Below are 72,089 nucleotides of genomic sequence, written 5' to 3' on the forward strand. Positions count from 1 at the left end.
GATTTTTGCATAATTATAGTGAATTGTTAGTAGTTGCTGTTAAAGATGTGAGTTTAGTTAGTTCTGTTACTCTAGAATTTAACTTCAATTTTTTTTCTTAGAACTGGTTAATTGTAAATTCAGATTCAAATAAAATTAAGTTCATTTCATGAGGTCTCATTAGATGATAAAATTATTGTTAAACTAAAGGATTCAATTCATGATGAAGTTACATTGAGCTTGGTTTGACGGATCGTATAAGGAAGATGAATGTGAAAGGAAACTGAATAGAGAAATTATATTGCATTATGATATTCACTGTGCACAATCGATTATATATGAGAAAAGGAAAAAATCGTCCTAACTACTCAGAGATTTTTAGACCAGAATTAATAATAACAATTCTTTAGTTATAAACTTTTATATTTGAAGTTGTTTATAACGTTTTAATGATAAATTATATATTATTTATTTTGTGAAATTGTTAAATTTTGAATCTTATTAGTTTAAAAATAATTAAATTTAATTTTTTAAAATTATGTATTGAATTTTTTATAATTTTACTCTATATTTAATTAAACCGATTCAATTATAGTTTAACCTCGATTAAACCATTAAATCATTAAACCAATCACTTGATCGATTTGATGACCAGTTCAGTTCTCACAACCTTGCTTTTAACTTTTTTTTTAAATAATTTTATTGAATTGATTAATATTGTTAACGTGCTAGTGTGCTGCCGCCTACCGCAGTACTACCTAACTTCCATGGTATGATTATTTTCTTAATTATTTTTCCGAAATAAGTGAAATAAAATAAATAACTATTAATAATCTTTTTTTCCTAGAGAACAAACGTGTTAGTTTCTATTTCTCAAATTAATTGTTCAGTTTACTTTTTAAATAATTGTTTATTTCAGAAGAAAAGAATATTAGAATTGCTTTTATGTTTTTGAAAAACCATATTTACATCGATCGAAGCTGGTTGTTTACATCTTGGTGAAGAAAATATTATTTCAGTTAAACAAGGAATTAAACGACAATATTTGTTGCTTCCGAAACTTGAAAACTAATTTCCACACTTCAGGAAAATACTAGAATTTCACTAAAGCAAAAAAAAAAAAAAGAATTATCTTTGACCGAAAAAACGCTGTTTTTGACTGTTTGTCCACCTTAAATCAATATCACTTTCAGACTTTCATCGTTTGAAGCTTAAAGTTATAAGGGTGTATTTGTAGAAGGATGTTTTAGCTTTTTAAACGCTTCAATTTTAATGTTTTTTTCTTGTTTTTTCTTATCAGTTTAAATTTTTAAAATGAATAATTTTATGATATACTATCAATAAAATTGCTAAGTACTCTAATTGGTGATAATTCTCGGTCTTAATACTTAGCTTCGAGTCTTCATGCATGGCTTTTATCAATTATTATCATTTCTAACATTTCTTTATTTCTTTGTGATGGTTCTCATGCACGTAGATATATATGTATATATATATGGAGAATGATGTAGCTATAGAGGTTGAAGCAATGCTGGAGAATGCACACCATTTGTTGGAAAAGTCTAGGGGACAGCAGATTTGTTAAAATTTGGCCAGCACTTAGCCAGTAAAACAAAAATGAGTAATTCTTCACCATTAGATGAAATCTCACACCATTAAATACATTATTGATGGCTAATTAATGACTACAACTCACAAAATCTGCTGTCCCCTAACACCCTTCCCATTTGTTACAACTCAAAGCTGCTGTATCTACAAAGTACCCCATAAAATTCGTGAGTCAAACGAAGATGCATACACCTCAATGCTTGTTTCAATTGGCCCCACCATCATGGCAATTCTAGGCTGATAATCATGAAAATCCACAAACAGGTTTATTGTGAACGTTTCATTCGAAGATCTGAGGCATGTTTATTCGATTTGGTGAGTTGCGTTCAACACTTGGAACAAAAAATCTGTACATATTATTCTGAGAAGATCGATCTCACAGCAGATGAGTTGGTGAAGGTGATATTCATAGACTGTTATTTCGTAATTGAGCTTTTCAGCAGAGAAAAGTGAACAAGAAATTATGCTATACATGATTTGTTATTGCTTGAGAATCAAGTTCCTTTGTTTGTTTTTGAGAAGATATACAATTTAGCTTTTGCTTCTCTCTTAAACAAATGGTGCTGATGAATTCCCTTCATTTATGAAGCTTGTTTTTGATATGTTTAAAAATCACAACAAACAAGGAGTGTCACCACCGCCAAATGGTAGAACTATATCACACTTCACTGATCTGCTTAGATGCTTCATCTTGCCACCATCTCAGAATACCTTCATGGAACCATAAAACTGTAGTTTTTGGTAACAGTGCATCTGAGTTAGTTGAAGCAGGAGTGAAGTTCCAAGTATATTAATCAAGTCATGGATGCATACTTGATTTGAAATTTGAGCATGGTATTCTTAAAAGGAAAATACTTATGCAGACAAATTAATTTGATTAAGAAAATGGTGAATTAAATCTTAAATCGGTTTAAATTAATATTATTTTTTATAAAAAATAAGTATAATATTTTTGTTATAAAAAAAATTAAAATATTTTTATTATATATATATACGTATATATATATATATAAATTTTAAAAATTTTAAATTCTAACTCTATGATGACAAAGAAATAAAGAATTAGAATTTAAAATTTTTAAAATTAATATATATAATAGAAATATTTTAGTCATTTTTTATAATAAAAATATTATAATAATTTTTATAAAAATAATTTTAATATAAATTAATTTAAAATTTGATTTATTATTTTTTTAATTAAATTAATTTATTTAACTTAAGTTTAACAAAAATAACTATCAAACTTTAATTACTAAAAAATATTAAAAAAAACGTTTTAAAAATTTTTATTTGAGCGGCTCTTTTTTTAAAATGCCACACGTTTTAGTGGATAATGATGTTGAAGTTTGGTTGAGAAACATTGTGGCTTTAGAGAATTGTCAAGGTGACGTCTTTGGTGGCTCAACAATCAATGTCTTAGCATGGCTAAAGGTTGACTGGCCATTTAAACGATGGTATGTGATAAGTGATGAATTCATTATTATATATTTAAAAGAATGTAGAGGACTATAAATTAAAAAAGTTTACTGTTTAAAAAACTGAAAATTAATTACCTAAAAATGGCTAACCAAAAAATTTATGTATCATGAGCAAAGAGAAACAAAAATTCTTGTAACTTTCTGTTTAAAGAATAATAAAATGTCTAAAAAATAAATCTACTTAAATAAGTGTTAGTTGATAGTTTAAATCATGTCTTATGTATATAGTAATTTATTAGTTAATAATAAATAAATTAGTCATTGATCTATTGAATTAAAAAGTACAATAAAAAAATAAAAAATGTCTAAAAAAATATCTAAAAAAAAGAATACATCATACAAATAATAAACAGGATAATTGAATAATCATGCCGTTCAGGTAATTGTGAAATTGAAACAGACAATAAGAGAGAACTAAATATATCTTATCAAAAAATTTAGCTTCAAATTTTCCAGCTCTATGATCAGTCGTTGTAAGGAGAAGATATTATAAGGAAGAAATAAAAGGAAAAAGTACGTGCTTCTTAATTGAAAATTGGATACTAAAATATAATTACTTGCACAAATGATGTGAATACACAATTTCATATATAACAATAATGAGTGTATGATTGATCTTATGTTCTTACATACTAATAAAAAAGAATGCAATGTATCTCATATCATATAATCACACAGTCCAAACTCTAAGTCATTCCTAATTACTCTCTCCAAACCTTAATTTACAGCATAAATTACACTTAACAAGTAAAACATTAAAAATATAAAAAATTAATCAATTAACTCCAGTTGATAAAACTAAACAGCTATGGTTAAAGCACGAATGTATTGAATTAACACTAAAATCATTGGATATGTCACATGCAAATTAGATCTGATAAATCGGAAAAAAATTAACGAAAAAAAAGAGATAATTTTAAAAAACAAAGCACTAAGAAAGAAGGAGAATTTTGGAGAGAGAAATTAAAAAGTATTGAAAGATAACTCGAGAAAAATTAGAGCTAAACCCAAATATTGCCGTCTTGGCTGAAGATTACTGTGGAAGAGAGGTGATTGCCTTCAAGTTGTTCTAGCACCTGCAAAAAAACAGACAACAACTTTAATTATAAATAAAAAGAAAAATTAAAAGAAGAAGCAATGCAAGAGAAACCTTAGCAGCTCTCGTGAGACGATCTCCACTCTCACCCATAGAAATATTGAGAACGAGCTTTTGCACCTTAATCTCTCTCATTAAATTCGCAAATTTCTTCTTCGAAGCCTGTGAAATTTTTTTGAAAATATATTATATCTAAATTTGATTCTTTTGTCATTTTTTAAACTTTTTTATTAAATTTATTTGTCATTTATATCTTTTAAAATTATTTTCTAGTAATATAAACTTTTGAATATTAATCAATTTAGTAAACAGTAATTTCGTAAGTTGTAAATAATAATAATAATAATAATTTTGTTGTCCTGTGTCTTAAGAATATATTTTAAGAATATAATAAAAAAATTAATTTTTTAATGTATTAAAAATTTAAAAATAATTTAATAAATATACACTAAAATTAATTAATAAAATAATATATATTAAAAATAAATTAAATTATATATAATATACTAATAATTAATTTTAGTAATTAATTTTAATTAGTATACAATTAATATTTTTAACATGTATCTTCATGAAACATAAGATAACAAAATCCAAGCTAGGAAACATAGTAAAAGCTAAGTCAACTGACGATGACTCTCTCACTGCAGAAAGACTTTAAGATGGAGTTAGTATCAGCTAACATGTTGGCCCAGTTAATTAATTAAGAGATCAAATTGATCTGCTAGTTTTTAATTTGGAGTAGAGATATTTGTTTGTACTGTCTATTTGTTGGACTAGCTAGCTAAGGGAGAATTATTTTTAAACACAAATTATGTGAAACTCTCACCATATACAATGATATGGATATTATACCCAAGTATACAGTCTAGTAATCTAGTTTGCTTCTGTTAACAACTTAACATCCATCCACCACTACCTATAAATTTTGGTGTAGCATATAATGCAATACCAGTACCGTACATTTTTTTTTCCTTTTTTGAGTTTTCAGCTTTACATCTTGTTAGTTGTTATTAGTTATTCAAGATATTAATTTTTAAATATTTAAAATAAGAGACCAACAAAGAAAGGAATTATTTATCAGTTAATATTAATTAGTTTTTATTTTTTTAACTCATAATAACATCTAAATAAACATTTAAAATTATGAATAAAAAACATATAAATTAAAATCTCACCAAAAGAACATCGAAAAGTAAAATAAAAATCTGTCAGATTCATTTCAATTTATACATTCAAAATTTAAAATAGAGCAAATCACTATATTAAGCCAAGGAGAAAAAAAAATTACACAAATCCGCCAAACCAAAAATTATTTCATGAATCAACCGATACACATTTCTATATAGTTCGAATTAAGTTGTTTCGAACTTGATTTACATGTAATTCGAATCAACTTGATTCGAATTATACACAAACGCACACACCCACTAATTCGAATCAACCTGATTCGAATTACACACATACAATAATTCGAATCAGGTTGATTCGAATTACACTCTGATTTATTAAAAAAATTAATAATTTATTAAAAAATTTATTAAAAAAATAATAATTTAAAATTAAAAAAATATATTTTATTTCATACATTAAAAAAAAGCTAACAAAATATTTAATTACGAGATTTTTTTAAAATATTAATGAGCTATCAATTCGAATTCCATACAATACTCTTTTGTCCATTTTTAACTGTTCATGAATATTTTTTAATAAATTTTTTTAAATTATATGGTGAGATATTACATTATTCAAATTACACATGAGGAAGTTCGAATCGCTCTGATTCGAATTATATGGCGAGCAATTCAAATTCTATACAATACTCTTCTGCCCATTCTTGATAGCTCATGAATATTTTTTAATAAATTTATTTTAACTATACCACAAAAAAATATTTTATTCTATGTAAAATAATTTAAAAATTGGCTTTAAAAATATTAGAAGTACTATAAAAATTTGTAATGTTCTAATGACTTAGGTAAATACATGCATGTACACAAATTTTAAATAAAATACTCTACATAGTCAATAATAATTTAGAAATTAAAAAAATATTTTATTCCATCCAAAATAATTAAAAAAAATATATTTTATTCTATACAAAATAATTTTAAAAAAAATGGCTTAAAAGATGTTATGAGTACTATAAAGTTTATAATATTCTAGTGATTTAGGTAAATACATGATAAAAATATATTTTTTTTAATTTCTAAATTATTATAGACTATGTAGAGTATTTCTTTAATGTCCTAAGTCATTACAAATGTTTATAATACTCCTAACATCTTTTAAGCCATTTTTAAATTATTTTGCATAGAATAAAATATTTTTTTATGGTATAATTAAAATAAATTTATTAAAAAATATTCATGAGCTATCAAGAATTAGCAGAAGAATATTGTATATAATTCGAATTGCTCACCATATAATTCGAATCAGAGTGATTGAACTTCTCCATGCGTAATTCGAATTATGTAATATCTCACCATATAATTTAAAAAATTTTATTAAAAAATATTCATGAACTATTAAAAATGGACAAAAGAGTATTGTATGGAATTCGAATTGATAGCTCATTAATATTTTAAAAAAATCTCCTAATTAAATATTTTGTTAGCTTTTTTTTAATGTATGAAATAAAATATATTTTTTAATTTTAAATTATTATTTTTTTAATAAATTTTTTAATAAATTATTAATTTTTTTAATAAATCAGGGTGTAATTCGAATAAACCTGATTCGAATTATTGTATGTGTGTAATTCGAATCAAGTTGATTCGAATTAGTGGGTGTATGCGTTTGTGTATAATTCGAATCAAGTTGATTCGAATTACATGTAAATCAAGTTCGAAACAACTTAATTCGAACTATATAGAAATGTGTATCGGTTGATTCATGAAATAATTTTTGGTTTGGCGGATTTGTGTAATTTTTTGCTCTCCTTGGCTTAATATAGTGATTTGCTCTTTAAAATAAAAAATTCAAAACTTATTAAAAATATCTAGAAGTATTTATTGCGAAGCACATAAAACAGATGGGTAAAACGAAAGTTTCAAATTAAACGACAAGAAAGAGTAAGAGAAGAAAAGAGATTAGAGAGAGAAGGGTATGAGAGGAGGAAGAAGAAGAGATCAGAGAGACCATAAGAAGAGAAAGAGGAAGAGAGAATGGCCGAATAAGAGAATACTATAGAAAGAAAGAGGAGTTGAGAGGAAGCTAATAAAAAAGATATTAACCAAAAAATAGTTAGTAATGTTGGCAACAAACCCTACATAATAAGTGTTTATTCTGGGATATTTTTTCTAATATAAAATAAAAAATTAATTGATTTCTAAAACATGATTTTTTAATTTTATTTTTCGAAATATGATTTTTTTTTTTTTTTTTGCATTAAAGGCAAGTTCGCTGCACCCCAACGAACTTCATATAAATTATGAAATTTGTCGCATTCCCGACAAAGTCTATGTCAGATTTTTAAAATAAAAGTATGTCTGTTGGAGAGTGGATTAGAGAACCACAATTTCATTGTCCACTTTTGTTCTCATTGTTGACATTTTTTTTCTACAATGTCAAAGAATTCATTGTTATCCATTTATTACGATGGTAAAATAGTGTATGATGAAAAATGTTCTATCATTTTTAGATCGGGACAACCGATAATTACTTATATGACACTAAAAGTCAACAGTCTAACAGCGTTGAAGAATAAAATATTACATTCCGTCGGATAGCAAGAGGCAAAAAGGGTGAAAAAATTTACTACAAATATATCCGACCGAAGTAGATGGCAGTTTGTTTTATAAAAGGTATATTACAGTTGTCTTGTCTCTGTTGCTAGTATATTTATTAGACCACGGTTGTGAAAAATATTTCTATTGTTTTGAATTAGATATCGTTTACGTGACGAAGAGGACGTACGATTTATAAGGTCGTGGCACAACCGATGAACAAATGTTCATCTGTTAGAATTATTCGTATTTTTCGTTGAGTTGGGTGGCCAAAGATCATTTGTAGATACTGTCGATGCTAGTCTGTTGAGTGGAGCTGTTAGACGAACTATCAGAAGGACGATGGTGGATTTAAATATGCCACCTAAAGGTAGTCAAGAGGAATCTAATGTTGAAGTTCGTAATGCTGACTTGATGGATGACAATGTTAAAAGTCATGAGGGTTCTGCTATTAGCTAGGAATCCGATGATGGATCAGTATGAAGTTAACCCTGATGACGGAGATGATGCTGATGAAGAGATGAACTACTACGGTGACACACAAAATGCTCTGACACAATTTGCCATTTCTCGACCATATGACCGGCCGATCATTTCATTATGTTGAATCTTGATGCAATGACTTCGGATTGGTCATTTACTCCCTCGAAGAGGATCAAAGCAACAAGTTTAAAGTTGGACAACAATTTAAGAACAAGGAAGAAGTGATGTTGGCAGTTAAGTGGTACAACATTAGAAGAGTTGTGGAGTACAAAATAGTAGCGTGACCAGTTGAAGTATAATACACTGTTGTATCCAGGTTTATATAGTTTGCCGAACTCATCCTAGAGTTCGCCGGGGTGCGATGAACTTGTCCTAATTACTAAAAAAAATCGTATTCTAAAAAATAAAACTAAAAAATTTTGTTTCGAAAGCTAAATATTTTTTTATTTTATTTAAGAAAAAAATTAGTTTATTCTAGTGTTTATAATTTTGTGTTTAATTTATTAAAAAATTAATATTTAATTTAAAAATATAAAACTAGTAAATTTTAAAATTTTATATGAATTAACTATTAATTTAATATTAAAAAATTCAAGCGTCAACAAAAAATTTTAAAAAGATATTATTGATAAAAATATTTTTAAAAAATTTAAAAATATGTAAAAAATAATTAATAAATATTATGTTGTTTATAAGTCACAAAAATTTTTATTTTTAACAAAAGTCTTATTTATTTAGTTTAAGTTTTTATAGTAATATTTAAATAAATATTTAAAAAATATATAAAAATTTGGACTAAAATTTAATTTTTAAATTTTTTTTAGAAAATTTAACCAGTTACTATAAAAAATATTAAAAAAAAGTACTTGATATCAAATTGTCAAATTTTAAGAATAAAAGGATATCAAAATCTTAAGTATAAAGTAGTTTTTTAATATTGGGACTACTTGCTCTGATCCGTACCCATCAAGTTGATGAGCAGTTAAAGGCAATTAATGCTTCTTCATTCTCATAGCCAACAAGTTTTTACCATGTGGAGAACAAGGATGCTGAGTTGGAGATTTAAAGAATTTCTCAGGGTTTCCATTAGATAATATCCAATTAATGTTGGATATACTATTCCAACTGCAAAGTTGAAAAGTCCTCCATTCTCCACCACCTTCCACTCCTATATATAGAGCACATTTTCTCACTATTTTTCTCATCCTTCACTACTGAACACATAATACAACTTAATTTGAATTCTAGTACTGAAAAATGGGTTCAAGAGTAGCAATACTCATGCTTGGCCTCTTGGCCATTGTTCTTATCTCTTCAGAAGTGGCTGCTAGAGACTTACTTGAGGCTTCACCGAACAAGGGTAAATTTTTGCTTTCTACATTAATTGTACTTCCCATAAACAATAATATAATAAACAATGGCATTTTTAAAATAATTTTAGTATCAGAATGGCGTACTTAAATAATGCTATTACTAATAAAAAATATTATGTGAATTTATTGAAGTATTTATTACATAATATAAGAATCTTCACTTATTATATTATGTAATCATTAAAAAAATTCAGATCAGTTTTTCAAGAAAAAAAAATAACTGATAAGTCCACACAATATCCTTATTTAGAGATACTATGACTAAAACATGGTATTTTATTAATGTATGTGTTATATATATTTCAATTATTTTAGAGTTTTGTGAGTTATTGGTTCAATAACAATAACTAACTCTCTCAAATACTAATATAAGTGAATACACAATGAACTCTGATTTTCTGCATTTTGTTTTTTGTTGATTTATTTTAATTCATATTAGGTAAAGAAATAAAACTAGCTAGTAAAATCATGCTAAATAGGTTTAGATATTTTTGTCCATTTTCTTTTTTTTTTTAACTCTTTATATAAACACCAATTGAATGATGAATCCATGCATGTGCTTGCAGATGAAGCTGGTACAGAGGCAAATGAAGTGGGTGAGGCCAAGTATGGATATGGTGGTGGTCACTATGGCCACGGCGGTGGAGGCTATGGCCACGGTGGTGGAAGCTATGGCCACGGTGGTGGAGGATACGGCCACGGTGGCGGAGGATACGGCCATGGTGGCGGAGGATACGGCCACGGTGGCGGAGGATACGGTCACGGTGGAGGAGGGCACGGTCACGGTGGAGGAGGGCACGGAGGAGGAGGGCACGGTCCCGGTGGTAACTAAGCGAGTGTTTATTACAAATTATGCTTCAATAATATGTTATTTAAGCATAATATGTAATAAATAATTATTATTATTATAATGGCATTTCAGTGAATAAATGAAGCTCGTGAGATGAGAGAGAGACATATACATGTAGAGAAAGAGAGAAATAGTAGATAGGACTAAAGGCTATTTTTGTCTTTTTCCCTAAATGCTATGATCGATCTTTCTCATGATCTTAGCTTGCCATATTAAGATGTCTTACTCTCTCCACAAGTGGAATGTTGAATGTATATGCATCCTATGTTTCTGTCACAATGAAAATAGTAACCAAAGTTGTTTTCAACTACGTACATTTTGTCTATTACCATTCAAAGATAAGTTTTTTTGAAGAGTACAAGTAGATAATAAAAATATTAAATAATATAAATAATAGATATATTAAATGTTTAATTTATTAATGTATAAATTATTTTAATATTAAAATTTAGATAAATAATTTAAAAATATAGTATATTTTTATTTTATTAAATCAGTTATCTACCTAACAAACTCTTTTTTGTTTTTTACTTCAAAATTGATGAAAAATGTTGAGAAAGGATAATCACAAACTAGGGTTTCGACTGTACCCTTCGCATTATTAGCGTAAGGGGTATTGCCATTTTTTTATCTTCTTTTTTTGGTCTATTATCACCACCTTTTTTTTTTTAACCAATATTTTGAAAACTTGACCGAATTGGTTGATTCAACTGAGTTAACCGAAAATCAGTTATTTAGTCGATCCGATTCATCTATAAAATTGTTCTGTAAAAAATTAACAAAAAATTTGGCCGAGTTTCAGCAGGCATCGGTTCTCCTCTAAGTCACTAAACGATGTTATTTGGTGCTGAAGATAAAAAAAAACAAAAACAAAAGGCTAAAGTGAAGTATGAGTGCAGTCATTTTTCTAATTTCTTCGACCTCTCAACAGTCCCAACCTTATTATATGAACCAAACACTTAAAATTCCCAACCACATGTTACTTGCACAAATGATGTGAATACACAATTTCATATATAATAATAATGAGTGTATGATTGATCTTATGTTCTTACATACTAATAAAAAGGAATGCAATGTATCTCATATCATATAATCACACAGTCCAAACTCTAAGTCATTCCTAATTACTCTATCTAAGCCTTAATTTACAGCATAAATTACACTTAACAAGTAAAACATTAAAAATATGCAAAATCAATCAATTAACTCCAGTTGATAAAACTAAACAGCTATGGTTAAAGCACAAATGTATTGGATTAATACTAAAATCATAGGATATGTCACATGCAAATTAGATCTGATAAATCGAAAAAAAATTAACGAAAAAAAAAGAGATGATTCTGAAAAACAAAGCACTAAGAAAGAAGGAGAATTTTGGAGAGAGAAATTAAAAAGTATTAAAAGATAACCCGAAAAAATAGAGCTAAACTCAAACACTGCCGTCTTAGCTGAAGATTACTGTGAAAGAGAGGTGATTGCCTTCAAGTTGTTCTAGCACCTGCAAAAAAACAGACAACAACTTTAATTATAAATAAAAAGAAAAACTAAAAGAAGAAACAATGCAAGGGGAACCTTAGCAGCTCTCGTGAGACGATCTCCACTCTCACCCACAGGAATATTGAGAACGAGCTTCTGCACCTTAATCTCTCTCATTAAATTCGCAAATTTCTTCTTCGAAGCCTGTAAAAATTTTTTGAAAATATATTATATCTAAATTTGATTCTTTTGTCATTTTTTTAACTTTTTTATTAAATTTATTTGTCATTTATATCTTTTCAAATTATTTTCTAGTAATATAAACTTTTGAATATTAATCAATTTAGTAAACAGTAATTTCGTAAGTTGTAAATAATAATAATAATAATAATTTTGTTGTCCTGTGTCTTAAGAATATATTTTAAGAATATAATAAAAAAATTAATTTTTTAATGTATTAAAAATTTAAAAATAATTTAATAAATATACACTAAAATTAATTAATAAAATAATATATATTAAAAATAAATTAAATTATATATAATATACTAATAATTAATTTTAGTAATTAATTTTAATTAGTATACAATTAATATTTTTAACATGTATCTTCATGAAACATAAGATAACAAAATCCAAAAAATAGTTAGTAATGTTGGCAACAAACCCTACATAATAAGTGTTTATTCTGGGATATTTTTTCTAATATAAAATAAAAAATAATTAATTTCTAAAACATGATTTTTTAATTTTATTTTTCGAAATACGATTTTTTTTTTTGTATTAAGGGTAAGTTCGCTGCACCCCAACGAACTTCATATAAATTATGAAGTTTGTTGCATCCCCGACAAACTCTATGTCAGATTTTTAAAATAAAAGTATGTCTGTTGGAGAGTGGATTAGAGAACCACAATTTCATTGTCCACTTTTGTTTTCATTGTTGACATTTTTTCTCTACAATGTCAAGGAATCCATTGTTATCCATTCATTACGATGGTAAAATAGTGTATGATGAAAAATGTTCTATTATTTTTAGATCGAGACAACCAATAATTACCTATATGACACTGAAAGTCAACAGTCTAATAGCGTTAAAGAATCAGATATTACATCCCGTCGGATAGCAAGAGGCAAAAATGGTGAAAAAATTTACTACAAATATATCCGACTGAAGTGGATGGGCAGTTTGTTTTATAAAAGATATATTACAGTTGTTTTGTCTCTGTTGCTAGTATATTTATTAGACCACGGTTGTGAAAAATATTTCTATTGTTTTGAATTAGGTATCGTTTACGTGACAAAGAGGACGTACGACATATAAGGTCGTGGCACAACCGATGGACAAATGTTCATCTGTTGGAATTATTCGTGTTTTTCGTTGAGTTGGGTGGTCAAACATCATTCGAAGATACTGTCGATGCTAGTCTGTTGAGTGGAGCTGTTAGATGAACTATCAGAAGGACGATGGTGGATCTAAATATGCCACCTAAAGGTAGTCAAGAGGGATCTAATGTTGAAGTTCGTAATGCTGACTTGATGGATGACAATGTTGAAAGCCATGAGAGTTCTGCTATTAGGGATCCAATGATGGATCAGTATGAAGTTAACCCTGATGACGGAGATGATGCTGATGAAGAGATGAACTATTACGGTGACACACAAATTGCTCTGACACAACCTGCTATTTCTCGACCATATGACCGGCTGATCATTTCACTATGTTGAATCTCGATGCAATGACTTTGGATTGGTCATTCATTTACTCCCCCAAAGAGGATCAAAGCAACAAGTTCGAAGTTGGACAACAATTTAAGAACAAGAAAGAAGTGATGTTGGCAGTTAAGCGGTACAACATTAGAAGAGTTGTGGAGTACAAAATAGTAGAGTGACCAATTAAAGTATAATACACTGTTGTATCCAGGTTTATATAGTTTGTCGAACTCATCCTAGAGTTCGCCGGAGTGCGATGAACTTGTCCTAATTACAAAAAAAAATCGCATTCTAAAAAATAAAGCTAAAAAATTTTGTTTCGAAAGCTAAATAATTTTTTATTTTATTTAAGAAAAAAATTAGTTTATTCTAGTTTTTATAATTTTGTGTTTAATTTATTAAAAAATTAATATTTAATTTAAAAATATAAAAGCTAGTAAATTTTAAAATTTTATATGAATTAACTATTAATTTAATATTAAAAAATTTAAGCATCAACAAAAAATTTTAAAAAGATATTATTGATAAAAATATTTTTAAAAAATTTAAAAATATGTAAAAATAATTCTTATTATATTTTTTTATAAGTCACAAAAAATTTTATTTTTAACAAAAGTCTTATTTATTTTGTTTAAATTTTTATAGTAATATTTGAATAAATATTTAAAAAATATATAAAAATTTAGACTAAAATTTAATTTTTAAATTTTTTTTTAGAAAATTTAACCAGTTATTATAAAAAATATTTTTAAAAAAAAGTACTTGATATCAAATTGTCAAATTTTAAGAATAAAATTATATCAAAATCTTAAGTATAAAGTAGTTTTTTAATATTGGGACTACTTGCTCTGATCCGTACCCATCAAGTTGATGAGCAGTTAAAAGGCAATTAATGCTTCTTCATTTTCATAGCCAACAAGTTTTTACCATGTGGAGAACAAGGAAGCTGAGTTGGAGATTTAAAGAATTTCTCAGGGTTTCCATTAGATAATATCCAATTAATGTTGGATACACTATTCCATCTGCAAAGTTGAAAAGTCCTCCATTCTCCACCACCTTCCACTCCTATATATAGAGCACAATTTCTAACTATTTTTCTCATCCTTCACTACTGAACACATAATACAACTTAATTAATTTGAATTCTAGTACTGAAAAATGGGTTCAAGAGTAGCAATACTCATGCTTGGCCTCTTGGCCATTGTTCTTATCTCTTCAGAAGTGGCTGCTAGAGACTTACCCGAGGCTTCACCTAACAAGGGTAAATTTTTGCTTTCTACATTAATTGTACTTCCCATAAACAATAATATAATAAACAATGGCATTTTTTAAATAATTTTAGTATCAGAATGGCGTACTTAAATAATGATATTACTAATAAAAAATATTATGTGAATTTATTGAAGTATTTATTACATAATATAAGAATCTTTACTTATTATATTATGTAATCATTAAAAAATTTCAGATCAGTTTTTCAAGAAAAAAAAATAACTGATAAGTCCACACAATATCCTTATTTAGAGATACTATGACTAAAACATGGTATTTTATTAATGTAGGTGTTATATATATTTCAATTATTTTAGAGTTTTGTGAGTTATTGGTTCAATAACAATTAACTAACTCTCTCAAATACTAATATAAGTGAATACACAATGAACTCTGATTTTCTGCATTTTGTTTTTTGTTGATTTATTTTAATTCATATTAGGTAAAGAAATAAAACTAGCTAGTAAAATCATGCTAAATAGGTTTAGATATTTTTGTCCATTTTCTTTTTTTTTTTTAACTCTTTATATAAACACCAATTGAATGATGAATCCATGCATGTGCTTGCAGATGAAGCTGGTACAGAGGCAAATGAAGTGGGTGAGGCCAAGTATGGATACGGTGGTGGTAACTATGGCCACGGTGGTGGTAACTATGGCCACGGCGGTGGAAGCTATGGCCATGGTGGGGGAGGATATGGCCACGGTGGCGGAGGATACGGCCACGGTGGCGGAGGATACGGTCACGGTGGAGGAGGACACGGAGGAGGAGGATATTGCCGTTACGGTTGCTGCGGCAGCGGATACGGTGGGCGGTGCAAGTGCTGCTCTTACGCCGGTGAAGCTGCTGAAGCTGAACCTCACAACTAAGCGAGTGTTTATTACATATTATGCTTCAATAATATGTAATAAATAATTATTATTATAATGGCATTTCAGTGAATAAATGAAGCTCGTGAGATGAGAGAGAGACATATACATGTAGAGAAAGAGAGAAATAGTAGATAGGACTAAAGGCTATTTTTGTCTTTTTCCCTAAATGCTATGATCGATCTTTCTCATGATCTTAGCTTGCCTTACTCTCTCCACGAGTGGAATGTTTTGAATGTATGTATATGCATCCTATGTTTCTGTCATAATGAAAATAGTAACCAAAGTTGTTCTCAACTACGTACATTTTGTCTATTACCATTTAGAGATAAGCTTTTTTTTGAAAAATATAGGTAAACAATAAAAATACTAACCAATATAAATAAAGGATATATCGGAGGTTTAATTCTTTAAGTGTGCGAATAATTATCCTAATATTAAGATTTAAGTGAGTAATTTGAGAGATGTAGTATATTTTTATTTTAGGGATCGAAGAGTTACTTAGATAAAAACGTCTAAAATGTCTTTTTGTAAAGATTTTTTTTAATTAAAATTTAACATATATAATCAATTAAATTATGTTATTTTTGTCAAAATTAGGCTAAACAAATTAATTTAACTGAAAAAATGGTAAATCAAATCTTAAACTAGTCTAAATTAATATTATTTTTTTATAAAAAATGACTACAATATCCTTATTATAGAAAATAATTAAAATATTCTTAATATATATATATATATATATATATATATTAATTTTAAAAATTCTAAATCTTAATCCTACTATAGAAAAATAAAAGACTAAAATTTAGAATTCCCAAAATTAATATATATAATAGAAGTATTTTACTCATTTTTTATAATAGGATATTGTAGTCATTTTCTATAAAAAAATAATATAAATTTAGATCCATTCAAGATTTAATTTACCATTTTTCGATCAAATCAATTTATCTAGCCTAATTTTGACAAAAATAACACGATTTAATCGATTATATGTGTTAAATTTTAATTATTAAAAAATATTTTTATAAAAAGACGTTTTCAGCGTCTTTATCTGAGTGACTCCTTTATTTTATTAGACCAATTTTAAAGTTCATTGTTCACATTATTCACAAAAATCATTATCTAACTAATAATTTTTTTTTTACTTCAAAATTGATGAAAAATGTTGAGAAGGGGTAGTCACGAACTAGGGTTCCGACTGTACCCTTCGCATTATTAGCGGAAGGATATTGCCATTTCGTGCTGCTTTTTTTTTTCTCCCTTTGGTCCACTATCACCGCCTTTCTTTCCTTTTAACTTTTTTTTTTAAATAATTTTATTGAATTGATTAATGTGAACGTGCTAGTGTGCTGCCGCCTACCGCAGTATTACCTAACTTCCATGGTTTGATTATTTTCTTAATTATTTGTACGAAATAAATAAAATAAAATAAATAACTATTAATAATTTTTTTTCGTAGAGAACAAACGTGTTAGTTTCTATTTCTCAAATTAATTGTTCATTTTACTTTTTAAATAATTGTTTATTTCAGAAGAAAAGAATATTAGAATTCCTTTTATTTTTTTGAAAAATCATATTTACATCGATCGAAGCTGGTTGTTTACATCTTGGTGAATAAAATATTATTTCAGTTAAACAAAAAATTAAACGACAATATTTGTTGCTTCCGAAACTTGAAAACTAATTTCCACACTTCAGGAGAATACTAGAATTTCAGTAAAGCAAAAGAAAAAAAGAATTATCTTTGACCCCAAAAAAACGCTGTTTTTGACTGTTTGTCCACCTTAAATCAATATTACTTTCAGATTTTCATCCTTTGAAGCTTAAAATTATAAGGTGTATTTGACAAATACGTTGGAATGAGAGAAGGATGTTTCAGCTTTTTAAACGCTTCAATTTTAATGTTTTTTTTGTTTTTTTTTTATCAGTTTAAATTTTTAAAATGAATAATTTTATGATATACTATCAATAAAATTGCTAAGTACTCTAGTTGGTGATAATTCTCTGTCTTAATACTTAGCTTCGAGTCTTCATGCATGGCTTTCATCAATTATTATCATTTCTAACATTTCTTTGTTTCTTTGTGATGGTTCTCATGCACGTAGATATATATGTATATATATATATATATGGAGAATGATGTAGCTATAGAGGTTGAAGCAATGCTGAGAACGCACACCATTTGTTACAACTCAAAGCTTCTGTATCTACAAAGTACCCCATAAAATTCGTGAGTCAAACGAAGATGCATACACCCCAATGCTTGTTTCAATTGGCCCCCTCCATCATGGCAATTCTAGGCTGGTAATCATGAAAGTCCACAAACAGGTTTATTGTGAACGTTTCATTCAAAGATCGGAGACATGTTTATTCGATTTGGTGAGTTGCGTTAAACACTTGGAACCAAAAATCTGTACATGTTATTTTGAAAAGATCGATCTCACAGCAAATGAGTTGGTGAAGGTGATATTCATAGACTGTTGTTTCGTAATTGAGCTTTTCAGCAGAGAAAAGTGAACAAGGAATGATGCTATACATATTTGTTATTGCCAATTCTCTCTTAAACAATGGTGCTGATGAATTCCCTTTATTTATGAAGCTTGTTTTTTATATGTTTAAAAATCACGACAACAAGGAGTGTCACCACCACCAAATGGTAGAACTATATCACACTTCACTGATCTGCTTAGATGCTTCATCTTGCCACCATCTCATACAATACCTTCAAGGAACCATAAAACTGTAGTTCTTGGTAACAGTGCATCTGAGTTAGTTGAAGCAGGAGCGAAGTTCCAAGTATATTAATCAAGTCATGGATGCATACTTGATTTGAAATTTGAGCATGGTATTCTTAAAAGGAAAATACTTAGATAAATAAGTTTAAAATGTTTTTTTTTAAAAGATGTTTTTTAATAATTAAAATGTAACACATATAATCGATTAAATCGTGTTATTTTTGTTAAAATTAGGTCAGACAAATTAATTTGACTCAAAAAATGGTGAATTAAATCTTGAATCAGTCTAAATTAATATTATTTTTTATAAAAAATAACTACAATATCTTTACTATAAAAAAGATTAAAATACTCTTATTTTATATATATATATATATATATATATATATATTTTAAAAATTCTAAATTCTAACTCGACAGAAAAATAAAGAATTAAAATTTAAAATTTTTAAAATTCGTATATATAATAATAATATTTTAATCATTTTTTATAATAAAAATATTGTAGTAATTTTTTATAAATTAAAAAATAATTTTAATTCAGATCAATTTAAGATTTAATTTATTATTTTTTTAATTAAATTAATTTATTTGACTTAATTTTAATAAAAATAATTGTTAAATTTTAATTATTAAAATATATTTTTTTAAGAAAATGTTCTAGAAGTTTTTATTTGAGTGGCTCTTTTCAAAAAAATGCCACACGTTTTGGTGGATAATGATGCTGAAGTTTGGTTGAGGAACATTGTGGCTTTAGAGAATTGTCTAGGTGATGTCTTTGGTGGCTCAACAATCAATGGCTTAGCATGGCTAAAGGTTGACTGGCCATTTAAACGATGACATATGGTAAGTGAATTCATTATTATATATTTAAAAGAATGTAGAGGACTATAAATTAAAAAAGTTTACTGTTTAAAAAACTGAAAATTAATTACCTAAAAATGGCTAACCAAAAAATTTATGTATCATGAACAAAGAGAAACAAAAATTCTTGTAACTTTCTGTTTAAAGAACAATAAAATATCTAAAAATAATAAATTTACTTAAATAAATGTTAGTTGATGGTTTAAATTTTTTTTATGTATGTAATAATTCATTAGTCAGTAATAAATAGATTAGTTATTGATTTATCAAATTAAAAAGTATAATAAAAAAATAAAAAATGTCTAAGAAAACAAAAAAAATGTCTAAAAAAAGGAATACATCATACAAATAATAAGCAGGATAATTGGATAATCATGTCGTTAAAGTCATTATAGAACTAAAACAGACAATAATTAAGAGAGAGAACTAAATATACCTTATCAAAGAATTTGGCTTCAAATTTCCCAGCTCTATGATCAGTAGTTGTAAGGAGGAGATATTATAAGGAGGAAATAAAAGGAAAAAGTATGTGCGCCTTAGTTGAAAATTTAATATTAAAATATACTGTTAAAAAAAAGAATTTCTAAATCAAATATTGTACTTTTTATTGAGTTTAATTTTATTGTTCAATTTATGTGAAAAAAAAAACAAATGCAGAAATAATGTAAAAATAAGCTGATAAAAAAATAGAAAGTATAATTTATATTAAGCAATTAAAATTAAAAAGAACATAAGAGAATGGTTTTAATATAACATCAATCTCAAACTATGAACAATATTGATTATTATGCAAAACCAGAATTTAAGACTAAGCTAAAAATAAAAAATTAGGACTTCAAAATAAAAAACTTCACTCCACAATCCTATAAAATAAAAACTAGAAGAAAATTGCTAAATTAGAAACACCATGATCCTCTCAAATCCAAGAAAGGTTAACCATCAATTTGCCATTAGGAAGCCACTCAAAATCTACATCAGAACCATTCACTTGGAACTTCTTTGGAGGTTCACTTGAGTAAGCCAAAAATTGGCCATCATCCTTAACCTTGAGCTTAACAACACCCTCAATATATTCCACTTCTTGAATTACACCTTCATTATTGAGCATATATTTGTTAGTCCTATTGGTGCAAATTTGATGCTGTCAGATAGCACTCATTCCAAATTTGTTATTACTCCCGTTTTCTTAATGAAATGCCCAAAAGAAATTTTTGATGAGGGTGAAAAAAATGCATGTTTTATTCCAACTAGACAGAATCAACTTGCTTTACTTGTAATCAAGCATTTCTTATAAATAGTGCACAAATTCAAAATTGCAGAAGTGCACAAATTCAAAAGATAATGAGCCAAATTGAAAATAAGGTAATTTTATGATAGCAATAATTTTTTAATTTAAATAGTTGAATTATATAATAGTGAATAGTAAATAGTAGAATGTGAATTATATAATACTGGAATTACATAAATAGTTGTATTTTATGATAGTAGAAATTTTCTCAGACTTAAACTGCACTACACAAAACTAACCAAGAACAGAACAACTAAAACTATTTCAGATCTGCAAGGATCAGTTGACTTGTTTTATGAACCAAACACTTGAAATCCCCTGCCACATGTTACTTGCACAAGTGATGTGAATACACAATTTCATATATAACAATAATGAGTGTATGATTGATCTTATGTTATTACATACTAATAAAAAGGAATGCAATGCATCTAATATCAGATAATCACACAGTCCAAACTCTAAGTCATTCCTAATTACTCTCTCCAAACTTTAATTTACAGCATAAATTACACTTAACAAGTAAAATATTAAGAATCTAAAAAATTAATCAATTAACTATAGTTGATAAAACTAAACAGCTATGGTTAAAGCATGAATGTATTGAATTAACACAAAAACCATAGAATATATCACATGCAAATTAGATCTGATAAATCGGAAGAAAATTAACGGAAAAAAAAGAATGAAATGATTCTAAAAAACAAAGCACTAAGAAAGAAGGAGAGTTTTGGAGAGAGAAATTGAGAAGTATTAAAAGATAACCTGAGAAAAATTATAGCTAAATCCAAACACTGTCGTCTTGACTAAGGATTTCTGTGGAAGAGAGGTGATTGCCTTCAAGTTGTTCTAGCACCTGCAAAAAAACAGACAACAACTTTAATTATAAATAAAAAGAAAAACTAAAAGAAGAAGCAATGCAAGGCAAACCTTAGCAGCTCTCGTGAGACAATCTCCACTGTCACCCACAGGGATATTGAGAACGAGCTTCTGCACCTTAATCTCTCTCATTGGATTCGCAAATTTTTTCTCTGAATCCTGTTCTCATTTTCACTCCAAATCTGTAAGACCCAAAACTTTTGAAAAAGGGCTATTATGAGCTAATTTTAAATTTAGTATTTTTGTAACATTAATTTCAAAAATTTCTTTATTAAGAAAAAGTTAAAGCTAGTTTCGATTAATTGTATTTGAAATAAATTGATACTTATTATCTAATTTTACAATTATTGGATTATTTTCTATATTCGAACTATAAAGTTTGTAGTTGTGAAATAATAAAGATTTTATATGATTTTGATTAAATAAGTAATATTTTAAATAGTAATACTGCTATTTTGGAAAATGAAGAAATTAAGTATATTATTTCTAATTATTTAATTTGGACATTTTATTGAAAATAATTTGTAAAATTGAGGAGCAAATAGTATTTTCTATATACAATTAGTGTTGAATTTAATTTGAGTTTCAATTACTATATTATTCTCAATTTTATGTGAAATTACTAAAATTCCCTTAACCCTAATTTTTGAAAAATGAAACTCTATCCCTGAAAACTCTAACTCAACCCGTTTCACTCACACCCAATTCCCTAATGCTATAGCAGTAGTAGCTGCTGGCCCTTTCTACCATAGACACATGCACACGCGGAGACAACAAGGGAAAGAAAGAAAGAAAACAAACGAAGGGAAAGAAGGGGGAACATGGAAGGGAGATCCGAGAGGGGAGGACTGCGATGCAACCGCCGAGCTCGTCACCATGCTGATCGCCTTCCTCGCCGCCAGTGCTGTCATGGTCACCCTCGATGGAGGAGAGAGGGAAGAGCGCTCGTGAGGAGCTACTGCCGAAGCCACCGCGCATTGCTGCTGCAGCCTAACCGCGTCGTCGCCAACCGTGAAGCTTCCACCAATTTGTCACGCGAGGAGCCGTGACGTTGCCGATCATCCTTGCACAGCGTCAGAGGCAGAACCGCGACCTTAAGAGAGCGCGAGCCATAGCCATTGATGGAGAAGGAGGAGCGCGTGCGGAGAAGGTGAAGCCGCCACTGTCGCCGGCACCTCCAGCCCGCGTCACTGCCGAACGCGCCGTGACCTCCACCGTCGCCAATCTGGTTTGCTCTGTTGCCAGAGAAGGGAGCTGCATCTCTGTGATTTTAACCTCCGAGGATGGTCCTGTGACTTCCGGGATCATCGCCGAAGCTCTGTGCTGAGTTTCTGCCACTTGAGACCCTGCTGCTGTTGTCGGAAAAGTATGCCGGTAAGGGTTTCAAACTTGGTTTTCTCTTTTTGTGAGATTATGGTAGTCTTATTGTCGCGGCATGTTGGTTTTATCCATTATCGCTGGAATCCGGTCGCCGCCTGCTCTGGAGGTGGCAGCCGGGACTACCGCCAAACCGGTTCAGAGACCGTTGCTATTTTGTTTTCGTATTATAGTAAGTATTTTACGTTTTGAAAACCTCCGCGTTAATGTTTTGTTATGTATATTAAGGTCTTTGTGGTACTAATGTGTTAGGAATTAGTAACCGAGCCTACATGTACTGTGTGAGGCTGTTTCTGCTATCTGGAAAGCAAGCGGAGGCTTCAGTTGTCGCGAATTTCGTGCTGAGCGGAAAGAGTTCAATTGACACGCTTGGGTTATGGTTTTGCGACTTTGAGGTAGGGGCGCTTTCCGAAAACTATATTTTATATATTGGAATTATTACATATGGATACTGACGTGAGACAATGTGTATTTGGTGGTTGTAGCAGCCTTATGTATTATTTGATTGTCTCGAATGATTATGAATGTTTGTTTGGCTGAATTATTGTGCGGATTGTGAAATAGAATGTTTTTGAAGTTGATTCTTTAAAGATTTGAAATTTGAGTTTAATCCATTGGGGATTGATTTGAATTGAGTTGACTTTCTTGATAATGTAAAAGATAGAATACTCTTTGAAATTCAGCCTGGTTTGCTTTAATTGATTTGGTTTTGATAAATGATTTAATTTGTTGTTGAACCGACTCTTTAAAGCTTTGGAAATGAGTTTAATTAGTTGATAACGATTTGATTTTTAAACGGTTCCTTGAAATATGAAAATGAGATGACTGATGGATTTAGTTTGCTTTTGAACTGAATTTTAGATCTGGACTGTTGAAAAGGTTTGAGGAATGGTTTAGTTGGGACCCGAACCGGGTGACAAAATCCAAGTTTTAGGGGAGGTGTTGCCGAAATTTCTATAAAATCTGAGTCTTTATTAAAATATTGTCTGGAAAGATGAGGAGTTAAAGACTTCTACTATTTTATTTGAATTATCAAGAAAAGGATGATTCATGATTTTGAAATGAATTATTAAAGAGAAAATTTTGATTTAGTCTTGCTTCTTAAGAAAAGCATTGTATCTCTTTTGGGAGAAAGTTATTTAGATGAAATTTATGTTTTAAAGCTGTTTTAAATGTGACATGGGCTATGCCCTTGAATTTGACTTGAGGGTTTCAATTAGAGGAGTTTTCAGTGACTTTGAAAGAACCTGAACATCTATTAACAAGTTTTATTTTAAAATGTTTTGGGAAAGGTTTTAAGTACTCTTTGAATTCTGAATTTTTGCAAGGCTAAAACAATTTTGAACAGTTGAAACGCTTTAGAATTTATCATGGGGTTGAAGCTATTTTTGCCAAAGTAAAGGAAACGGCTTTGAAAGAAGTAAATGATTACGTGAATCAGTTTGGTTTAGATCCTATTTTATTACTCAAATCAGACAGCCAAGGTTTTAATGATTGGAATTTGACGGAATGAGTTATGTTATTCTCCCCAAAAGACTTGAGAATCTGCCGAAGGACTTTTGTTATACAATCCCGTTGTTGGATGTATGATTTTGAATATTTCAGAATAAATAGTTAACTTGCCATGGTTTTGGAAGTTTTGGAAATATGATGCCGAGAGTGGCTTTGTTTTAAAAAGGGGAACTTACTTTGAATAAAAGGGGCGTATGAGCCTGAGATGAATTGAGAAACGTGATCTTTAAAGCCAAGGCTGAAAAGAGTTGAAATTTGATTTCAAAGTGAAATAAATGGAGAAAAAGTGATTTATGGCTTAAATGCCGATTTTACGAATTTGATGATGTTGAACGGTGGAAGTGTTATTTTGTTATGAGCCGGAATGGCGGTGTATGCTATTGAATTATGGCTGATTGCCGAATGAGTTATGAGCCGTATGGCTAATTATGAATTATGAATTTAAGTCAAAAGGCTGTGTTTATTGATAAATTGGCTAGTTCTGGATTGAACCGTGGGCCGGATGGCTGAGTTATTACCGAGTTACGGCGGAGCCATTGTTGATTATGGCCGATTGTAAATGCATATATGCTAATGAATAAAATGTGAATGTTGCACTTCCACTATCAGAGGCATGAGTTTTCCTGGAAGAAAGCAGTGGCTAGCCACCACATGCTCCAGGTAGAGACTCGAGACTCTGCTGACCCTATGTCGTAAGTGTGGCCGGGCACTGTGAAAGTCCCGGATGAGCTCGTCCCCGTGAATATACACCAGTGAGGGTGTTGGATGTGGATCATGACTATGATCAAGTTTATGTTGAGTATAACTCGAGTTGGGAATACACGACAGAGGGACAGTCCAATGGTTAGCTACCAGAACTTGTCGGGTTGGCTCTATAATCGACAGATGATATCATCAGCCACTAGGACAGGCATGTATTATATACATCTAGGTGACATTGTTTGGGTGTGCATATTGTACTTGGTTTGCCTTTGTGACTACTTGTGATTAACTGTTAATTGTTCTACTTGCAATAACTGTTTGTTTGTGCTTGAATCTTCCTAATTGTGTTTGCGATTGAGACCCTGTTGGATTGTGGTGATTGGTTGTTGGTTGGAGTGTTTGGGCCTAGGGCCGTGGTTGAGATGAGATGGACCGATGGTTGGTTTTGGTTTTGTGTTTTTGGTTTGGAAAAAATATGAAAGGCTATTTTGGTTCAGTATAGATAAACCTTTTTGAAAGGCTTTTGAGTTTTGGAGAATTGAACGGTTCCTCTTTCAGAAAATATTTCCGACTTTACTTTTATTGTAAACCGTTATTTTTGAAAAGAGGCATAAGATGATTATTAATCACTGGTACGGTTTATATTCACGTATCCTATTACAATAATTCCCAAAAACCCTCTACTGAGAACCCTTTTGAGGATGATGTTCTCACCCCCCTTACATTTTTCCCCTTTCAGGATATGGGCGCAGAAGTTACGAAGAGTTTATTTAGTTGTTGTTGAAATACTTTGTGTTGCTTTAGATTATTATTTATTGTACTCTCACCTTTATCTTGATATATTTTGTAAGAGGAATAGGGATTGTATTGATTAATGCTTATAAAGCTATATATATATATATATATGTATGTATGTATGTATGTATGTACTCTTTATGAGTTTTTGTAAGTTGTATGGTATCTATGGATGTACGTTATCGAATGAAAGTATTTTTGAATCGGTATTGCGGTTTAAAGTTTTAAACAGGCTCATATTTTAGTATTAAATAGTATAAAAGTCGTCGTAATGTCCGCGCTATTAGAGTCGCATAGTCGAAAGCGTGAATTTTGGTAATTAGGGTGTTACAAAATCAACACACAAACAAGCAAATAAAAGAAAATAAGAGAAGATCTGAGCGATTACCATTTTATTTGGATTTGAACTAATATGAAGGTGGCAAAATTGAGAGTGAGAGAGACGATCTTTGAAAGTGTCCATGAAAAACTTTTTTGATTTATTTTTTTGTCAGATGCAGTTTTTTTTTATATGAACATGATCAGAGATTAGGGTTTATGAGAGAGTAATAGAGTATTAATAAGATTGAAATAATCTATTTTAGTGTTCATGAATAATGAATAATTAATATATTTTTGTTTTATTTGTTAAATTATTTAAAATTTAAAATTATAAAATTAAAGTTAGTTAAATTTAAAATTTTGATTAATTTAAATGGGTAGTTTTTGTTCAATATAAAAAAAGATATTTATAATTTTTTATAAAATTAAATAAAAATATATATTTTATTTTTACTAAATTATAAGGATATTTTGATAAAAGTATTGATATGATATATATTTTTTAAAAAAAATTAGCTGCTAACGTATATAATATAATTCATGTGGTGTTTTGTTATTTGTTTACGTTTTTATTATATCGGTATGTACGAATTTATCATCGTACCAAAACAAACACCAAAAAATCATATTGGGACAACTACTGTCTGCTCTGATGCATACGAATCAAGTTGATGAGCAGTTAAAGGCAATAAATGCTTTTTCATTTTCATAGCCTACAAGTTTTTACCATGTGGAGAACAAGGAAGCTGAGTTGGAGATTTAAAGAATTTCTCAGGGTTTCCATTGGATAATATCCAATTAATGTTGGATATACTATTCCAACTGTAAAGTTGAAAAATCCTCCATTCTTTAGCACCCTCCACTCCTATATATAGAGCACATTTTGCCACTATTTTTCTCATCCTTCACTATACTAATACAATACAACTTAATTTGAATTCTAGTACTGAAAAATGGGTTCAAGAGTAGCAATACTCATGCTTGGCCTCTTGGCCATTTTTCTTATATCTTCAGAGGTGGCTGCTAGAGACTTAGCTGAGGCTTCACCTAACAAGGGTAATTGTTTGTATTTTACATTAATTGTAGTTCTCATAAACAATAATATTGTAAATATTAAACAATGCCTTTTCTTTTATTTTAGACTTTTGTAAATTTTAATTTTAGACTAGAGAGTTTAAGCTAAATAATGAAGTAATATTTTCAATTATGTTACTTGTAAAAAAATAATGGTCATCATTAAATTAATTAATCAAAAGTATAGAATGTATATTTGAATATAAAATAAATATTAAAAATAAATTAAATAATATATATACATAATAAATAATTTAGTAATTGATTTTTAGGGTGCATATAAATATTTTTTAATCTGTAAATATTTTTTCTTTAAAGCTCCAATAACAAATAACTCTCAAATACTAATTAATAACTGAATTCACAGTGGACTCCGATTTTCTGCGTTTTTGTTTTTTGTTTATTTATTGTAATTCATATTAGGTAATAAAACAAAAATAGCTAGTGAAAATGTAAAATCATGATAATTTTTTGGTTTTTCTTTAACTTCGTACAAAGTAGCATCACAATAAACACTAATGATATGAATCCATGCATATGGTTGCAGATGAAGCTGGCACAGAGGCAAATGAAGTGGGTGAGGCCAAGTACGGATACGGAGGTGGTAACTATGGCCACGGTGGTGGAAACTATGGCCACGGTGGTGGATACCCCGGCTATGGTGGCGGAGGATACCCTGGCCACGGTGGTGGAAGCTATGGCCATGGTGGTGGAAGCTATGGCCACGGTGGCGGAGGGTACCCCGGCTACGGTGGCGGAGGATACCCTGGCCACGGTGGCGGAGGATACGGTCATGGTGGTGGAGGATACGGTCACGGTGGCGGAGGATACGGTCACGGTGGTGGAGGGTACGGAGGAGGAGGATATTGCCGTTACGGTTGCTGCGGCGGTGGATACGGTGGACGTTGCAGGTGCTGCTCTTACGCCGGTGAAGCTGCTGAAGCTGAACCTCACAACTAAGGCAGTGTTTATTACATATTATGTTTCAATAATATGTAATAAATAATTATTATTATTATTATGGCGTTTCACTGAATAAATGAAGCTCGTGAGATGAGAGGCATACACATGTAGAGAAAGAGAGAAATAGTAGATAGGACTAAAGGCTATTTTTGTCTTTTTCCTTGAATGCTATGATCGATCTTTCTCATGATCTTAGCTGTCGTACTCTCTCCGCGAGTGAAATGTTGAATGTATATGCATCACTATGTTTCTGTCATAATGAAAATAGTAACCACAGTTATTCTCAACTACGTACATTTTGTCCATTAGCATTGAGAGATAAGGTTTTTTTTTTTTTTTTTTTACTTCAAAATTGATGGAAAATGTTGAGAAGGGGTAGTCACGAACTAGGGTTCCGACTGTACCCGTCGCATTATAACCGGAAGGAAGTGGCGGCAGTTAGCGGTGGCTACTTGTCGACGAGGAGTTTTTGTGGTTTTTCAGGGGATGTCGTCTCCGCTTTACTGATCAGCAGAGCCGCGTAGGTTCACGTGGACGCGCTGACCGTGGGATTCTTGCAAACTTTATCAAGATACATTAAAAAAAAAATTAGATGTTTCAATAAAAATTTTATAATTATTCTTATATTATTTTTTTAAATAATAAATTATAAAACTAAATTTTAATATATTATAAAAATATTATTTTTATTTAAAATATGACTAAATAAATAAATTATATTTTTATATAAAATATTTTTATAAAAGAATATTTTTAACATTTTTATTTAAATAATCTTCTTAAAAAACAGTTTAATATGTTGGAGATAATAACTTCTGGGAACATATATTACGATTTACATATAATTTTTTTTCCTTTTGATTAAAAGTTGATGTAATATCGGGGTTGCTTTTGACCGAGTGTTATTAGTAATTAGACCCCTTATAGTAGCTTTCTTTTTTAAATTTAATTTATGTATCTAATCGGTAAGGTGGAAACTCATGTGCGATTGATATTGATTTGACGTAAAATTGATATCTGAGAGTTGTTAGATAATTTATAAACTCTTAAATATCAACTTTACGTAAAGTCGACTTCACTTGAGTTTTCACCGATCAGCAAAACCAAAAGATAGTTTTCTAGAAACAAAAATAAAATTACTTTCTCAAGGCCTCATTATGAATTCAATTTTGATTTGTATGGGTTTGGTTTGTATTGGAAGTGATCAAGGCAACAGTTCGGTAATAATAATAATAATAATAATAATAATAATAATAATAATAATAATAATAATAATAATAATAATAATAAAGAAGTTAAAATTGATATACAATTATTTATATATAAAATTGATGATTAAAAATTAATAAATAATAATTTAGTTAAATTTATTAAATTATTTAATAATATTTAATTATTAATTTTATATAAAAAATAACAGTATATAAATTTTTATTTTACTAATAATCTCTTCCAAATACCACAGCACTAGCCAAGTATCATGCATCTATGGGCTGGTCAAACTATGAGCACCCTTAGTCACGAAAAACAGACCACAGATTAGGAGTGTACATGGGCCGGGCCACACCGGGTTTGGCTTGACCCAGACCCGGCCCGAAATATAGACCGGGCCTAATGTTTGGACCCTAACCCGATCCTAGACCCGATGAAACCTACGCACATTCGGGCCGGGTAAAAACCGGGTGAAAACCGGGTTTTTAACATGTAAAAATAACCTAATCTCCAACTTTTATTTCACAATTCACATAATAAAATTCACTTAAAAAAATATAACAAGAACCAATACTTCTCTAAAATTAAAGCATAACCATAATCAATACTAATATTGTCTAACACTAAATATTTAAATCAATACAAATAACACGATATTATGCATTAGTGTAAAGTCTTATGTATTTTAAACATAAAACATTAACTTATAATCTTATAAATGACTAATAACACAAAATATTAAGGTTTACAATATTTAAATTCCACATAAGAATAGCCATCATCCAACATAAAATATTAATTGTGTATGAAGACCGGGCCATCGGGCCGAGTTCGGGTGACCCGAGCTATGGCCCGGACCCGACCCGAAATAATGACCGGGTCTATCTTTGAGACCCTTACTCGACCCTAGACCCGATGAAATCACACTAAATTAGCCCCTAAAGTGTTCGGGGCCGGGCCGAGTCTTCAGGCCGGGCCGGGCCATGTACACCCCTACCACAGATAATCATCAATATATCCACAGCCACTATTGTTTTTTAATTATTTATGTTGTTTTCAATTAATTAAAACTATTGCAAATGGTCCCTTTTTGATAAGGATGAGATGGAATTAGGGGGAATGAAAAATTAACAACCAAAGTCTTTGCATTTCTATGTTTATCTTTTTCTTTTCTTTTCATTTTTTAGTTTTTAAAATTAAACGAAAAACAAGTTGTAATAATAAATAGTGAAAATAGTGACAGTTCTGAGTTTAATCCATATTTAACTTCTTTCTCACTTACTGTATTGGTTTGAAAAGGAACTAATTGAGTAATTATACATTAAAATTGATCATTAATATAAAATATAAAAAGTACACATTAAATATAAATTAAATAATATATATTTAATTACAAGAATAGACTAACATTGTAAATACGTATAGAAGATTATTATAAATGGAACTGTCTATCTTATGTTCTTAAATAGATAGAAGAGAAAGGATTTTGTCGTGTGTACAAAATCTTAGATCAAACTCTATCTAAGATAGAATATTATTTTTTATCCGTCCCGAAAATTATGGCTACTTTTTTTAGTAATAAATTTTCATTACGTGTTATACATTATGGTTATGAATTGTTAGTGTATTTTTTACGATAACAATGCTAAGAAATTAGAAGGATATCGGTCAAAAATCAGTTAAATATTTTTGGGTGAATTTAAAATTTTTATATAAATGATATGTATGTTAGGTATTAGGATGTTTCTTTTACTAAGTATCAAAATGTTTCTTTTTTATATTAAATAGATATTTTTTATATATTTTATAAATTTTTTTATATACTAAAAATTGGAATTGTTAAAAGCAAAATTTCGTGATCTCCACCCTCTAATTTTCTAACGTATCATTCAAAATGTTAATTTGGGGTGAGAAGCAATTAATATCAAATATTATAAATTAAAAATAAATAAAATTAATTAAATATAATTATAAATTAATTAAGTTGTTTAATTTTTGGTTGATCACCTTTTAGTTCCATATACTTCTCCTTTTTATAAATATAAAAATATTTTTTTTAAAAATAAAAATTCATAAATCGAAGACTTAGAATTGTGAAAAAGAAAAAATTTAGGATCTGATTTAAAATAAAATGATAAATATATCGGATCTTTGATGTTGTGAACAAAATCTGAGACTCGATTTTGTGGAGCTACTGATGTTGATCCGATCTTAGTGAATTTAAATTTATCCCTTGGATAGATTTATCCTCCAATTTAAGTCGATACCGACTTTCTGTTTGCAGCAAACTAAATGGGACCTTTTGATTTGTTCACAGTTATTTTCATTCTACATTTCTACACCCTTAAATAACACTCATAACTCCAACAACAATAGATAATATCACTGTTTCTTCAATATGAAAATTAAAAAGTGACAAATTATTTCCTCTATATAATATTTTTGTAAAAGAAAAATATGACCTATCAACTTATTATTTATTAATATCAATTATCTTCGTTTTTTCCCCTTAAAAAAACCTTATTAATACGATTAACAATTTAACATGCAATGCATGCAGGCTCAATTAATGGAAAAGGCCAATTCAGCCTCTCGCTTTCTGGGGAAACAAAACTTGCCTGCATGCAGGGTTATTTTTGTTTGACTTGGGGACAATGACTTTTATGATGTGAAACTTTAAAACAATTCCAAATTAAAAAGGGTATATATGAATATATCATTATAGATTCGATGGTCCTCATTAGATATTTTCTTCGCCAAAGAGAGATAACGACCCAGGGGATGATGATGATGGACTCATATCCGAGATTATACATGTAGTATAGCTAAATAGTATTTGATTGTATATACCAATTTTTTGTGGTTTTATTGTATTTATTTTTTAGTTTATTGTTTTAAATTTTGAATAAGCCTACGTGTTTACTACATACCTAAAAATATAATTAATAGATGATATTAATATAAATAATAAAAAAAAGTATTTTTACCGAGGACGGAAGCGTCTGTAAAATGAATTTTAGAAATAATATAAAAATATTTATTATTTATGTTGATAGTTTAAGAGTTGGTAATTTCAATTTAATTTTTTAATTTTTTTACATTGCTTTTTCTCGTGTCATCAGTGGAATAGCATGATTAAATTCTAAATATTTTGGTTAATGGTTATAAAATTTTGATACTATATAAAAAAATATTTATCAAAAAATTTTAAATATATAAATGGTTAGATATTTAACATATGTTAAATATAATTATATATCACTCATTAAAAAGAATTTCTCACAAGTTATTATATTCTTGAATCAGTAATGCTTGTTGGCTTGCATGAAAACCCTTTTCGTGTTTCCTACCCAAGAATGAAAGTATTGATCGGTGGAATTCTGACACTTTCGTTCTAGATATTGATCGGTGGAATTATAAAAAGTTGAACTAAGCTGTTGTTTCCAACCGTGACAAAATTTGAACGTCAATTCTATTTATAAAATATATAAAATTAATTTGATATTTATAAAAAATTGAGTTACTATTTTAATTTGTCAATTTTTGTGTGTTTAATTTTGTTAAAATAATTCAATTTTTTATGTCTATCAAATTAATAATTTACATTTTTCATAATTATTAGAAAGTCATCAACACTCAATTCTTTTAAGGGAAAAAAAATGTCAAAGTGACTATATTATTTGAGTACCCTGCAAACTTGAAAACAGAGAGTTCAGACAATAAATGCTGCTCATTGTTTTCATAGCCTACAATTCTTTAACATACTCATCAGAATGCAAAGGAAAATGAGCAAGACATGCATGCATGGAGAAATTCTCAAAGTTTCTACTAGATAAGAAGAAGATTGGATTTTATTGCTCCAACTACAATGTTGAAAAGTCTTTCATCTATATCCTTCAATATTATGATGATAATAATAATAATAATCACCATAGCCTCCTCTCCCTCCTATATATAGAGAACACATTCCCACTAATTTTCTCATCCTTCACTACTAAACACATAATACAATAATAACTTGTTTGAATTGTAATACTGAAAAAATGGGTTCAAAAGTAGCAACACTCATGCTAGGCCTCTTGGCCATGGTTCTTCTTATCTCCGCAGAGGTGGCTGAAGTTTCTTCTAATAAAGGTTAGCTCTTTTGAATTTTTTCTTATGAACAATATAAAATTTAAATATATAATTATGATCTATTATTAGAAATATAATTATTTATATATATTTTTTATCGATTTAAATTTTAGTGATAAAAGAGTCTACATAAATTTTTGTTGATATCTAAAAACAAAATATTTAGCCTACAAAATTTATACAAATTCAAAAAGAATCTTATTATAATACATAAAAAAATTTATTAATAACTAGGGTGATAATTAAATTTGCTTACATGATTTAGTGACTTGTAGAAGAAATAATACATCATTTGATTAGTTCATGGTGGTTCCAGTTAGAGACGTATTTTAATTATATCATCCATGTTATTAAGTTGTATAAAAAAATCAATCATCAAAATAATTACTCATATAATATATATATTAAAATATAAAAATATATATTAAAAACAAATTAAATTATACATATTTATATACAAATATATAGTAATTGATTTGATAGTTAATTTTTTATGTGTCTTTAATATTTTTTATTTTATATTATTTATATTAATTATATTAGGTATATATTAAAATTAACTATTAAAATTATTTATTAATATAAATATATATTAAAATATATAATATATGTTAAAAATGAGTTAAATAACATATATATTTATTATATATAAATATATAATGACTGAATTTTATGTACAAATAATATTTTTGTATTAACAATATTAATATCGGAGGTATTTGCCTCGTTAAAATTGAAAAAATTTTATTTATAATATATAAATATTATGTATATATAATTTTTGTACCTACTATAATTTTATAAATCGTTCCTCGACTGATTCTATTTGTGTCTTTATAGATGCAGTTGGTAAAGAGGCAAATGAAGTGGGCAATGCCAAGTATGAAGGATACGGTGGTGGTGGCGGCTACGGAGGAGGGTATTGCATGTATGGATGCTGTCGCCGCGGATACTACGGCGGGTGCAGGCGGTGCTGCTATTATGCCGGTGAAGCTCCTGAACCAGACGAAGTTAAACCTCAGAACTAACCCAATGTTGTTGCTATGTTGCTCTATGTTTTGCTTTTAACGTTGCTTCCTTAATTTGCATGAATAAATAATCAAAGCTAGCGATGAGAGGCTTTGAAAAATATGCATGTATCACTATATGCTTGTGTGATATTGTTACATAGAAAACAAAGTTGAAATATAATATATAAATGTGTTTTTCTTTATTATTTGCTTTGTTTTTACATTAAATATATAAGACTGGCCTTAAGATGTTTATCAATTACACATAAGTAAATAAAAGAAGAGAAAATTTTGGTAGCTAACACTGCATCGGCAACAAACAATATTTCTCTTATTATTTTTTTTATGGGTAAGGATAGGAATTAGTGCTATAACAACTAATTTTAGCAAATACTATAGTATGTTACTAAACAAATTCAATATGAAACTCGCTAAATATAAAGTTTTATTGAGTTTGGATTTTGAATATGTCTTTTCATTGAATTTTGGATGTTTCTGTTTTTAAAAATTTAAGAGAAAATTTTACTATTTTTTTTGAGAGATGTTAAAATGACACATTCTTTTTCTTTATTTATAAAATGCACATTCTCTTTTCTTATAACTTTTAAAAAATCTCAACTTTAATCAATTTTAAATTTTTTGTGTTAACTAATGTTAACTTTATCCATTTTTTTTTTTAAAAAATTGTTTTACAAAAATACTCTTTAGCAAATTTTTTTTGTCAGTAAATTTTGCTTATAAAATACCTTTTAATAAATTATTTTTTTATTGATTAAATTATATTTTTACTAAAATATTTTTTTAAAAAATTAATAATTAATTTTTTTCTAAGATACCGTTTAATAATTTTTTTATTATTAAATTATAATTTTACCAAAATTTTTTTAAATAATTATAGTTATATTTTACTATTAATTTTCTGGTATTAATATATATTATTTAACATTAGATAAAAAATCTTGGTAAAATTATTTTCTGATATTAATATATATTAATTGTTATACATATTAACAATAGTAAAACTTTTTTAGCTAAAAGGTATTTTTGTAAAAAATAATTTATTTTTTATAAAAAATAGATAAAATTAATATTAATTAATATAAAAAATTTAAAATAAATTAAAGAAGAGATTTTTTTAAGTTATAAAAAAAATGTATATTTTACAAATAAAAAAAATAAAGTGTCATTTTAATATTTTTTAAAGAAAAGTAGTAAAATTCTCTCTTAAATTTTAAAAACAGAAACATTCAAAATTCAATCAAATGACATATTCAAAATCCAAACTCAATAAAACTTTATATTTAGCGAGTTTCATATTGAATTTGTTTAGTAACATACTATAGTATTTGCTAAAATTAGTTGTTATAATACTGATTCCTATCCTTACCCATAAAAAAAAATAATAAGTGAGCCTTTGTTTCAAAGTTTGTGGCATTATTTATTCCGAAACATAACAAGGTGACTTTAAAATAATATATTTTTATTTCCGTCAAGAAAATAATAAAAAAATCTAAGTATTTGATATTCTCACTAACTTAGTTGGTATATAGATATTTAGGTTAGTAAAACTTTAATCTCCAATTGCTAAAAAGATGATAAACTATTGAAAAAATGATAAATTATATATAAAAAATTACCAAATAGAAAAAAATAATAAAAAATGATAAATTGACAAAATACGATAAAAAAAATTGACAAATTATCAAAAAGATAACGAACTATTAAAAAAATGTCAAAAGATTAAAAAGATGATAAACTATTAAAAAATATAGTGTAAAAAAATGATTGAAAAACAACTAATTTTTTTGTTTGAGAATTGTAAATATACCTCAAAAATATAAAACAGTAAGATCGGAGTAAAAATCGCAAAAACAAAAAACAAAAATAAAAAGAAGACACTAAAATTCTTTAAAGTAGTGTTTATTTTGAGGTGTTGAGATAGAGACTGAGAGATTGAGATTTAATATCATATTTATTGGTTCAGAGATTGATATTAAAATTTCTGTTCTTATCTCTAAAATTTCAGTATTTCAGTATCTCTAAAAAGTAAAGACAAAGGAGACTAAAATTTTTAGAGATGAAGATTTAAACTTAATAACATTTTATACCTAAAATACTCCCATTTCAATTAATTAATCCCAATTTTATCCTTTGTGCAAATTAAATTAGAATTTCATTCTTGTTTCAATTTCCGTCTTCTATTTTACACCAAATAAAATACTGAAATTTATTTTAATTTTTATCTCTTAATCTCAATCTTTCGATCTCTATCTCTTCACCAAACGTTACCTAAAAGAGGTCTATACACAGATGCCACATCAACAATCAAGTGATTCTGTCATCTCAGCAGCAAGTGGACAGGGAAAACCTGATTGGAGAGAGAACTATATCAACACATTTACTTAGGATCCGGTTGTTGGGAAGTTTTAGATGTTAGTTTTTCGAATTTTTGATTTATAAAAGGTTGTATTAATAGTGTTTGGTATAATTTTTTAGATATAATTTTTAGTTTTTTAAAAAGTTGTTTATGAGTTTTTAAAAAAATTAAAAATTTTGATTTTTTTCTTTTTCAAAATTTAGTTTATCATTTTTATTTATTACACAACTTTAAAATAAATATTTTTATAATAATTTTTTAAATATAAAATAATTTATTTATAAACTATTTTTAATATAATTTTTTTTATCAAAAATTGAGAGATTCGAATTCGCAATCTCTTAGATGAATATGAAAAAATTATACCATTTAAATTATAATTTATTAATTTTTAATATAAATTTTTATGTTTTATTTTTTTAAAATTTAATTAAATTATTTAGACCTTTAATTCTGTGCTGACATCAAAGTGCACGGATCAAGAAATGAATTGGATGCGGAGGCGGGTCACGGTAAACCATTTGAAACGTTGATAATAAATGAGATCGGACAGGAGAGATGATGCAATGTGTATATATACATACGGAAACATTTAGTAACAACAAAATATTAGTAAAAAATAATCACAATTTTATATATATATTGCATTTTATTTGAATTTCGTCTAATTCAAGTGTGAGAGTTTTAAAAGTTATATTTTGGAGAAACTAAACCTATTTGTGAGGGTTCTTTAAATTATATATATTTTATAGTTGAATTTTAAATTTGTAGAGTTTAAAAATTTACAGTAAATTTAAAATATAACTATAATTTTTTTGAGATTTAAAACCCTACAAAATGATTGAAAATAACAAAATTGAAACGAAAGAATGAATATCGAATTTGACTGATATTGCAAGATTTGAAGAATTAATTATTTGGTTATTGAAAATTTAGATAACTAATTTAACTAATGAATAAAATTTGAGGAATCATTTTTACTATTTAAAATATTTTTTAAAGTATTTTTATTAAATCTTAAAAAAATAAAAGTATTTTAATATTTAAATATTTCATGTAGAAATAATTTTTTATTTAAATACAATAATATAAAAATATTTTTTATTTATTATGTTAAAACATTTTTTTAAAATAAAAAATATTTAAAAAATAAAATTGAATCTTTTAAAAAGAATATATTTCTTTTAAAATGATTTCTTATTATTTAATGACATCCAAATAGTCAAACACATAATTTTTGTTTATCCCTAATATTTCGGGATAAGTTTTATTTGTGTCCCTAGCGTTTAAATTGTCCTATTTGTATTTCTAACGTTTGTAAAAGTAGTGATTTAATATTATCATGCCGTTAATTACATATAATGAGCTTTAGTTGGAGTTCTAAAAAACTCTCTTCTTAAAATTAGAATACAAATATCTGGGACATAATCAATAATCCATTTCGGATAATAGCTCATCAAAAATTAAAACTAATCTCTCATACTTCACTTTTTTATGGATATAATTGAACTTGAACTCAAATAGTGAATACAATATTAAAATCGAACACATCTAAGTGATACCTAATTGAGAATGAATACATTCAAGTGAAAAAAATTGAAAAATATAATCTAATTTGTTAGTATAATTGACGGTAGAATAATATTAAATCACTTTTATAAACGTTAAGGATACAAATAGAATAATTCAAATGTTAAAAATACAAATAAAATTTACTCCAAATTTTAGAAATAAAAACGATACTTTACTCCTTAAAAGATTTTTTCTTTTTTTTATGTTTTTCTTTCTTTTAGCTGCACTTATTTATAGAGACAAGACACTAAAACAGAGACATAGAGACACAAAATCGTATTTAACAAAAGAAACAAAGACAAAGACACTGAATTATTATTATATTTTTTTGTTTTAAATTTTAAAAATAATTAAAATAAATTAAATTTTTATAATTTATTATCAAATAAAATATAATAATATAAAATTTTATATATTATTTTTATATCTTATTTTTAGTACTCTATCTTATTTTATTTACCTATTATCAGAAACAAATACAGTCTTTTATGGATTCACATGAGATTATTGATTTTGATAAGACGATATGATCGACTGTAATGTCGTTGACTCAGTGACGTTGACACTGATTAATGTGGTCGATCAATTCTACTAATAATTGACAAGATTAGCTTGATTATTGTCAACTAATAATTAATTTTGTACGAATACGTGGAGTAGAAAGCGTAAGAGCATCTGGCCACAAAATGCTGAGCCATAGTTAGGAACATTTAATGCTTCAACCTCCTCAAAGTATTGGTTCTCCTTTAATTTTATCCATCCACAGCCGCATTTAATTTGCTTTAGTAAGGCTTTATCTACCGTGTGTTTTAAAAGTACGTATTATATTTATAAATTAAAATTTTTTTATTAAAAATACAAAAAAATTTAAATTTTTAATGTATTTATTCTATATACCAATATTTTAAATTTTTTTTATTAAAAATAAATTTATTATATATTTTTAGAATACATATTAATTAAATTTTTTATATATAATATTATTTAAATTTAGCAATAAACATATGCCTTAAAAGCATATATAAATGAATAGTATTTATTAAAAAAATTTTCAGAAAAAATGTAAAATTTAGTTTTTATTGTGTATTAATCAAATGCCACACTGAAACTTATAAAATGATATAATTTTAATTTTGACATTTAAATAATTCAAAAATGATGTCACATCATTTGTTTTGTTAGGTAAAGTTTCAATAAACACCACTTATGATATTTTTAAGTTATTTGAGTGTCAAAACCAAAACGATATCATTTTACAGAGTTTAGCGTGGCGTCCATCTATCCATGATATAGTATTCTATTAATGTCTATACATTAAAAATTGTTTCAAAAACTAACATGAGTTATGTTTACAAAATTTAAAAACTAAATAAAGACGATTAAAATTTTAAAAACTAAATTAAAAATTTAAGATTTATATACAAATTTAGTAACCAAATTAAATATTATCTCTATTTTAGTTGGTTATCAAATCTACCATTATATTTTTCGAGAATCATATCTAGTGTGCAAGCCTCAGTTGCTCTCTTCTACCTTTGTTACTTTGTTCAAGAGAGTATAAACTAACTAATTGTATAACTAACTGTATTTATCTAAAACCGGTTTTATATTTGAAGAAAACTTGTTTAACTAACTCTGTATTTATCTTCTTTTTTTTTTTTTTTTGCACAAAGAATTATTTTTCGTATCTATGCTGAAGGAAGCATTTTCTGGTGAACATGCTGTAGCAAGCCGCCTTAGTTGACCCACGTTGATGTTTGTCCATTTTTTGTTTTCACATAGAGGTGTACACTCATCGGTCAAAATTCCGAGTTGATTTGCACAAAAAAATCGAATTGAATTATATCAAATATGTTTTTTTTTATTTTTTGTTTCCTTTCAAATTACACCTCAACACAAATACCCTCTCTTTTTTTAATTACCAATGTAAGTTGACACAAATAAATAAAGATATATTTTTTAATTATCTTTTTTAAATTTAATACTCATTAAAAGATACAAATAAAATTTATTTGTTTGAGAAGATTATTCATTTTATACCACTACACCATATTCAATAGTTAACAGCGGTTATGACAATTGTCAACCTGTTGAAAGATAGCGTGTAGCTAAATTTTTAACAGCAGTTAATAATAACCGCTGAAATATCCACTGCTAGATAGTATTTTATCTTGAAATATTTTTGCGACAGTTCTAACTGCTACTAAAATATCAACAAGCTTACTTGTAGATAGTAGCAGTTGTAAACTGCTGTAAAATGTCATCTGTCAAAAAACTATATTTGTAATATAGCAGCGGTTTTGTAACCGCTGCCAAATGTGATATTATAGTTTTTTTAATTCAAATTTTTAATAATATAATGAATTCTTTAATTCATTATATGTTCTTCCACTACATATGTTGCTTTAATTTATTAAAACAACTAACAACCAATCAAACTAAAACACACAAAACAAAACAAAAATATATACGCAAAAGTCAATTATTATAATAGTAATTTGTCTTCAGTGCATCAATGTCTATAAATTAAAAGTAAATAGCTTAAAAGTATGTCTATAAACTAGAAATAAATAACTCAAAAATACGTCTGTAAACTGGAAATAAATTACTCAAAAGTCATTAGGATAGTGAACAATAAAAAAATATTCAGATTCAGGTGTATCTATTTTTGTTGACTTGATTTCATAATTTATCATTTAGATCATTAGTGCCCGAATATAATCTTGCATGGGATAAGGTTGGTGCACTTTCTAAAGAATCTAGATCTGCAGCTACGTTAGATGGCAAATTATCTCCTTGTTGCTAGATTAGGTATCTTAACAAATTTACCATTATTTATGTCTTTGTCTTTTAATCTGATGAATTATTTTATGAGTTAATTAGTGTTATATTTTTCGACTTATTAGTTTAGAAAGTATTGAATTTAAATATTTAAAATTATATATTGAATGTTTAAATATTTTCTTAAATTTAAATTTACTGTCGAATTTACCATCGATTAAATTCGCTGGTAGTTATTAATTTAATTATTAATTAATAATTTATTACCGTCGGATTTATCGGAAGAAAAATCCAACGATAAAAATTATCAACAAAAATTTTTTGATAGTAATTAGCAACAAATAAAAAAATTTATCGGTAAACAATTACTATATATATATGGAGTATTTTTTATCTTTTAAACGAAAACACACAAAGCAATTGTTATTATAAAATTTTACAAAATAATGGCTAAATCCAAAGTATAACTATTTTTAATATTAAAATAATGAATAAAATTATATATGTCTTTAAAATAGAATTATTACTCATTAATAATATTATATAGTTTAAATTTTAAATAAAATATTTATATTATAGTTAAAAAATTTAATTTTATCAATAAATGTACATTATTTTAACTCTTTAAAATAAAACTTTGAACATGAGATTATTATAAATCATGTATGTATTAGCTTTTATCTTTTATAAGTAAAGTGATATGTGAAAAAAAATATAAATTCTTTGCCTTTAAGTTATTTAAGTTGATTATTGAACATAATTATCATTTATCTATTGGTAATATTTATTATTTATAATTTAAAGAGCAGAAACTTTTCACATTATTATATAAGTTGAATGTCTATATATAATCTTTTATTTTATAAAAAACGTGAAAAGGAATATAATCAATTATTTATATATGTACTATTTGGAATCATACCAATCATAATAATTTATTTAGAATTTTGAATAAATCGAAATAAATTATTTATTTATGTCTTTACATTTAGTAAAATTAATGCATGACTTATTAATGAATGAATAAAATTAATACGATTAGATAATTTACTGATATAATATAATCATATGACTAGTACAAAATAATTAGTTTCACAAATTTTCATAAAAATAATTACTTATCATAGAGGGGTGGAAAACAAAATTTATAAGAGTATGTCACATGTTCAATATGTAATTATTTATGTTGAAATAACTCTATCATCATTTTAGTTATAATTATAGAGTTTATTTTTGATATATGGATAATATAAAGAGTTTTATATAATTATTCAATAAAATTTACATGTTTAGGATTTTTTAAGTGATGAATCTAAAAAATTAGTTATTTTTATTGATATATCAATATATGATCAGATGTTTGCGTAAAATTTTTTTACGTCGTCGGTGAATAAAAACTATAATCTGACTTAATATTTAAATTTTTACTCTCTCACAAATTGAATACTTTAATGTCATCTTGATTATATTATAACTTTTAGTTGCACAAACACAATAAAAAAATTAATAATCTTTTATTTCATGATTCTTTGTTTTAAATTTCTTTTAATGTCATCTTGATTATAACTTTTAGTTGCATAAATAAAAAAATTAATAATCTTTTATTTCATGATTCTTTGCTTTAAATTTTTTCTATCCCATCTGATTAATCATTTAATTTGTTTGAGGTTAATTTTTTTATTGTTACCACTTTAGAGTAGGCTCAATTGAGAAACCAGGCTTTGCTATGCTGTGCAGGAAGACAAGAACGAATGATGGTAGGGGACGCAATGATCGGCAAAGGACGCAACGAACAATGGCAGTGTGGCGACGGCAAAGGCTCTACAAGTCTACAAGCTTTGATATAGAACAAAGTCAACAGAAAATAGAGAGAGTGAGAGTGAAAGAACGGCGGAAAAGGAGACACTGATGAGCTGTTTGAGAAACGGCGAACAGCGAACGACAGCGAGGGATGGACGGCAACGAGAGACGGACGAAACACGAAGAGGACTTGGAAAAGAGAGTGACTGAGTGAGTGCGGGGAGCAAAGTGAGGGATTTTGCTGTTTAGAGTTATGTTTATACATTGCTCCCTTTCTTCCTCTTTTTTTTTCCTGGCCCAAAATGGCGCCATTTTGACGAAAAAGGCCAAACAAAGCAAACTCGCTGACTCGCCCGTAAACTTGCAAGTTTGATCGAGTTTATACAAGTTTACCCGAGTCTACCCAAAAACGAGTTTGTATCCGAGTTAACTCGATTCAATTACCTAAACTCGCAAACTCGTACGAGTTTACAAGTTAACTCGCGAATTTGACAATAATGATGACAGATACTCAACATAAGCAGTGAAGCATAGTAAGTCCACTTGTAACAACCCGAGATTTTGAAAAATTAAATTTATTATATTTTTTGAAAATTTTATTTTAAAAAAATTATTTTACTAAAAGTAATTAAATAAAATTTTATGATACTTTGAATTTTAAAATATTAAGAATCATAATAATTGGATTTTAAATTAATTTGGATTTTTATATTAATCTTTAATATAATTGGATATTTGGTATAATTGAAATTATAATTTCGGTAATTAAAAAATAAGAAAAAACTGTATAATTTAATTTAAGTAACTTTTATTATGAATAATTTATGAATTTATTCGAGTTTTTTATTTTTAAAAAATAATTTATTAAGAATGATTAAATTAATTTTACTATGATCGATTATTTTATGTGTAATTTAAAATTAAAATTCTGTTGATAGAAAAATGATAAAAATTTATATGATTTAATCTAGATATTTGATATTTGAATTTAAATTATACTTTATAGTGTGATTAATATATTTATTTTATAATTTAAATTAGAAATAATTATTTGAACTTTTGATATATTAATAAATAATATTCTTAAATATTTTAAATAGAGTACATTTGATTTTAAAATTATTATTCTACCCTTTAATTTTATCCAAATATCAATTCTATTCATATTCCTTTATAAAAACCTAACCCTAACCCTAAATTCCTAAGTCAAACAGTCAAACACTCTAATTTTGTCCTAAACCTAACCCCCCTAGTTCTCTTCACCGCCTTCACCGCCTCCACCACCACATCCCCTTCAATGTTCAGAAACGGAAAATCAGAGAGATGAGAGTGATGCAGAGAAGAAGAGCTCGAGATGGAAGACGCTGTTGCAGTCGCGCCTCACTGCCGTGAAGCCCGTCATTCGCGTCGCCGCCAATCTGCCTTGGAGCCGTTGTCCTACGTGTCGCGGACGAAGAGCAGAGAGAGAGAGAAGACACGAAGAGCAGGACTCGTCCCACACCGCGATTGCGCCGCCATCACTGTCGAACCCTAGCCGTCTGGTGCGCGAAATTGTGAACAATACTTTTCACAACTCTCATAATCCCTGGTCATGAACTCCAAAAACTTGGTAGCTCAATACCATGGCATTACACAACTTCGCACAACTAACCAGCAAGTGCACTGGGTCGTCCAAGTAATACCTTACGTGAGTAAGGGTCGATCCCACGGAGATTGTTAGCATTGAAGCAAGCTATGGTCATCTTGTAAATCTTAGTCAGGCAAACTCAAATGTATATGATGATGAACGAAAATAACATAGAAGATAAGGATAGTGATACTTATGTATATCATTGGTGTAAGAGCTTCAGACAAGTGTATGAAGATGCCTTCCCTTCCGTCTCTCTGCTTTCCTACTGTCTTCATCCAATCCTTCTTACTCCTTTCCATGGCAAGCTCGTGTAGGGTTTCACTGTTGTCAGCAGCTACCTCCCATCCTCTCAGTGAAAGCGATTGCATATGTCCTGTCACGGCATAGCGGAATTCAGCTGTCGGTTCTCGGTCAGGCCGGAATAATATCCATTGATACTTTTGCGTCTGTCACTAACGCCCTAGCCTGCTAGGAGTTTGAAGCACGTCACAGTCATTCAGTCATTGAATCCTACTCAGAATACCACAGACAAGGTTAGACCTTCCGGATTCTCTTGAATGCTGCCATCAGTTCTTGCCTATACCACGAAGACTCTGATCTCACGGAATGGTTGGCTCGTTTGTCAGGCGAGCACTCGGTTGTCAGGCGATCAACCATGCATCGTGCAATCAGGAATCCAAGAGATATTCACTAAGCCTCAGATGCTTGTAGAACAAGAATGGTTGTCAGTCACCTTGTTCATGGGTGAGAATGGTGATGGGCGTCAATCATCACCTTCATCATGTTGAAGAACAAGTGATATCTTGGACAAAGAACAAGCGGAATTGAATGGAAGAACAATAGTAATTGCATTAATACTCGAGGTACAGCAGAGCTCCACACCTTAATCTATGGTGTGTAGAAACTCCACCGTTGAAAATACATAAGCATAAGGTCTAGGCATGGCCGAATGGCCAGCCTCCCAAAGGTCTAAGATAGCATAAAACAAAGATAGCTACCAAAAGTCCCTTATCTAGATACAATAGTAAAAGGTCCTACTTATAGAAAACTAGTACATAGATGAGTAAATGACATAAAAATCCACTTCCGGGCCCACTTGGTGTGTGCTTGGGCTGAGCAATGAAGCAATTTCGTGTAGAGACTCTCCTTGGAGTTAAACGCCAGCTTTAGTGCCAGTTTGGGCGTTTAACTCCCAATTAGGTGCCAGTTCCGGCGTTTAACGCTGGAATTTCTTGAGGTGACTTTGAACGCCGGTTTGGGCCATCAAATCTTGGGCAAAGTATGGACTATTATATATTGCTGGAAAGCCCAGGATGTCTACTTTCCAACGCCGTTGAGAGCGCGCCAATTGGGCTTCTGTAGCTCCAGAAAATCCACTTCGAGTGCAGGGAGGTCAGAATCCAACAGCATCTGCAGTCCTTTTGAGTCTCTGGATCAGATTTTTGCTCAGGTCCCTCAATTTCAGCCAGAAAATACCTGAAATCACAGAAAAACACACAAACTCATAGTAAAGTCCAGAAAAGTGAATTTTAACTAAAAACTAATAAAAATATACTAAAAACTAACTAGATCGTACTAAAAATATACTAAAAACAATGCCAAAAAGTGTACAAATTATCCGCTCATCACAACACCAAACTTAAATTGTTGCTTGTCCCCAAGCAACTGAAAATCAAATAAGATAAAAAAGAAGAGAATATGCAATGAACTCCAAAAACATCTATGAAGATTAGTATTAATTAGATGAGCGGGGCTTTTAGCTTTTTGTCTCTAAATAGTTTTGGCATCTCACTCTATCCCTTGTAATTCAGAATGATTGGCTTCTTTAGGAACTCAGAATCCAGATAGTGTTATTGATTCTCCTAGTTAAGTATGATGATTCTTGAACACAGCTACTTATTGAGTCTTGGCTGTGGCCCAAAGCACTTTGTCTTCCAGTATTACCACCGGATACATACATGCCACAGACACATAATTGGGTGAACCTTTTCAGATTGTGACTCAGCTTTGCTAAAGTCCCCAATTAGAGGTGTCCAGGGTTCTTAAGCACACTCTTATTTGCCTTGGATCACAACTTTATTTCTTTCTTTTTCTTTTTTTTTTTCGGTTTTTTTTTTTCGTTTGCTTCCTTCTTTCTCTTTTTTTTTTGTATTCACTGCTTTTTCTTGCTTCAAGAATCATTTTTAATGATTTTTCAGATCCTCAGTAACATGTCTCCTTTTTCATCATTCTTTCAAGAGCCAACATTCATGAACCACAAGTTCAAAAGACATATGCACTGTTCAAGCATACATTCAAAGAACAAAAGTGTTGCCACCACATCAAAATAATTAAACTATTATAAAATTCAGAATTCATGCAATTCTTTCCTTTTCAATTAAGCACGTTTTTATTCAAGAAAGGTGATGGATTCATAGGACATTCATAACTTTAAGGCATAGACACTAAGACACTAATGATCATAAGACACAAACATGGATAAACATAAAGCATAAAAATCGAAAAACAGAAGAATAAAGAACAAGGAAATCAAGGAATGGGTCCACCTTAGTGATGGCGGCTCTTTCTTGCTCTTGAAGATCCTATGGAGTGCTTGAGCTCCTCAATGTCTCTTCCTTGTCTTTGTTGCTCCTCCCTCATGATTCTTTGATCTTCTCTAATTTCATGGAGGAGAATGGAGTGTTCTTGATGCTCCACCCTTAGTTGTCCCATGTTGGAACTCAACTCTCCTAGGGAGGTGTTTAGTTGCTCCCAATAATTTTGTGGAGGAAAGTGCATCCCTTGAGGAATCTCAGGGATCTCATGGTGAGAGGGGTCTCTTGTGTACTCCATCCTTTTCTTGGTGATGGGTTTGTCCTCATCAATGGGGGTATCTCCTTCTATGTCAACTCCAACTGAATAACAGAGGTGACAAATGAGGTGAGGAAAGGCTAACCTTGCCAAGGTGGAGGTCTTGTCCGCCACCTTATAGAGTTCTTGGGCTATAACCTCATGAACCTCTATTTCTTCTCCAATCATGATGCTATGAATCATGATGGCCCGGTCTATGGTAACTTCGGACCGGTTGCTAGTGGGAATGATTGAGCGTCGTATGAACTCTAACCATCCTCTAGCCACGGGCTTGAGGTCATGCCTTCTCAATTGAACCGGCTTTCCTCTTGAATCTTGCTTCCATTGTGCGCCCTCTTCACATATGGTTGTGAGGACTTGGTCCAACCTTTGATCAAAGTTGACCCTTCTAGTGTAAGGATGCTCATCTCCTTGCATCATAGGCAAGTTGAACGCCACCCTCACACTCTCCGGACTGAAATCCAAGTATTTCCCCCGAACCATAGTGAGATAATTCTTTGGATTCGGGTTCACACTTTGGTCATGGTTCTTTGTGATCCATGCATTGGCATAGAACTCTTGAACCATCAAGATTCCGACTTGTTGAATGGGGTTGGTGAATACTTCCCAACCTCTTCTTCGGATCTCATGGCGGATCTCCGGATATTCACCCTTTTTGAGTGAAAAGGGGACCTCGGGGATCACCTTCTTCAAGGCCACAACTTCATAGAAGTGGACTTGATGCACCCTTGAGAGGAATCTATCCATCTCCCATGACTCGGAGGTGGAAGCTTTTGCCTTCCCTTTCCTCTTTTTAGAGGTTTCTCCGGCCTTGGATGCCATAAATGGTTATGAAAAAGCAACGCTTTTACCACACCAAACTTAAAATGTTTGCTCGTCCTCGAGCAAAAGAAGAAAGAAGAGAGTAGAAGAAGAAATGAGGAAGAGGGGGAAGATGGTGTGTTCGGCCAAGAAGGGAAAGAAGGGGTGTTTAGGTTGTGTGAAAATGAAGGGTTGAAGAAGGGTATATATAGGAGAGAGGGGGGTAATGGTTCGGCCATTATGGGTGGGTTTGGGAGGGAAAGTGGTTTGAATTTGAAGGGTGAGGTTGGTGGGGTTTTATGAAGGATGGATGTGAGTGGTGAAGAGAAAGATGGGATTTGATAGGTGAAGGGTTTTTGGGGAAGAGGTATTGAGGTGATTGGTGAATGGGGGAAGAAGAGAGAGAGTGATGGTGGGGTCCTGTGGGGTCCACAGATCCTGTGGTGTCAAGGAAAAGTCATCCCTGCACCAAATGTTGCTCAAAATCACGTTTTGAGCTATTTCTGGCGTTAAACGCCGGGCTGGTGCCCATTCCTGGCGTTTAACGCCAGGTTGTTGCCCTTTACTGGCGTTTAACGCCAGTCTGGTGCCCCTTTCTGGCGTTAAACGCCCAGAATGGTGCCAGACTGGGCGTTAAACGCCCAACAGCTAGCATTACTGGCGTTTGAACGCCAGCTTCTTCTCCTCCAGGGTGTGCTGTTTTTCTTCCTGTTTTTCATTCTGTTTTTGCTTTTTTCATTGTTTTTGTGACTTCTTATGATCATCAACCTACAAAAAGATAAAATAACAAAAGAAAATAGTTAACTATAAAACATTGGGTTGCCTTCCAACAAGCGCTTCTTTAATGTCATTAGCTTGACAGAGGACTCTCATGGAGCCTCAGAAATACTCAGAACCGTGTTGGAACCTCCCAACACCAAACTTAGAGTTTGAATGTGGGGGTTCAACACCAAACTTAGAGTTTGGTTGTGGCCTCCCAACACCAAACTTAGAGTTTGACTGTGGGGGCTCTGCTTGGCTCTGTTTTGAGAGAAGCTCTTCATGCTTCCTCTCCATGATGATAGAGGGATGTCCTTGGGCCTTAAACACCAAGGATTCTTCATTCACTTGAATGATCAACTCTCCTCTATCAACATCAATCACAGCCTTTGCTGTGGCTAGGAAGGGTCTGCCAAGGATGATGGATTCATCCATGCACTTCCCAGTCTCTAGGACTATGAAGTCAGTAGGGATGTAATGGTCTTCAATCTTCACCAAAACATTCTCTACAAGTCCATGAGCTTGTTTTCTTGAATTGTCTGCCATCTCTAATGAGATTCTTGCAGCTTGCACCTCAAAGATCCCTAATTTCTCCATTACAGAGAGGGGCATGAGGTTTACACTTGACCCTAAGTCACACAAGGCCTTCTTGAAGGTCATGGTGCCTATGGTACAAGGTATAGAAAATTTCCCAGGATCCTGCCTCTTTTGAGGCAGTTTCTGCCTAGACAAGTCATCCAGTTCTTTAGTGAGCAAAGGTGGTTCATCCTCCCAAGTCTCATTTCCAAATAACTTGTCATTTAGCTTCATGATTGCTCCAAGGTATTTAGCAACTTGCTCTTCAGTGACATACTCATCCTCTTCAGAGGAAGAATACTCATCAGAGCTCATGAATGGCAGAAGTAAGTCCAATGGAATCTCTATGGTCTCATTTTGAGCCTCAGATTCCCATTGTTCCTCATTGAGGAACTCAGAGGAGATTGGTACACGCCCACTGAGGTCTTCCTCAGTGGCGTCCTCCTCCTCTCTTTCCTCTCCATATTCGGCCATGTCTATGGCTTTGCATTCTCCTTTTGGATTTTCTTCTGTATTACTTGGGAGAGTGCTAGGAGGGAGTTCAGTAACTTTCTTGCTCAGCTGACCCACTTGTCCTTCCAAATTTCTGATGGAGGACCTTGTTTCATTCATGAAACTTTGAGTGGTCTTTATTAGATCAGAGACCATTGTTGCTAAGTCAGAAGTATTCTGCTTAGAACTCTCTGTCTGTTGCTGAGAAGATGATGGAAAAGGCTTGCCATTGCTAAACCTGTTTCTTCCACCATTATTGTTATTGAAACCTTGTTGAGGTCTCTCTTGATTCTTCCATGAGAAATTGGGGTGATTTCTCCATGAAGAATTGTAGGTGTTTCCATAGGGTTCTCCTAGGTAATTCACCTCTTCCATGGAAGGGTTCTCAGGATCATAGGCTTCTTCCTCAGATGAAGCATCCTTAGTACTGCTTGGTGCATTTTGCATTCCAGACAGACTTTGTGAAATCAAATTGACTTGTTGAGTCAATATCTTGTTCTGAGCCAATATGGCATTCAGAGTGTCAATCTCAAGAACTCCTTTCTTCTGACTAGTCCCATTGTTCACAGGATTCCTTTCAGAAGTGTACATGAATTGGTTATTTGCAACCATTTCAATCAATTCTTGAGCTTCTGCAGGCGTCTTCTTCAGATGAAGAGATCCTCCAGCAGAGCTATCCAAAGTCATCTTGGATAGTTCAGAGAGACCATCATAGAAAATACCTATGATGCTCCATTCAGAAAGCATGTCTGAAGGACATCTTCTGATTAATTGTTTGTATCTTTCCCAAGCTTCATAGAGGGATTCTCCATCCTTCTGTCTGAAGGTTTGGACTTTCACTCTAAGCTTACTCCATCTTTGTGGTGGAAAGAACTTTGCCAAGAAGGCATTGACTAGCTTTTCCCAAGAGTCCAGGCTTTCTTTAGGTTGAGAATCCAACCATATTCTAGCTCTGTCTCTTACAGCAAAAGAGAATAGCATCAGTCTATAGACCTCAGGGTTAACCCCATTAGTCTTGACTGTGTCACAGATTTGCAAGAATTCAGCTAAAAACTGATGAGGATCTTCCATTGGAAGTCCATGGAACTTGCAATTCTGTTGCATTAGAGAAACTAATTGAGGCTTAAGCTCAAAGTTGTTTGCTCCAATGGCAGGGATAGAGATGCTTCTCCCATAGAAATCAGGAGTAGGTGCAGTGAAGTCACCCAGCACCTTCCTTGCATTGTTGGCATTGTTGTTGTTTTCGGCTGCCATGTGTTCTTCTTCCTTGAAGAATTCGGTCAAGTCCTCTAAAGAGAGTTGTGCTTTGGCTTCTCTTAGCTTTCTCTTCAGGGTCCTCTCAGGTTCAGGGTCAGCTTCAACAAGAATGCCTTTGTCTCTGCTCCTGCTCATATGAAAGAGAAGAGAAAAAGAAAATGTGGAATCCTCTATGTCACAGTATAGAGATTCCTTGTAATGTCAGAGGAAAAGAGAAATAGAAAGAAGAAGGAGAAGAAGAATTCGAACTTTAATTAGATAAGGTTCGAATTGTGCATTGAGAAGGAGTAGTACTCCATAAATAGAAGGATGTGAGGATGAGGGAAGAGAATTTTCGAAAATTCAATCAAAAGATTTTGAAAACATTTTGAAAATTTGATTGATAATTTTCGAAAATTGAAAGTGAAAAAGAAATCAAGTGATTTTTGAAAAAGATTTTGAAATTAGAAATAAAAAAGATTTGATTGAAAACTTATTTTGAAAAAGATGTGATTGAGAAGATATGATTGGTTTTAAAAAAAATGTGATTGAGAAGATATAATTTGAAAACAATTTTAAAAGATATGATTTGAAAACAATTTGAAAAGATATGATTTTAAAAATTAATGACTTGCCTAACAAGAAAAGATATGATTCAAACATAAAACCTTCCTTAACAGAAAAGGCAAAAAATGTTCAATCAAATCATTAATTGTTAGTAAGTATCTTTTAAAAAGGAAAGAAATTGATTTTGAAAACATTTGATTGAAAAGATATGATTTGAAAAAGATTTGATTTTGAAAAACTTTGAAAACTTGAAAAAAATTGATTTTGAAAACAAAATCTTCCCCCTAGCACCATCCTGGCGTTAAACGCCCAGAATGGTATACATTCTGGCGTTTAACGCCCAAAATGCTACCTCTTTGGGCGTTAAACGCCCAACCAGGTACCCTGGCTGGCGTTTAAACGCCAGTCTGCCTTCTTCACTGGGCATTTTTGAATGCTCAGCTTTTTCTGTATAATTTCTCTGCAGTATGTTCTGAATCTTCAATTCTTTGTATCATTGACTTGAAAAGACACAAATTAAAAATATTTTTGGATTTTTAATAATCAAAATGCAACAAGAATCAAATAACAATGCATGCAAGACACCAAACTTAGCAGTTTGTATACTACTGACACTATCAATATGAGAATGCATATGAGACACACAAAATACTTCAAGTCAAAAGATTAGAACACAAAAATCATCAAGAATTACTTGAGGATCCTTAAGACACATGAATGAATGCATGCAATTGACACCAAACTTAAGATGAGACACTAGACTCAAACAAGAAACATAAAATATTTTTGGTTTTTATGGTTTTGTAATTTTTTTGTGTTTTTCGAAAATTAAGTGGGAAAAGGTATCAAAATTCTTAATGAGAATTCCAGGAATCAGTGCAATGCTAGTCTAAGACTCCGGTCCAGGAATTAGACATGGCTTCACAGCCAGCCAAGCTTTCAAAGAAAGCTTCGGTCCAAAATACTAGACATGACCAAAGGTCAGCCAAGCCTTAGCAGATCACTGCTCCAAAAGCAAAATTGATGAAAATCAACAAGCTCTTGTGGTGATAAGTTGAAACCTCGGTCCAATCAGATTAGACATGGCTTCTCAGCCAGCCAGATTTCAACAAATCATCATGAAACTCTAGAATTCATCCTCAAGAATTTCGAAAAAAATAAATACCTAATCTAAGCAACAAGATGAACCGTCAGTTGTCCAAACTAGAACAATCCCAGGCATTGTTACCAAAAGCTTGCTCAAAACTTGAACAATCCCCGGCAACGGCGCCAAAAACTTGGTGCGCGAAATTGTGAACAATACTTTTCACAACTCTCATAATCCCTGGTCATGAACTCCAAAAACTTGGTAGCTCAATACCATGGCATTACACAACTTCGCACAACTAACCAGCAAGTGCACTGGGTCGTCCAAGTAATACCTTACGTGAGTAAGGGTCGATCCCACGGAGATTGTTAGCATTGAAGCAAGCTATGGTCATCTTGTAAATCTTAGTCAGGCAAACTCAAATGTATATGATGATGAACGAAAATAACATAGAAGATAAGGATAGTGATACTTATGTATATCATTGGTGTAAGAGCTTCAGACAAGTGTATGAAGATGCCTTCCCTTCCGTCTCTCTGCTTTCCTACTGTCTTCATCCAATCCTTCTTACTCCTTTCCATGGCAAGCTCGTGTAGGGTTTCACTGTTGTCAGCAGCTACCTCCCATCCTCTCAGTGAAAGCGATTGCATATGTCCTGTCACGGCATAGCGGAATTCAGCTGTCGGTTCTCGGTCAGGCCGGAATAATATCCATTGATACTTTTGCGTCTGTCACTAACGCCCTAGCCTGCTAGGAGTTTGAAGCACGTCACAGTCATTCAGTCATTGAATCCTACTCAGAATACCACAGACAAGGTTAGACCTTCCGGATTCTCTTGAATGCTGCCATCAGTTCTTGCCTATACCACGAAGACTCTGATCTCACGGAATGGTTGGCTCGTTTGTCAGGCGAGCACTCGGTTGTCAGGCGATCAACCATGCATCGTGCAATCAGGAATCCAAGAGATATTCACTAAGCCTCAGATGCTTGTAGAACAAGAATGGTTGTCAGTCACCTTGTTCATGGGTGAGAATGGTGATGGGCGTCAATCATCACCTTCATCATGTTGAAGAACAAGTGATATCTTGGACAAAGAACAAGCGGAATTGAATGGAAGAACAATAGTAATTGCATTAATACTCGAGGTACAGCAGAGCTCCACACCTTAATCTATGGTGTGTAGAAACTCCACCGTTGAAAATACATAAGCATAAGGTCTAGGCATGGCCGAATGGCCAGCCTCCCAAAGGTCTAAGATAGCATAAAACAAAGATAGCTACCAAAAGTCCCTTATCTAGATACAATAGTAAAAGGTCCTACTTATAGAAAACTAGTACATAGATGAGTAAATGACATAAAAATCCACTTCCGGGCCCACTTGGTGTGTGCTTGGGCTGAGCAATGAAGCAATTTCGTGTAGAGACTCTCCTTGGAGTTAAACGCCAGCTTTAGTGCCAGTTTGGGCGTTTAACTCCCAATTAGGTGCCAGTTCCGGCGTTTAACGCTGGAATTTCTTGAGGTGACTTTGAACGCTGGTTTGGGCCATCAAATCTTGGGCAAAGTATGGACTATTATATGTTGCTGGAAAGCCCAGGATGTCTACTTTCCAACGCCGTTGAGAGCGCACCAATTGGGCTTCTGTAGCTCCAGAAAATCCACTTCGAGTGCAGGGAGGTCAGAATCCAACAGCATCTGCAGTCCTTTTGAGTCTCTGGATCAGATTTTTGCTCAGGTCCCTCAATTTCAGCCAGAAAATACCTGAAATCACAGAAAAACACACAAACTCATAGTAAAGTCCAGAAAAGTGAATTTTAACTAAAAACTAATAAAAATATACTAAAAACTAACTAGATCGTACTAAAAATATACTAAAAACAATGCCAAAAAGTGTACAAATTATCCGCTCATCACCGTCGTAGAGGCTTCAACGCTGTGACTGTTTGCCGCTGGAAGGGGATCTTGTCGCTGCTGCCGCTACCAAGGAGCCCAAAGAAAGAGAATAGAAATGCGGCAGGGAAGCTCCATTGAAGCTTGTTACCAACGTTGAAGCCTCCATGGTCGCCGCTGCCGCCGATGAGCTGTCACCACTATTGAGTTTGCCGTGGGAAGAAACTCGACAGTGGGAAAAGAACTTGTCACTGCCGTTGAGCTCATCGAAAGCCATCGTACCAACTGTTCACCTTGCCTTACCCTATCTCGGTTGTCTTCTCTGTTAGCTCAGAACTGCTGCAAGTTGTGGTTGTTGTTGTCGCTGGGAACCGTTCTATGGCTGTCGGAACTACCATTGAAGCTGTTGTTCGGTTGATGCTGCTGCCGCTATCTTGATTGCGTTGTTAACGCGACTTTGAAGTAGGGAATTTATTTTTAAAGTTTAATGGTTTTAATTTTAGAATGCCTACGAAGTTAATTGGATAATTGCAAATAGTTAATAATGATTAAAAACTGATTAATTGATGTGAATGACTTGAAATGTGTTTGAGAATAGTTAGTTGTAGTGATTACTCTGAATTATGATTGAAATTAGATGCCATTGTGAATTGTATCTGAATTATTAATTTTTTGTGATGTTGAATTGGCTGGGATTCAGACTTTGAATGAGTTATTTTAAATTGTTTGATGTTGAATTGATTATTTGATATATCGGCATGACTGTGAAATTGACTTGTGACTGATTGGAATTGGTTTTGATGGATTATGTTGGATTGGTTGCTGTTGAGTTGGTTATTTGATATAATGTAACATTGGTGGACTTGGTTGGTGAATGATTGGAATTTGTTTTGAGAGTTATTGAAGGATTGAATCTTGAAATATTAAACTGTTTGTTGAAAAAGTCTTATTCCTGAGATTAAACGGCAACTTTAAAAGTAAATCAGTAATTCGATCGTGATCATAATGATAAGAGATTAAAAGTTAACTAAACTATAATGAGTATGGTTGTTAGAATTTAACTTTGAGGGGTTCGAATTAACTGGAGAATTAGTTATGATTTTTCAAAGTTAACTGTGAAATCTGATTTTCTGCATCACTTTTAAATGAAATTAGTAACTTTGAAATGGTTGGTGAATTAAATTATTGATGATCTTGTTGGATTATGTTGACTATGAAAGCAACCCTAGATAACTGAAGGAAGGTTAGAAATGTGACTTTGGAAAGGGATATAAGTTCAAATGTGAGTTATGGCACGTAAAGTTGTTGAAAAGGTCCAAGGCAGAATTTTTTTCATAATTGACAGTGGAATAAACCCGTTTCTAGGAGCAGACCAGGCTCTATTTTTGAATGAAACTATTTTTATATGAAACTTTAATGTGTTATGAAAGTCTCATAAAAAATTCAGAATTTATTTATGAGTGGTTTGGAAGAAACGAATTTTTAAAGATTGATGCTTTCTGCAGGAAATTCTGTTTCTCTACTGCAAAAGCACCAACTTCCAACCCACTTAATTTACAATTATGATGAGATTTTGAGCTGAAACTAATGGCAGTTTCAAGCTTTGTGTACCCATAATCTTTAGTTTAAATTTCATGTCAAACCTCTTTTTAACCAATTAGATATATTGCAAAGAGTGTGGGTAGCTCGCTGAATTTTGAAAACAGAATTCTAAAAAGCAGGGCTAAGTTTCTAACCTCATAACTTTTTCATATGACATGGTAACAATCTGGAATTTGATTTTCTGCAAAGCTGGAAGAGTCTTGTTTAAAGACATCAATTTTGGAAGGCAATGAGTGAAAATTATATTTTTAGTGAATTTAACAAATTTATTACTCCATGCTGTTTTTCTGCAATGATAGCAGAATTTTGAAAGATTTGTACAAGTTTCAATTATAGTCGGAATGTCCCAAAATCAAGTTTTATTTTCTAAACCCGTGATTTTACAATAATTAAGGGAATTAAAGAGAGTGTAATGACCAATTAAGAATGTCTACATGGTAAATTATTAAGGAAAGTTTGAAAGTTGTTAAGACTGAGGGAACCCATAAGGGTTGTTTTAGTGTTATTTTAGGGGAGATTATGTCTGAATTTATGTAAATTTTAGGGACTTAGTTAAATAAAAATGTGTAAGTTATCCCCAAGAAGGTTTAAAGTTAATTGGTGATGCGGAGACATGTGTAGTTAAGCGGTGATGTGGAGGTACGTTTAATAATATGGTGATGCGGAGGTATTTATATGTAATTGGTGATGTGGAGGTATAATGAAAAGAGAGAAAATAAAAAACTATGAGTGGAAAAGATAACATAAATGGATAATGATTCATGAAAATGGTATGTTGAATGGGCCTTTGTGCCAAATTGCTAATGTGAAAGTGCCCGTCTAACTGATAGCCTAAGATTGCTAATGCGGGAATGTTTGCCTAACCGATAGCACTGTTTCTAGCTGTGATACACATTAAAATGTTATTATGATGTGGCCTAATTGACATGGGTAACCGTGATGCCAAGGTGTCTAACTAACACAGTAAAAAGACCATATTCAGGGTTCGCCCCGAGTAACGTCAGGTTGCGGGTAGACAACCGACGCATGAGCTCATGACCTGTGCTAGAAAAGACATGCATCATGTGCATTTGTATATTTTGTTTGAGTGTGCATTGTCTTGGCTTGCTTAATTATTTATTCACGTTAATTGCTAATTGCCTACTTGTTATATATACTTTCTGTATGTGTTTGACTTGTTTGTTTTGTCTGTCTAGGTAATTTCATCGGAGTTGGAGAAACGGGGGAAATGCGAAGATATTGAGAGTTTTGATTAGATGTTGATCAAGTTTAGAACCTTAGAGACCTACCCTCGTTTATGGTTTCAGCTTTAGTTCCTTAAGATTTATAATCTGATTGTCGGCGTTCTAGGATTGCCTTTAGCTTTTCCGGGACCTTGTTTATTATATATGTGGGCACCTTAACCATACTGAGAATCCCTGGTTCTCATCTCATATAATATTGTTGTTTTTCATATGCAGGTTGAGAAGCACCACTCTGTATTCTGGAGGCGCTGATGAAGCGAAGAACTCTTGGGACTCAGGATCGTATCTTTGTTTATATTTATGAATGTATATAGATTCTCCATCTTATATTTTATGTTTGTCCCTCTTAAAGGTTGACTCGGAGAAATAGGTTGTTGTTTTCTGCTTTGGGTCATTTTGGGATCTTCTTAGTGAAAATTGGAGCATATTTGGAAAAATTTCAACCACATCCACAGCAACACAAAGATTCAATGAAACTTACAGATTAATCACAATTTCAAAATTCAATTCCAGTTTTAACAAAAACTACGGAACAAGCAGAGATTCATATCTCAGATCCAGAAATTCAAGCACAGATCCATCGAATTTAGAACACAGCCATATATGGAATCACAACAAATCCAGAAATTCAAGCACTAGCGGGATTAAAAATCGCAAATTCAACAAGCAATTCAGTAATAAATTCAACAACAACAGAACACAAATTTAATTTTCGAGGTTCACTTCACAACTCAACATTTCCAGAGGCACATGATTATAGTGTCGTTCCAACACTTACAAACAAGAACGATGACGATGACGAAATTAGTGCCAAACCTGGTAGTAGAGATATGATGTGGACCGCAGGAGGTCGACCGTGGTGCAATTCAGCAATGACACGCCCAAGAGATTTGCGGCCATATTACGATGTGGGAGGGGAGGACGATCGGCAGTTTCCACCACCGAAACCGCCGGACCAGTCGAAGACCATCACAGATGACGCTGCACGGCGGCTAGGGGGTGTTGCAATCAGCGCCGAGGATGGTGCCTCCGTGGCAGGGAGGGATGAGGGCGTCCGATTTCGGAAGCGATTCTATGACGTTGTTGCACCGCGCGAAGGAGAACCGCAAGCTCTTCGCAGAGGTTGGCTCTGCCGTTCTTCGCCCATAGTGGCTAGGCCACCACTACTCATGGCGGCATCGTTTGCCTGGGATCGTGTTGCAGAGGCGCCAACCCTCGAGTTCTCCAGTGATGGCGGCACACGCGGTTGTTGACTCGTTTCACTATGGGTGGCGCGTGAAGAAGGAGCAAGGATAAAGCGCGAGGCGGTGACGGAAGGAGAAGAGGCATGAGCAATGCTGGTGGTTCTCCCAGCAGTAGTGAAACCCATGGAAGAGAAGGGAAGAGTCGATGGAGATGCTGCAGAGAAGGGGAGATGCGTTGCAATTCTGAAGCCTGATGGACAAGAGAGGACCTCTAGTGTTGAGTTGGGCCATTTTGGTAAGAACCAAGCCCAAATCCATTCTCAGTAAAGTGGGTTAAAAATTGGGCCAAACATCAAAGAAAATTATTTTAATCAGCTGATGAGTCTCGCATTTTTTAAACAATGGGATCCTGGTGGTTTAAAAAAATTTTTTAGCAGTAGCATAAACAATATTATTTTAGGATTCCTGATATCTTTTTTATTACTTGTAATTAGGATTTACAATTTTCGTTAGGATTTATATTTTTCCACAACCTTGAGGACAAGATTGTTTTGAAGGGTAGCGTAATGATAGGAATAGCATTGGACTAGCCCAATTAGAAAATTATACTATAAATAGGAGTATGATGTAATAATGTGAGATATGCATGATGTAATTAGAAACTCTACTTTTTCTCTTTGGCCCTAATTCTAGAAATTTCTCATCTATTCTCTCTAATTCTCTCTATTCTTGATACAAATTCGTATCACATTAATATGACAATAAATTGAATCAAATAACTTATATTTGAATTAATTAAATTACACAATTGATATAATACATTAATTATAATTATTTGGCTCAATAAAGTAAGTTAAATAAATAAAAAAATATCTTATAAATTTGCTATATAAAAATTATGATAAAAACACATTTAAAAATCATTAATCAAAATATATAAGATGAAAAATGAATACAAATTAAAAAATTAATTAATTTATTCTAATTAAATCAGATAATTAATATAATTGATTAGTTATATTTAATATAATCAAATATAATATTAATAATTTGATATTTATCTTAATCAAATTAAATATATAATTAATTATAATATTTTTAAAAACTACTAATCAAAATAAATAGGATAAAAATTAATACAAATGAACATAAAATAATTCATTTATGCCATCAAATCAAATAATTAATGTAATTGATTCGTTATAGTTAATGTGGTGAAACAAAATATTAAATAGTTTGCTATTTATCTCAATTAAATTAATTGATTAAATAATTAATTAATATATTTGGATGAATCAAATAAGATAAATAAAAAATTACCTTTAAAAATATTTTATGTCAACTATACTATTAATTGAAAAAATCTAATTTTAATAATATACTATAGATAGATAGATTATTTTATTGGTTCTTTTAGTAATTTTTCTTGGTTTTATTTTTATTTTTATTTTAAGGAAATGAAGATAAAATGCATTTCAGTTAAAAGTAAGTCGAATTTTAAGTTGACTCACTCGGCACCAGATTTGATGGTTTCAGAACATTTGGACTATTAAATGATCCAGTTACAAAATATATTTTTAAATTTTTTTAATAACTACTAAATAGTCCTTATCTAATTTTAATTACAAATTTGTCCTTTATATTATTATTTAATTATAAAATCTATTTTCTATTTTATAAATTATATTTTATCATTCATCTATCATGTTCATTAATAATAAAAAATAAAAACAATAACAAATTAGATCTTCCATTAATCATAATAATCTTTTTGGCTATCATAATCTATTAAAATTTTATCTTTGATCCGTTACATCCGTATAAGGTTGTGAAATCGTATTTCTTAGAAAATCAATCGATTGGATTCACAAAACAATCGTTGAATTTCAGGTTTTCTATAATTCAATCGATTGGAATTGATACACAATGGATTGAATTTTGCAAGACATGTGGACTTTTTCTTATTCAATCGATTGTTCGTGTTACCCAATTGATTGAAGTCTTCAAAGTAATATGAGGTCTCACAATTCAATCGATTGGTATGATAATATAATCGATTGAAGTTTTTACGTGATTAATGGTATTTTCAAATTCAATCGATTGGTTTGATAGTAAAATCAATTGAAATCTGTCGATTTTTTCTGCATTCAATCAATTGGTATCCCTCATTTTTTTTAATATAACAACTCCATTTGTGCATAATCTCTCTTTTCTCTCTAAATCCAGAAAACTTCTCTCTTCATCTTCTCCAATCTCATCAACAACACCTACTCTAAACTACATACATATTATTAATTCTCGTTCAAATCCCTACAAAACCCACGAAACCAATATCCCCAAAATGGCCAAAACTAAAAACGCAAAGAGAGCTAGGGTTGAGACTGAAAGTTCTGCATCCGCCAGACTAGTTGCTTCATCCCATTACATGGCAAGGTGAATGTCGTCTCCGAAGATATTGAACAACTATGTGGAGAAGTTCAAGTCAAGGGCGATTGTTCTTCTCAGGTAAATAACAGCCAATTTCATTCATAGTAGACATTATAATTTGTTTTAGAATACTTTGCAAACACAACACTTGACTAATTTAGTATAAACTAAGGATGAATATTATCCTCACTTGGTTAGGGCTGTTTATAGTACTTTAAATTATGTTGTTTCTGAAAGTGATGAAGAGAATGAGGAAGTAATGTCGCTCATTGAGTTTGATTTAGGGTCACGACACTATAGAGTTACTTTGGAACAATTAGCTGAACAATGGAATTTAATTTATCACGGGACAAAATTTACTGGAGGTATTGCAACAGATGAGAAATGTGGTGAATATGAAAGATTGATTGGTTTACAGAGTCTGCAGCAGTATAAGGATTCAAACATGCATACTAGAGGTAATATAAGTTGCAGTATTTTGAGTAATAAGCAGTGTATATTGATGTATTTGTTTTCATACGTGTTGATTCCAAGAAAATATAATCATGGGATTTTGTTTAACGAATATATTCTGCTTTGGGCTATGGTGACCGGAAAGGAGATAAACTGACCTTATTTTATGGTTCATCGTATGTTTGAGATAAAGAGAGAAAAATCAAGTGTTGGTTTAGGATATGCTTGCCAATGGACCCAGATTTTCAAATGGCTTGGAATTGACTTGAGTGAAGAGAAAAGTATCGTCTTGAGTAATGTAGCTAAGATTGATGACAACACTCTAAGACAGATGGGAAGAGATCCAAATGCCCAAGAACCTCAGGTTCAAGGACAACCACAATACGCTGAGGTGCAAGCACAATCCCAAGAATCACCACCACCACGCCTCCTTCGCCAACAATGCGAGATTCAATGGATAGCAAAACATAAGATTATACATTGAGGGACAATTTGCTGAGATGAGACCGCGTCAAGATAGGAAAATTTGGGTAATGAAGTGGATAGATATAAGTTTTGAGTTTAAACCAAAGGGTAATAATAAGATGAGCGCAGCCAAAATAAATCTCTAATATTTATACTCCATTTTGTGGTACTAAATTGTAATAATTAAATTGCAGCTTGAGAATCCTGATATTCGCATGATAATCGCTGTGCATTTACTCAAGAGTCGGATCAACTAGAAGAAGTCACGAATTATAGTGTCGGCCAATGAATTTTAGAGTATGCACACAAATCATGAGATGTAAAGATAATATTAGTAATCTAGATAAATTATACTACTTTAGGTATTGAGTATTTATTTGTTAGGTTTGATGGATGTACTTCTTTAGTTATTTTGCAATGACTTCTTAAATAGATATTTTCTACTTTGTGGCTTTACAATTTTTCTTTAATTCTATGCACTATATAAATATCTTAGTTTAAAAGAACCCATATTTTTGTGATAAAAGTAATGTCATTTTTATTTATTATTTCGATAACAATGTCATATAAATATTATGTCTTGTGAATTATATTTTATTTTATACAATTAATGTTTTTAAAAAAAATATTTTTTCATTTTTTTATTTGTTTGCATTTTATTTATATGTTTTCATATATTCAATATTTGAACTAGTTTGAAAAGTTTTTTTTTCTTAAATCCTCTTGTTTATATTTGTAAGGCGTATTTTAAATTTATTGAGGTCCAAAATCAGAAGATATTTCAATTAATAGGGATTAAACAAAATCTATTTACCGTAGCTATAATATTTTTGCTCCAAATGTGATTGAAATTATCAAATGCAAACTAGCAAATTAAAATATGGTATTTATTACAATGATTTATGTTAAATGTTCAAACATCAAAATAGTTGCATATTACAAATTTACTAAGACAACTGAATTTAATCATCACATTCAAATAATTTTTCTCCTTAAATCCTAACATTATTAGTACGTATTTCTTGATATTTTGATTACCCATTATAATAAAAATCAGAAGTAAAAATAAGAGAAAAATCAAAAAATTGAATGAGAGAAAAATGAGAAATATTTTATTTAACATAACAAACTTTGTATTTTTTTCATTTCCATCTAAGAACTCCACTGATCTCCTCTTCTGCATCTTTATAGCTTCATCCTTAACTTCTTTAAGTTGAGCAGTCCTTTTCACCAATAAATAATAAAAAAATTAAAATAATATTATAAATTAAATGGCTAGACATACAAAATTATTGTTCTTAATGAACTCGCAAAACCACTTCCAAATACTAAATAAAATTTTGTATAATTAGTGTTTTTTTTTGTTCTTATCATTGACACTAATACACTACAATCTTGCTGTATTTGGTGACACTAATTAAGATTTAACTATTAAATTTCACAATTTATAAAAGTTGAGAGAGAGCACAAAACAGTCATTTAATAACAATCTACATATTAGTACATTTTTTTATTCTAAAAAATTTAAAAAATAAAAAACGTTAAAAAACTGCTGCTATTTTTTAATTTTTTTAAGAAGCACAAAGAAGCGTATCTAATGGAAGTGTTTGAATTGCTAGACTTAGTAGTTAAATATTTAATATTTAAAATATTATTATTTTGAGTAATATTTAATAATTTTTTTTAAAGGTGAGTACTCGTGATATAATTCATAGCTAGTTGTTTCGACTTAGATATTTAATAAAATGTTAATTGATTCGATTTGCTATGACCGCTCAACCTATTTCATAAATTGAATTCATCTAATTCGATTTATCATAGAATATAAGCTTCATTATAATGGGACTCACAATGACAAAACAAAAATATAAGTTATATAAATTCTTTTAGTATAATAATCCAATAATACATTTTAAGTCCGTACTTTTAAATATTGTTAGCTAATTAATAATAAAAAATAATAAAATTTATTTACTTTTTAGTATTCTTCAATGTCTGTGAATTACTAAAAAAGATAAAAAAAAATTTCATTACACAATTGATTTCACGAATAAAGAATCGAAACGAAAAATTGTAAAATTAGCATTTTATTCAATGACCTTGATTTTGTAATCAAAATAGTAGATTATTTTCTGACACTACACTGAAGAAATTGATTGGATCTTTGCTATATGCTGCAACTGTGATTATCAATTAATGATGAACAAATATTAGATATTAAAGAAATGGATAAAAATGAAGAAAAATTAGATATTAAGTAGATGGATAACTGGAACAAAAATAATGAAAATTTTGATAATCAACGAGATTGGTAAACGATTCTAATTATAGGATTGAGTAATTGATGATAGATTATTCACCAATTTATATTATAATCTTAATATTATAGAAAAGATAAGATTAGAGTATCTAAATCAAAATAAAAATTTAGAAATTGAAGATAAAATTTTAAAGATAAGATAGATGAATAATAAAATGATAATTTATAAACACGAGCAGAAAAATTGAGAACGGCGTAATATATAACGTAGTGCACAATTCAATTGATTGGATAAGACAACCAATCGATTGAATTGTGAAAATCCATATTGCTTTAAAGACTTAAATCGATTGGGTAATACAACCAATCGATTGAATTGTGGGACCTCATATTATTTTGAAGCCTTCAATCGATTGGGTAACATGAATAATCAATTGAAATAGAAAAACTCATATTCTAAGCATCGTTCAATCGATTGTATAAAAGTTACAATCGATTGATATTTGAAAAAATCATACTATCGTCCAACATTCAATCGATTATTTTGTGAAAACCTAAATTCTAATCGATTGAATAATGGGAAACCTGAAATTTATTCTATTGTTTTGTGAATCTAATCGATTGATTTTCTAAGAAACACGATTTCACAATCCTATATGGATGTAACGGATTAAAGATAAAATTTTAATCGACTAGGATTGCCAAAAAGATTATTACGATTAATGAAAGATCTAATTCGATATTGATTTTGTTTTAATTATTAATAAACTTGATAGATGAATGATAAAATAATAATTTATAAAATAAAAAATAGATTTTATAATTAAATAATATATAAAGAATTAATTTATAATTAAAATTAGATAAAAACTATTTAGCAATTATTAAAAAACTTAAAAACTATATTTTGTAATGGGATCATTTAATGGTCCAAACGTTTTGAGACTATCGAATCTAATGTCATCGTCCATGATAAAATACTATGTTTTTTCACAATTTGTTTAAATATATATTTCCATTTTGAGATTATATTCAAATCATAAATAATAAATGCGTGCTCTTTATAAATTATATATTACAATTTATTATAGAAATTGTGAGTAATTTGTGAAACAAAATCAAGAATGAGTTGACCGCGATGAGATCCTAACCAGACACTAAATAAAATAATTATTTAAAAGTACTCGTAAGCAAAAATTAAATTCAGTAGTAGTTTATTAATTTATCTACCCACCCTTCTTTATATTGTAACCTCTATATAAAGCATTCTAGTCATATCAAATAGTCCATCATTATCTATCATTTGTTATTAGTTTGTGTTATCTCGAAAGATGACTTCTAAAAATATTTTATTCGTGCTAAGCCTTTTTGTGCTGGTTGTTCTTATCTCTGCCAGGAACATCCATGAATCTTCTTCTAATTCAAAAGCAGGTCGGTTATGTGTTACTTTTTACCCTAATCCTATCTCTCATCATTATTGAACAATAATAATGATGGATTTAATTTCCATGAATTATTAATGTAAAAAGTTTTTATACAAATAAGTAATTATATATTGTTGTATCAATAGAAGCAATTAATTTTTAAAATTATTATTTCAAAAATATTTAAATATATAAATTTTATTAGATAATCATTTTCATTAATTTTCATATTCATTATTTAATAAATCATTTAAAAGCATGAATTTAATTGAATAAGTGTGTCATTAGTTAAATTGGGTGTGTGTAAAGCTTCAACCTATATATATATATATATATATATATATATATATATATATATATATATATATATATATATATATATATATGTGTGTGTGTGTGTGTGTGGAATTGCATGTCTTAACAAATGATAAAAGAAAATGTTACATTTATTATGGATACGTTACTAATCTTTTTAAAGAAGAAACATGACAATACACATCATCTAATTTTTCATTAATTATTATTCAAATAATGTATGCAGATGTGATGAATGGAGGAACTAATAATGGTTTAAATGAGAAGAGTGAAAGTGATTGCACAGGTCAAGGTGGCGGATTGGGAGGATGCAAATGGAGTGGAGGCTGGGGATGGGGATGGGGAACGCCCGGACCCGGTGGTGAAGGCTGGGGATGGGGATGGGGAGGACCACTGCCCGCGCCCGGCGGTGTTCCTCCTTTGAACCGCCACATCTAAGAATTTTTCTATTACATATTGGCAATTCAAAATCAATATTATTATGTTAAAATACGGCATACGTAAAGTACAATAATATATAGAAGCAGTGGATATTTATTTATTTATACGATGAAAATTCATGTACCGTTAATTTTATTTCATATAAAAGTTAATAGTGAAAAATTATCAGATAAAATTTATCAAATCGTTTAATAATTTTTAACTATTAACTTTATATAAAATTAACTGTAATTGAGTTTTTAACTATTTATATAGTATTATTTTATTTTTTAATATATAATTTAGCTTGTTTGTATTGAATAATTGTATTGCCAAGTTTGAATTTGTGATTATTATCTCGTGCTTATTGATTTTTTTTTTCTTTTGTTTGATTGACTTGATTTTTCTTTTATTTCATTTATATTGTATTCGATCTATGATGCATGTGTTAATTAAAAGCCTGATGATGAAAGCCCAAAGGCTTTTGTTTTTCAAAAATTAAATAAATAAATTGAGTAACGATTGACTCTTAAAGAAGAGTAAGAGTATGTTAAAATACTGCTTCTCTGTTTAAAAGATATTGGCATTAAGGTAACAAAAAATACTAACGAAGAATTAATGTGCATATTAAGAATAAAAAAATAAAAGCTTTTTGCCAAAATTTTAGATTTTCAACAATGTTGAATGCATAATAAAAAACCCCCTACTTTTTCTCTTTTTGTTAGGAACTAATTTCTACTCAATCAAAAACTTTTAAAGAATACTTTGTGATATTATTCATCATCGAATCATTGATTCCAATACTAATTTATTATATTCAAATAATTTTTGATAAAAAAAATAAATTAGGAAAAATTGAAACAAACAAGTAAAAGAAAAATCATAAAATATTTTCTTCATCCTTATTATATTGTAGAAAAATACACCACCACTTTTTGATAATTATATATTTAAAGTTTAGGGTTATGAATTTTGGGTCAATTTACCAAAAAAAAATTATCCAATTATATGCATCACAAAATTCAAAAAAAAAATAGAATACTTTCTTTTTTATTAAAAAAGATTTTTATTTATCTAATAAAAAGAGAAAAATACAAAATAGTCCCTGACAATTACCTCAAAAGACAACAAAGTCTTTGACAAAAAAATACCAAATCCAGCTCCTGAGCTTTACTTTTATGGGACTGATTAGCTCTTGTGCCAAAAAAGTTAATATTGTTTTTTTTTTTTGTACAGGGGCTAATCAGTCGTAAAAAAAGATCAGGAGCCGGATTGGGTGTTCTTTTCTTGGGGACCTCATTGTTCTTTTGAGATAATTGTTAGGAACCGGGTGGAGTATTCACTCTTTTTTTAGGGATCTGCAATAGTTTTAAACGGCTACAAAATTAATCTCTGACAATTTGTCAACTGACATTTTTTAGGATGCGAGAATAAATTTTTGTAGCAGTTTTTAGCAATCACTGGTATAACTACCACAAATAAATTAATTTACAGTAGTTATGTAACTACCTCTATTTGTTTATTGTTTTTAAAAAATAAAATTTAAACGATTAAAAACTGTCGCACTTTTGATGTGAGTTTTTCTTAAAACTGCGATGGTTACAAATCGTCGTAATTTTATGCATGAATTTTTAAAACAAAATGCCACCACCTACAATGGTTTGTGTCATTTTTATTTACTATAAAAACCCTTACAAAACTTATAATACATCTTGCATTAAAAATTATATCCCTATTTAGATTGTATATCTTTTTTATATTTTCATTTATTTCTGTCATATAAACATTAGTGTATTATTAAAAATAGAGTTGATATTATATTATTTTTTTGACATTAGCCTACAAAATAATAAAATAAAGTCAAATTATAAAGATTTTAAACTAGCAAAGAGAAATACAAAGATAAGCGGAAATATTAACCTTCAAATATGATTAAACCTTCTTTATTTTTATGAAAATTTTTAAAGATTCAACAACAAAATTAGTCCAAAATCATCCCAAGTGTTCTCAGCAAGATCTCTAAATAGAAAAATATATAATTACTCAGTTAAATCAAATAATCATATAAAAAGACTAATAAAGCAAAAACAGGAGATAACAAAATTCTATGAATTTTTAATGGTTTATTGGTTTTCAACATTCATATTAGTTTCGGTACTAGAATTTTTTGGATTATCGACAGATGTTAGCAACTAATTTTTTTGTCATTAGCGATGAATTTAGTCAAAATAATGATAGAAAAATTGGTAGACAAACTTGTATTTAAGTTTAGCGACAAATAAACATTTTGGTTGATATATTCTTGCGCCATATGGTGGAAAATTTAGACATATTTAGATAGTTGACAAATTGAATTCAAAAATTAATGTTATGAAAGTCCGTAATAGTGGCAGATTTGTTTCAAAAATTAACGACATAATTTTAAATTTTTGTTGTTAAAATTCCATCACTAATGTGGTTACAAAGATAATTAAATTATTTTGTAATACACTGAGCTTAATTATTAAGATTTTTTGTCAATTTTTCGAATATTGTACGTAATTGAAATAAAAATTCAAATAATAGGAAGTAACAAAATTTGGAGAATTTAATTTGAATAATTAAAATTGGAGTTTAATTTTATAAATGAAAAAATTGAAAAATATTAAATTCGGTCCTGAATTTTATTTTTATAGGACTAATTAGTTCTTGTACCAAAAAAATTAATATTTTTTTTCACAGAAGTTAATCAGTTCCAAAAAAATTATTCAAGAATTAGATTGAGTATTTTTTTTTTTGGAACCTCATTGTCCTTTCGAAATAATTGTGAAAAACAAATAGAGTACTCACTCCTAAAAAAATCCCGCTATTTAGTAGCTCCCTCGTAGTGTAAGATATACTTTGTTTTCATCTCCGGACAATGTTGGACTTACATTCCTCCCTCTGTCTAGCCTCTAATTAATGTTATTAACATGCATCCCATTTTTCAATTATGATAATTTGTGTAATTAGTTTAAAAAATAATAAAATATAGAAAGTAAATATAGGTGTAATGAAAGACTGCGTGAACATGAATAATATAATTATTATTGGGGATGAATGTTTCAAGAATATTATTGTCAACTTAATATTATATTCTTGATTTACTTAATTTTTTAATATTTAATTTTATTAGTCCTTCAGTAAATTTTTTCTTGGTTTTATTTGTATTTTAAGGAAATGAAAATAAAATGCATTTCAGTTAAATGCAAGTCAAATTTTAAGTTGACTCGTGCATGATAAAATACAATGTTTTGGTTTTCACGATTTATTTTGAGATAGATTTTCATTTTGAAATTATATTCAAATCATAAATAATAAATGTGTGCTCTTTATAAAATTATATTACAATTTATTATATAAATTTTGAGTAATTTGTGACACAAAATTAAAAACGGTATTGATAGAAAAACAATAAATGATTAGCTTAAATAGTTTAAACTTATATTACTTTATTTAGTATTTATTAATATTAATAATTAATAAATATTAAATAAGATAAATTTAAATTATTTGAATTAATTTTTTATTGAATAATATTACATATCTAAGTATTTTTATGAATTAAGTTCAATCAAATTAAACAATAAAACTTAAAATAATGCTAATTAGTTATAATTACTTTTTGTTATGTTAAATGATCAATTTGATTGGACATAATTAACAAAAAAATTTGGATGTTTAATATTATTTATTTTATTGTCTTTCAAACATTATTATTGAATTACGAATGAGTTGACTGCGATGAGATCCTAACAAGGCACTATAATCATTATTTAAAAGTACTCGTAATGACAAATTAAATATGGCAAACTTAGACAAAAATATTTAAAACGTCTTTAAATAAAAATGTTTGATCTCGTTCATTAAATAAATTGTCATGTATTAGATTTTTGACATGTAGCATATATTAAAAGTATTGTCATTATTAAAAAGTGTTGTTATATTCTTAAAATCATTAATTTAGCTTTGATACTAATTTTTTAATTTGTTTAAAATAAAAATTTTTAACAAAAGTTTTATTAGTGAATTATTTTATTATTTTATTATTTTTATATATTTTATAATATTATTTTTCTGTTTTTATTTTACTACCACTTTTTACGAATTTAATAGTTTTTTACGAGTTAATTTTTTATTTATAATTTTTGTAATTCTCTATTTTTTTAATGATTTTATTTGAAGATCTATATTTAATTCTACCAATTTTTATTGCTAATTTTTCTATTCTTAGTCTAACAATTATTTTTATTCATTTTTAAATTTTTTAAATAAAATTTATTGTAGAATTGAAATTTTAAAAAATATATATTTTGTATTTAATTAAAAAATTAAGTATCATTTAATTTATTATTAATTAGAATTCTTGGTCTATTTGTTTGGATAATTTAATTATTATTTTTTTATCTTTTAATTTGTTTGTTGATTTAATTTTATTTATAATTTACGTTTTTATTATTAACTCACATTTTTTAAAGCACGTTTTTATTTTTTAATTTTAGCCAAATAAAAAATTAAAAAAAGTTATTTTTGCCATCTTTATATGGATGAAACATTAAATTCAGTAGTAGTTTATTATTTTATTTACCCACCCTTCTTTATATTGTAACCTCTATATAAATCATTCTAGTCCTGCCAAATAGTCCATCGTTATCTATTATTTGATATCATTTGTTACGGGTTTGTGTTACCTCAAAAGATGACTTCCAAAAATATTTTACTCGTGCTAAGCCTCTTTGTCCTAGTTGTTCTTATTTCTTCCAGGGACATTCAAGAATCTTCTTCTAATTCAAAAGCAGGTCGATTTATGTATTACTTTCTATTCTAACCCTACCTGTTATCATTATTGAACAATAATAATGGTAGATTTAACTTTCATATATTATTACTATAAAATTTTTTTACGCATATAATTAATTATATATTATTACATAAATAAAAAAAATTAATTTTTAAATTTATTATTTATAAAGTCATATAAAATATATGAATTTTATTAGATGATTATATAAAATTATTTATACTAATATTTGAATGTATTATTTAAAATTATCTAAAAGTA

The 72,089-nt window shown here is 29.7% G+C and overlaps 4 protein-coding genes and 1 non-coding gene across 6 annotated transcripts; all 5 read left to right on the top strand.

Annotated features, from left to right (window-relative positions):
* The first annotated feature begins 9,493 nt into the window (after positions 1–9,493).
* Positions 9,494–10,908, top strand: LOC130940559 (cold and drought-regulated protein CORA-like). Its single transcript, XM_057868730.1, has 2 exons — positions 9,494–9,735; positions 10,315–10,908. Exons 1-2 carry the CDS (start codon positions 9,633–9,635, stop codon positions 10,578–10,580), a joined length of 369 nt encoding a protein of 122 aa, XP_057724713.1. The 5' UTR covers positions 9,494–9,632; the 3' UTR covers positions 10,581–10,908.
* A 3,968-nt stretch (positions 10,909–14,876) lies between these two features.
* LOC130940556 (cold and drought-regulated protein CORA-like) lies at positions 14,877–16,215 on the top strand. Its single transcript, XM_057868728.1, has 2 exons — positions 14,877–15,048; positions 15,630–16,215. The coding sequence occupies exons 1-2, from the start codon at positions 14,946–14,948 to the stop codon at positions 15,926–15,928; spliced, it is 402 nt and encodes a 133-aa protein (XP_057724711.1). The 5' UTR covers positions 14,877–14,945; the 3' UTR covers positions 15,929–16,215.
* An 11,089-nt stretch (positions 16,216–27,304) lies between these two features.
* On the top strand, positions 27,305–28,731 carry LOC130940495 (abscisic acid and environmental stress-inducible protein-like). The gene is made up of 2 exons (XM_057868630.1): positions 27,305–27,463; positions 28,029–28,731. The coding sequence occupies exons 1-2, from the start codon at positions 27,361–27,363 to the stop codon at positions 28,439–28,441; spliced, it is 516 nt and encodes a 171-aa protein (XP_057724613.1). The 5' UTR covers positions 27,305–27,360; the 3' UTR covers positions 28,442–28,731.
* Positions 28,732–33,524: 4,793 nt separating this feature from the next.
* LOC130940496 (glycine-rich protein-like) lies at positions 33,525–34,957 on the top strand. Of its 2 annotated transcripts, none has more exons than XM_057868632.1 (2): positions 33,525–33,790; positions 34,637–34,957. In XM_057868632.1, the coding sequence occupies exons 1-2, from the start codon at positions 33,700–33,702 to the stop codon at positions 34,816–34,818; spliced, it is 273 nt and encodes a 90-aa protein (XP_057724615.1). In that variant the 5' UTR covers positions 33,525–33,699; the 3' UTR covers positions 34,819–34,957. The 2 variants fall into 2 exon arrangements, with proteins under 2 accessions (XP_057724615.1, XP_057724614.1); XM_057868631.1 differs by having other exon boundaries at positions 33,539–33,790; positions 34,631–34,957.
* Positions 34,958–51,179: 16,222 nt separating this feature from the next.
* On the top strand, positions 51,180–51,287 carry LOC130942722 (small nucleolar RNA R71). Its single transcript, XR_009071282.1, has one exon. It is a non-coding gene; the product is annotated as a small nucleolar RNA R71 (small nucleolar RNA).
* The last annotated feature ends 20,802 nt before the right edge of the window (positions 51,288–72,089 follow it).

Source organism: Arachis stenosperma, chromosome 7 (genome assembly GCF_014773155.1).
Source record: "Arachis stenosperma cultivar V10309 chromosome 7, arast.V10309.gnm1.PFL2, whole genome shotgun sequence".
In the NCBI taxonomy this organism is placed as follows: Eukaryota; Viridiplantae; Streptophyta; class Magnoliopsida; order Fabales; family Fabaceae; genus Arachis; species Arachis stenosperma.

Coding starts and splice junctions, on each gene's coding strand:
- LOC130940556 (XM_057868728.1), top strand. CDS start 14,946: ATGGGTTCAAGAGTAGCAATACTCATGCTTGGCCTCTTGGCCATTGTT. Junction 15,049..15,629: donor CGAGGCTTCACCTAACAAGG/GTAAATTTTTGC, acceptor ATGTGCTTGCAG/ATGAAGCTGGTACAGAGGCA.
- LOC130940496 (XM_057868631.1), top strand. CDS start 33,700: ATGGGTTCAAAAGTAGCAACACTCATGCTAGGCCTCTTGGCCATGGTT. Junction 33,791..34,630: donor TGAAGTTTCTTCTAATAAAG/GTTAGCTCTTTT, acceptor GTGTCTTTATAG/ATGCAGTTGGTAAAGAGGCA.
- LOC130940559 (XM_057868730.1), top strand. CDS start 9,633: ATGGGTTCAAGAGTAGCAATACTCATGCTTGGCCTCTTGGCCATTGTT. Junction 9,736..10,314: donor TGAGGCTTCACCGAACAAGG/GTAAATTTTTGC, acceptor ATGTGCTTGCAG/ATGAAGCTGGTACAGAGGCA.
- LOC130940495 (XM_057868630.1), top strand. CDS start 27,361: ATGGGTTCAAGAGTAGCAATACTCATGCTTGGCCTCTTGGCCATTTTT. Junction 27,464..28,028: donor TGAGGCTTCACCTAACAAGG/GTAATTGTTTGT, acceptor ATATGGTTGCAG/ATGAAGCTGGCACAGAGGCA.